This window comes from Neovison vison, chromosome 1 (genome assembly GCF_020171115.1).
Source record: "Neovison vison isolate M4711 chromosome 1, ASM_NN_V1, whole genome shotgun sequence".
Lineage (NCBI taxonomy): Eukaryota > Metazoa > Chordata > Mammalia > Carnivora > Mustelidae > Neogale > Neogale vison.
This window is the reverse complement of record NC_058091.1, coordinates 139,534,482-139,606,570: the sequence shown is the minus strand read 5'-3', so window position 1 is coordinate 139,606,570 and position 72,089 is coordinate 139,534,482. Positions and strand designations below refer to the sequence as shown.

General features: G+C 44.0%; 1 protein-coding gene across 1 annotated transcript; it reads right to left on the bottom strand.

Annotated features, from left to right (window-relative positions):
* Nucleotides 1-27,498: 27,498 nt before the first annotated feature.
* STMND1 (stathmin domain containing 1) lies at nucleotides 27,499-53,330 on the bottom strand. Its single transcript, XM_044238594.1, has 5 exons — nucleotides 53,194-53,330; nucleotides 43,054-43,234; nucleotides 37,944-38,095; nucleotides 28,838-28,963; nucleotides 27,499-28,200 (listed from the first exon to the last, which is right to left on the bottom strand). Exons 1-5 carry the CDS (start codon nucleotides 53,272-53,274, stop codon nucleotides 27,919-27,921), a joined length of 822 nt encoding a protein of 273 aa, XP_044094529.1. The 5' UTR covers nucleotides 53,275-53,330; the 3' UTR covers nucleotides 27,499-27,918.
* Nucleotides 53,331-72,089: the final 18,759 nt, after the last annotated feature.

The following is a 72,089-nucleotide window of genomic DNA, read 5'->3' as shown; positions in this document are numbered from 1 at the left end:
TATTCATTTTAAAGTTTCAGAATTATCTTGTCTACAAATAATTAAAATCAATGCTGCATATATTTTTTTCCCTTTTTTAGGTGACTTACTTATCAGAAATGAAATTACTAGGGTGCCTGGGAGGCTCATTGAGTTAAACCTCTGCCTTCGGCTCAGGTCATGGTCTCAGGGTCCTGGGATTGGGCCCCACATCGGGCTTTCTGCTCAGCAGGAAGCCTGCTTTCACCCTCCCCCACCTGCCTCTCTGCCTACTTGTGATCTCTCTCTCAAATAAATAAAATCATTTAAAAAAGGAAATGAAATTACTGCATCAAAGGTGCAGGAACCAAAGAATTATATAAATGGAGAGATGTTTCAAATCTCATGAATGGGAAGACGCAGTATTGTCAACATATCAGTTCTTCCCAACTTGATCTATAGATTCAGTGCAGCCCTAATTACAGTCCTTGTTTTTGTGGAGAGAGCAGCTGATTCTAAAGGTTATATGGAGAGGCACACGACCTAGACCAGGCAACACAATACTGAAGAACAAAGTTGGAGGCCTGTACTCTACCTAACTTCAAGACTTACTATAAAGCTATGGTAATCAAGACAGTGTGGTTTTGGAGAAAAAGATAGACAAGTAGATCAATAGCACAGATTAGAGAGCCTAGAAATAAACCCCCAGAAATACAGTCGACTGATTTTTGACAAAAGAGCAGAGGCAATACAATGGAGAAAGATAGTTTTTTCAACAGATGGTTCTGGAACAACGGGGCATCCACATGCAAAAAAAAAAAAAATCTAGACACAGTCATTATATTCTACCCAAAAATTAACTCCAAGTAGATCACAGACCTAAATGTAGAAGGCAAACCTATAAACCCCCTGGAAGATAACAAAGGAGAAATCTAGATGACCTTGGATTTGGTGATAATATTTTAGATACAACACCAATACATGATCCATGAAAGAAAGAACTGAAGAGCCGGACTTCATTATCATTAACATTTCCTGCTCTGCCAAAGACACTGTCCAGGGAATGGAAAGATAAGCCACAGGCTGGGGGAGAAAATATTTGCAAAAGCTATACCTGATAAAGAATCTTCAAAATGTACAAGGAACACTTAAAAAGCCACAATAAGAACATGACCCAAAGACCTTGACACCGAACCAAAGAGAGAGAGAGAGAAGATGGCAGGTGGCAAATAAGTGTGTGAAAAGATGCTCCACATCATAGGTCATCTGAGAAATGCAAATTCAAACAATGAGCCATCACTAGACACCCAACAGAATGGCCCCAATCCAAAACACTGATGACATCAAATCCTGGCAAGGATGTGGGGCCATAGAATCCCTTACCGGAGGCTGGTGGCAATGCCAAATGGCTCAGTCACTTTGGAACATGTTTGGCCATTTCTTTTAAAACTGAATGTGCTCTGACCATATAACTCAGCAATCATGCTCCTTGACATTTTCTCAAAAGAGTGAAAACTTAGGTTCACACACAGCCTGTATGCTGATGTTTACAGTAGCTTTATTCAGAGTTGCCAAAAGCGGTGAGCTGCCAATATGTCCTTCAACAGGTGAATGGATAAATGAACTGTGACACGTGGTGACAATGGAACATTATTCAGCACTAAGAAGAAATGAACTATCAAGCCGTGAAAAGACGTAAAGGAAAATTAAGTGCATGTTACTAAGTGGAAGAAAACAATCTGAAATGGTCATGTTCAGTATGGTTCCCGCTGTACAAAATTTTGGAAAAGGCAAAGCTACAGAGACTGTTAAAAATCAGTGGATGGGGTGCCTAGGTGGCTCAGTGGGTTAAGGCCACTGCCTTTGGCTCGGGTCATGATCCCAGGGTTCTGGGATCAAGCCCTGTATTGGGCTCTCTGCTTGGCAGGGAGCCTGCTTCCTCCTCTCTCTGCCTGTCTCTCTGCCTACTTCTGATCTCTGTCTCAAATAAATAAATAAAATATTTTTTTAAAAAATCAGTGGATGCCTGGGGTGAATAAGGAAGGAGGGAGGGATGACTAGGAGGAGCACAAAGGATTTTTAGGACAGTGCAACTAGTCTATATGATACTATAATAATGGATACATGCTATTATAACATTTGTCCAAACCCATAGAAAGGACACCACTTATGGACACCATAATGGAAACTATAGTCTTTGGGCTGTAATGATGTATCACTGTAGATTCATCTGTTGTAACAAATGCACCATTCTGTGGGTGATGTTGTAAGGGGAAGGACATGCATGAATGGGGACAGGAAATATATGGAAATACTCTGTACCTTCTGTTCAACATTACTGGGAACCTAAAGGTGCTATAAGAAATAACATCTATTTTTAAAATTTTTTTAAAAGGTGTGTGAAAATATTTTTGTAAATCTTGATTTACATCCCCAAATAGGGGGTAGAGATTCCTATGGCCCAGGGACCTGATCACTGGGATATTAGAATGCAGCATTAGAGGAGCCAAGTTTGAAGGTAGGTCCTGGGGGTTGGGGGTGGTGGAAGTTAGGGGAACTACATGAAGGAAGGATAAAATTAGCTGGCTGAGAGAGCATTTGGTTCTCGGGAGAAGGATAATGGTCCTTCTGTAGGCAAGTCCTTTACCTCTGTTCTGGCTCAGTCCTCCGCAGACTTCTCAGAGCTACATTCTGAAAGATAGACAGACAAAGGACTATTCCAAGAGGCTTTAAACACAATAATTCAACAATACACTCCCAGTGGGATATACCATAAGGACAAAACACAAAGAAGAAACAAATCTTAACACTAGTTTCAGTATTCGTATTGTCCAGGAACGGAGAGCAGTGGCATTGTTTCTCTAAGACTGTTCTGGGTCTATTGCAGGATAAAGCAAGCGAATAATGGTGAGATATTCTAATTCTATCATTTCTAGTGTCCTTGATGACCAGTTTTATTGGTGCAGGAAAAAGGCCATATTTAAGATCCAAGAGGCTAAATAAGCCATTTACTCCTACATTTGAATTGGAGCTTCAATATATTCTCATGATGTATTTTATCTTTTAAAAATTTTTTAAACTTCTTCTAAAACAATTTTCTAGGTCTGTCTATAGAAATAGCCAAGAAAATAATGATGAACCTTCCAGCAATGAATATCTTCAGCAGACAGATGGTGATCCTGCAATTTCAATTCCCACTAGAAGGAAAGTGCTCCTTGGAGAAATGATTGATTTGAGATCTGGGTCAGGAAAGGTACAGGAGGAACCTGGAATATCTTCTCGGATCAGAAATGAAGGAAGAAGGGAAGATGGCAAAGACAACTCATTTACTAAGACACAACAGAAGGACTCAGGAGCCAACCCAAAGAAGCCGCCCCCCCTCCCCTGGCCCAGGCTAAAGATTGAGCAATTTAAACATCATCAAAGAGAACACATGCAGGGGCACCTGGGTGGCTCAGTCAATCAAGCAACAGACTCAAGGTTTCAGTTCAGGTCATGATCTTACAGTTGTGAGATCGAGTCCTGCACTGGCTTCATGCTCAGGGTGTCTGCTTGAGGTTCTCTCTCTCTCCCTCTATCCTTTCCCGGCTCGCACACATACTCTCTCTCTCCCTCTCTCTCAATTAAACAAATAAACCTAAAAGAGAGAGAGAGAGAGCAAGTACAATAGATTAAAGCACATAAAATAGGTTAAAATCCACACGTTCGTGAGGCAACAACTACAAAAGCAAACAAAATCAATTCAGACTCATTGCCAAAGTGGTTACCTTTGGGGAACACGGGAGAACCAACACATTAATATGAAGCTTGTATGCAAAGGGAAATAATCAAGCATTTATCCTGATGTTTCTCTGTGAGTGGTATCACGGGTTAAGGAGTACGTGAAGGGGCATTCCTCTATGGAATTATTCCAGCTCATAAATGAAGAAGGGTTGATAGCATAGTGTCATTTCGTGTCCCTCAATGAATTAATGTATCTTCGTGTGGCTGCCAACCCCACATGAAGAGGAACCACTAGACCCTCCACATGGTAGACCTCAACACCGCTTATAAAACCATCTTAAATAAAATTCATCCTACCTCTGATCCAACCAGCCACTTACAGGAAATTATAAAGGACAGAGTGATGTGTTAAAACACTGTGGAGATCTGAGAAGCAAACCCAAACAGGGAAACTCCTAAACAGAAAGAATCACCCAGCTTTTCCACAGCACACACAACAACAACAACAACAACAACAAAATCGAAAAAAATAAAACAATTTAAAGAGGGTACTGTAGATTAGATTACAAGAGACTTAAGCAACTTAGTCACCAGTGCCAGTGGTGGGCTTTTGGGATCTTGATTCGAATAAACAATGCGTAAGAATGAAAACACAGCCATTAATGCATTTATGAAACAATGATTAACATGAACATTGGATACTAAGCAGTTGATATCGACGAATGACTTAATTCTTGGGATGGGATAATTATGGTTATTTTTGAAGAGTCCTTATCTTTTAGAGATACATGCTAAAAATTTTATGGATGGAATTTAAAAAGAAAGAGATTATCCCTCATAATAATAGATAGGAAAGAGATACAATCTGTTTCAGGGAAGTTTCACGTCCTCCCTACCTTACCCCCAGAAGGCAGAGTTTATTCTACTGAGTCGTGGATGCACAAATAGAGCCTACATAGGAAGGTGGAGGTTTCTTTTTTTTAAAGAGTTTATTTATTTATTTGAGAGAGAAAGAGAGAGAGAAAGAAAGAGAGCGCGTGCGCACAAGTGGTGTCGGGGAGGGGCAGAGGGAGAGGGAGAAGCAGGGACCCTGACTCGGGGCTCAATCCCAAGACCCCAAGATCACGACCTGAGCCAGAGGCAGACGCTTAACTGACGGAGGCACGCAGGCGCCCTTGACTTCGGTTTCTGACGAGAGACCTCTTGTTGGCTTGTGGATGGCCATCTTCTTGATATGTCCTCAAATGGTAATGCTAAGAAGGAGAGAGGGAGGAAAGGACAGAGAGAGAAATAGAGAAGGAGATGGGAGAGGGGAAAGAGGGGGAAAGAGGTGGATGGAGGGAAGAAGGGAGAGAAGCGGGGGAGACAGGAGAGAGAGAAGACAGAGGAAAGGAGAGAAGAAGAGAGACCTTTGTTTTCTTATAAGGCCACATTCTGCTGGATTAAAGCCCAACCTTATGACCTCATTTAACCTTAATTATCTCCTAAGAGTCCTGTCTCCAAACTCAGTCACGCTGGAGGTTAGGTCTTTGACTCTGGGGAGGCACAATTCGTTCCTACCACCTCCCCTTGCAGGAGGACTTCGCTGCTCAGAGCTGGGTCCAAGCCAGTTCTCTGTAATGGTACCTGAGAGCATCCAGCTCCGTGAGTATTTGCTGGGCTTCGTGACGGCCCATATGGCTTTTCACAGTCTGCCAGAGTGTGACTGAATTCCTTAGATCAAATTGAAGTAGAGAGCTTAATAGGATATTGTTTTTTTGCTGGTTCTTTCCCTCATAAGACCAAATACGGAATGGAATTAATCAGTCACGTGACAGGAATGGGGAACGCTGGGTTTGGTTCTTTGTTTTGTTTTGCGTTTTTTGTCTTTTCATTCAGTTTCGTATAATTCTGTGAAAGCTTTTTCTGCAAAGGCCGTGCACAAACACCGGACTCACCTGCTTTCAGGAGTAAGAATAATGAACGCGATACAGAATCCTGCGAAACACGGCTCCTCCCAGAAACCCTTCACAATCGGGCGCAGGAACGAGAAAGACTAAAGAAAAAAAGAACAGTAACAAGGACAACAAAGCACAGGGCAAGTCTGGAGGAAGAGGGAGGCGGTGCATGGTGCAGGCAGGGGCGAGGGGTGCGGGGAGCCCTAGACCACCGCGGAGGAAGGGCAGACACAGTGTTCAAGAAGAGAACCAATAATCCGGAAGGACAGGGGATGGCTCCGGAGCCCTTGACGTTGGTATTTCTTAAAATAAATAGCTCTTCTCTCTCTCTCTCTCTCTCTCTCTCTCTCTGAGCCTGAGATTGATTTGGGCTGTGAACATGAAAGATTAAATCATCATCTTTCCTAATTGTAAGTTTCATGAAATATTGTCCACACTTAGCTCTTCCTTAGCCTTAAATCATGGGGTAGTATGTTGTCCGTGGAGAAGCTACAAGCCCCAAGTGAATAAAGTTAGTGTTGGCATTTCAGAATGATGCCAATACCACTGTGGCATGAAGCCGTATCAAGGACCCAGATGTCTTTATCCCACGATGTGCTCTTTTTGATTTGTAGGGCAGACATCGGGGGTTGCCTCCCCAGTACCTATTCTCCTTTCTTCGCTAATGGAACCATAGGTTTGGCTTGAATGGCAATGTGCCTCACCCTAGGGAACCAATAAGCACAGGCGGCACCAGTTTTTGGAAATCCCACTCCCCCTTGATAATGACCAAACTAGGGACTTGTGGTAAGGTATAAGGGGAAATGGACTTATGTGTTTATGGGAAAGATTTTCTTGACTGATAAAGAAGAGATTGCCTTTCCATTTTGGATGCTGGTGTGTGAGAAGGAGCTGCAGCAGCCAGATTGTGAGCAGAGGTAGCAGGCTAAGAGAACCACAGAGTACGATCTTCTTGTCTTGGTGGTGTTGAGCTAGAGAACAGACTCTGAAACTCCCTACCTCAAGGCTTCTTCATGGGAGACAATGTTTCGTTGCTTGAACCCCACTGGCCTTACAACTAAGCACACTTCACTGAGAACAGGAAGCATACATAAAATTAAAGGATATTAGTGAGATCTGGTTCAAGGATGAGGTACAAACCCCCAAATAACAGTGGTTCAAATGAGGTAGATATTTCTTTCTCTCTCACTTTAGACTCTGGCAATAATCAATCCAGTTGGCAGAGTATCCCATGTCCTCAGAAACACAGAAGTCCATCATTCCGGCTTGATGATTGGTAATCCGCAACCTTCTTTTCAAAAGTCACTTTAGGGTCTAGGTTGGTTCCTCCAGTTCCAGCCACCATAACCATTTTTCAACTAGCAGGAAGGAAAAAAGAGGGAAGAACGGGCACACACATGGAGCTTATGACCGAGTCCTCAAGAAATAAAGGATCTTAGGTAATAACCTCAAACAACTGATCTATGTAGAGGAATCACTGAAGGAGATTCTTCCTGCTTCAGAGGCCCCCACAATATGGTGCTTTGGAGGGCACAGACCAGAGGCTGTGCTTCCTGGGAGGCTGGGGCCAGCTCTGGTAGGTGGCCGCTGCAGGCACTGTGGTCCCATCCTGTCTCCTGCAAGCAGGGGCATTCGAGAAGGAGGGGAGGGGTACTCGAGGTAGGAAGGGGGATCAAGAGGTCCTGGGAAAGAGGGGACTGCAGAGCCAGAGAAATTTTTTAAAGATTTATTTATTCATTATTAGAGAGAGGGTGGGGGAGAGGTAGAGGTAGAGGGAGAGAAGCAAACTCCCTGCTGAGTGCAGATCCCAATGCTGGCTCGATCCCACAACCCTGAGATCATGACCTGTGCTGAAATCAAGAGTCAGATGCTCAACAGAGTGAGCCACCCAGGTGCCCCAGAGAAATATATTTATTATTGCTTGCAGGGTTGCATTCGCTCAGGCCAGTGTGTCCTGGACAACATAGGCTACACAGACAGCTGAACCTCCAAGTCATACGTGATGGAGACTGAGCCATGCTGATGGGGCCATGGGCATCAACAGAGGGACACATAAGCCATGTTGACTCTTCAGCTCCTCAGAGCTCACCCCACTTCTAAAATTAACCCCCGTCCTCTGCTGGGTCCTGACATGGGCATGACTGAGGCTGAGGTGGCTCCCAGGGTCCATAGGAGACACCCCAGCTCCCTGGGAAGTCATGCTTCAACTCTCCAGAGAACAAATGTGGTGGGCAGATAACAACGGGTCTGGGTTTGAAGGTGGCCTCATGGCCTCCCGTGTCTCCATGAAGGTCCTCAACTTCAGGTTCCTCTCTTGTGAGACAGGCTGTAATGCTAGTAACTGCCGGAGGTGGAGATTTCTTCTTGTTCTTCCTTCCCTTTCCTCCCTCTCTTTGATCATCCCCAGTCTAGGTGCCCAATGGGTCTGGAGTAAGACAGGAAGAAAGGCCAAGGCTTTGGTGGGCAACAGCACAATCCAGAAGCTTTGCCCTGAGGTGGGTGGGTCAGGGGCCAGGGACAGTGAGGTGGAGGGCAGGGGAGTGAGGGGGGGTGCAGGAAGGAGGAGGGGTCGTGTTGACAAGAGGAGAGTCTCCTGCAGACGTTCCACAAAAGGGCGCTACTCTTTGGGCTCCTGGAAGGGCTTCCAAGCCTTCCCAGAACACTCAGAACTCTAGGGATCCCACCCTGCTCCATGCCCTCACCAGAGCAACCACCTGTAGGGAAGAGCAAAGGTAGAAAAGGCCAGAAATTTTTTGAGTGAAGGAGACAGAGGAAGAGAGACCAGAGAGAGAAGGGTCACTGAGATGCCTTCCCAAAGTACCCAGCATAGTGCTTGGCACATGGTAATCACGCCGCAAATGGCAGTGACCGTCTTTAGCATAGAAGGGACCTTGGTTCTTGTCCTGATCCCACCACTCGTAAGTGTGTTTCCTGATTGACAAAATGGGGACTTTGAAAGAGACAGTCTCTAGGTTCTGTTTGAGCTCTCCTGTCTCTGTGGGGTTGGGGTTGGGGCTGGGAAGATGGCGGTGGGATACATACAGCCAAGATTAGAGACGTGTGCTGGACATGATCCCAGTTCCCACTCTCAGGTCCCCCCAAAGCCTCCTGAACGCTCAACCAAGAGAACCCCAGGGGTGGACCTTTCTTCTTCAGAATGTAAGTGCGTCTGTCTACTCTTCAAATGCTCTTCTCATATAGGAAATTCTACTCGTTAAAGACTTGTCCATAAGGATTCTTAAAGTGGAAATGTTTTTGGACAAATGGTGGTATCATCTATTCAGATAAGAATGAATGCAATTTAATTGATTGTCTTTGAACTTTTAACCGACATGAGCCACGTTTAGGAAATGGGGACTTTGATGTTAGGACGAGCAAGTGGAGGGCAGAGATGAGGCATGGAGTGGGGAGAGAAGAAGGTGTGTAGGAGAAGGGAGGTCTGTGTGGGTGTTTTGGCGTACTTGGCATGGGGAGGGATGCCTAACAAGCTTCCAGACTGCACTAGGGTCCGGTGGTTGCTGTAACACGTGACCACAAACTTGGTGACTTCAAACAGTGGACATGAATTTTTTCACAGCTCTGGAAGCCAGAAGTCCAAGATCAGGGTGTTATCAGGGCCATGTTCCTCCTTGAGGCTCTAGGGAAGAATCCTTCCTGGCTCCTTCTAGCTTCTGGGGGCCCCTGGCTCGTGGCTATGCCATTCCCGTGTCCACCTCCCTGTTCACATGGCCTCCTTCCCTGTGGGTGTCTCTGTGTCCTCTCTTCTGGGAAGAAACCAGTCATGGCATTTAGGTGCCACTCTAAGTCCAGGATGGTTTTATCTCAAGATTCTTAACGAATCCCATCTGCAAAGACCCTATTTCTAAGCGAGGGCACATTCTGACGTTCTGGTTGGCCGTGGATTCGCTGTGGGACACTACTCAACCACCGTTGCAAGAGTCGGGGTGGGGGCACCTCGGCGGTGCTGGAAAGGAGATGGAATGAGCTGCAAAGTTAAGTCTTTTTCCTAGAGCTGACCCTTCCTCTCTTCTCTTGTCAGGTGAAACTTGGCCTCTCCTTGCAGAAAATCTGGCCCGAGGGGGCAGAAGGTGCCTCTGCAGATGCCACCCTACGGTGTGGAACTCTCTCCCGTCCCTCCGACCTGCTGTCCAGCTGGAGAACATCCTCTCCCCAGCCTGCCCCTTCTCCCCTGCCTGTTGGCTCCTCCCTACAGAGGGACCGGATTCTACCGGAGACAGCATCACAGGGATGGGGTTTACAGGGTCTCAAATGCAATAGACTGGTGTTTGAGAGTTTTGTCCAGAAAAGAAACGACTAGTGGCCTTCACTCCTGCCAATGTCAATCTCCACTTGCCTAAGTGCTTTTGTTAGTTATTAACACGACTCGAACCGGATTAGATCCCCGCAACCTCTCTACTGAGCACTCTTTAAAAACGCCATCTCTACAGACAAGGGCTCTGTCTCCCAGCTTCCTCGACGCAGCGTCTTTTTAGGCAGTGTGCAAGCCCAAGGGTGAAGTGTTGGATTCTTATTAGCATTTTCCAACAGCCAAGCGGGTGTTCCTATGCAGATGGGCCGAATGCTTTCCTTTTATGTAAATGTCTGATGCACTACAGAGCTGTCCTCTGATTCCTTGCATCCTGCTCAGATCTCACTGGGCCCTTTTAAGGTAGCAACCATTTGGCAGCTCTAATCAAAGAAGCTGGCCTCTTTCTATCAAGAAGTTAAAATTCTGACATAGCCCTAAAATTTCTCGAGACAAAAAGTTCATCTATTTTCAGTTTGATGGTACGTTAGTCGTGTGTTGTTTTTCTTTCTTTCTTTCTTTTTCCTTGCCTATGATAAAAGATCCATTCAAACTAGCTGAAAGCACAAAAAGGGATTTAATAGGGTCCTGGGGTTTCTTACATAATCAGAGGAAACCAATAGCCAGACGGGGAAAGGGATAAGGACGGGGTTCCATGCCAGGAAGGAGCAGGAGAGCCTTGAGCCACCACAAGGATTTGTGCTGCGTCTCTGCTTCTGTCTCCTGGTTGACCTCATAATCCCCAGACGCGGGCCCCCATCTGACATCCTGCTGAGGTCCCAGCCGGAGCAGGACTGACTCACCCTCGTGGTCTCACAGTAAAATAAAATGCCAAGGCAGGGCTGGGACTGGATCAGCCTGGGCAAGACCATCACTCCCGGATCCAAGGGCCACAGGCGTCTGTCAAGCCCCTTCCTTTGGACAGTTCACGAAGCCAGACTGAGGTCATCGAAGCTAAGTCTTCTTCTTTTAGGTAATGCAATTCACGATGGCCTTGCTGTGCACGTGTCTCTTGTTGAAGAAATGATGCTTGGAATACTATGTTGTGGATTTCCTTTGACGGAACCTTTCTGGAACAGGTGAAAACATCTATTCTGGCAAAAAAGTCTGCTATGCCAAGTTTATTAAAATGGGTCAGATATTGTTTAAAACTCTGTGTTAAGTGCTATGGTGTGAAGAGTATTTAGTGCTATGGATATTAGATTTAACAAACACCGTGATCTTGTGTCTAGTGAGAAAAACTTCTCCATTTTAAGTATATCTTTCATTTGTTGAGGAACTAAAGCTGAGACCTAAAAGGGGCAGTTGAGGGATGCCTGGGTGGCTCAGTTGGTTAAGCGTCTGCCTTCGGCTCAGGTCATGATCCCAGGGTCCTGGGATCAAGTCCTGCATCAAGTTCACTGCTTAACGAGGAGCCTGCTTCTCCCTGTCTCCCTCCTCCCACTCATGCTCTCTCTCTCTCTCTCTCTATTAAATACATAAAATCTTTTAAAAAAATTAAAAGGGCAGTTGATAAAAGCAGCTCTGGGCTCTGTTCCCATATTTAAAAAAATAAGAGCATCAGCAATAGCTATCATCTTCCTTTAAAAAGACAGGTCTTGGGGGCACCTGGGTGGCTCAGTGGGTTAAGCCGCTGACTTCGGCTCAGGTCATGATCCCAGCGTCCTGGGATGGAGTCCCGCATCGGGCTCTCTGCTCAGCAGGGAGCCTGCTTCCTCCTCTCTCTCTCTGCCTGCCTCTCTGCCTACTTGTAATCTCTCTCTGTCAAATAAATAAATAAAATCTTTAAAAAAAATAAAAAAATAAAAAGACAGGTCTTGGCTGCAACGGAAAAACAGCCAGATTCTTCCCCTAGGCTCAGCTTCGTTGCACTGAACCATCATTGAATGAAGCAAAATTCTTCCCTTATCCTGTGCATTGCACATTCCTGGTTTCTCGGAGTAGCTAGCAAATTCCTCCGGGAATACTCCTTCACCCCCTTTGAAGGACGAGGACAAAGTCCAGAAGACTAAGCAGAAAGCCCATCTCTTGCTGGGATACAGCGCAGAGCGTGAGACTTGGGGCAACAGTCTTGGCTCCAGATCTAGATGAAGCGGAATAGAATACTGGACACTTCAAAATTTTGATTTCTCAGCTCATCGCAGAGTTGAGGTAATTCTACGCAGTGCTGTAGAGTTTGAGTATTCAAGGCACGGGGTTACTTGGCAAGACTTCTGTTTGGTCCCAAGGGTACCCTGACCTCACCCCCTTTTCTGGGCAGTCCCTGTCTCTCCCCCGGTCCCCTGCGTGCCCCCAGCACCAGGCGGGGAGGACGGCCCTCGAGGAAGAGCCGCACTCGTGGCAGCTTACTGCTAGTGGCATCCCTTAAACTAAGTTTCTTTCTCTCCTGTTTTCCCATGAGCACAAGGTCATTTCCGGTTGGCTGGCCTGACCTGGGGAGACACGGCCTCACACACCACCTGATACAGAGTGTCCTCGGTCCTATGTGTCCAGATGCCCCATCGGTGGTTCCTCCACCCATACTTCCCTGTGTGCTCATTCCAAGGACCCCTTGTTCTTTGGAGAACGTGTCTTAGAAAGAGGCAGCCGTGTTTGGGTCAAAGCACCAGCAGCAGACTGAGGGACACTTTGGAAACAAGGGTGTTGGCTAATCCTCTCCCACGGCTGCCCGGCCGGTCCCTGGAGGGTGGCGGAACAGAGAGTCAAGTGTCGATCAGAAATAGCGCCCTGTAAGCCCTCAGGCACCAAGATCCTCATCCAAGAAACTGCTCTGAGTGTCAAGTGCGTCACGTCTGCCAAGGCAGGACCGAGGACAGCCAGACCCGCGGCCACAGCCAGCGGAAGGCTGATATATTACCGTTGTCTTCTGGGCTCGGTAATATCCGGTTTTCCAGGGGTAACACTTCTTCCCGGTGCTAGAAGGGAGCGAAACACGTTTTTGGACTTCTCTGGCTCTGGGTATGGAGCTTAGTTTTGCAACAGGAGAGCCCAGACTCATTCCGATGGTCCATCTCTGTCAACACAAATGTCGGAAAGAGAAGCCCCTGAGGCAGCACCTGTGGAAAAATGAGGACGAACGTGGGATACAGTTTGGCATTTGGGCCTCCTGGGCACTCCGGAATCCTGCCCTTTCCAGAAGAGCTGACAGGAATGGCCGTGGCCGGCTGCCCCTGGAAACTCTGATAACTTCCTGAGTTGTTGGCCAGCCGCTGAGTGGAGCTCCCGCCGGGCCTGTCTTCTGCTGGATACCGTGTCTTATTCTAGCTGCGGACTCAACCGCCGGCCCACGGCCAAGGACAGTCCTATTTCTATTTCGGGAACGCTTGCCATTTAATTCTGCCTCAGATAACATTCCGATGCTTTACCCCGTAAAAATAAATCCAATTCTTTGAAGTCTGGTGTGTGTTTGGGTCTTCATATAGTGACAATGGGGACTATACGTCATTATTGGCTTTAATAGAAAAACCGGGGACTAAATGTCTGTAAGTTGAAGCCTGTAACACCGTTTTAAAGCCTATAACTGTCTTGATAGTGGGGGGAGGCGGAATGCCTCCAGAACTCAATAAAATAACAAGGTAGATTTAAAAAAACTCTAAACAACACTTGGACTGGTAATTATTTTTTTTATTTTTTTTAAAGACTTTATTTACTTATTTGACAGAGAGAGAGAGAGAGATCACAAGTAGGCAGAGAGACAGGCAGAGAGAGAGGGGGAAGCAGGCTCCCCACTGAGCAGAGAGCCCAGGATCCTGGGATCCGAAGGCAGAGGCTTTAACCCACTGAGCCACCCAGGTGCCCCTGGACTGGTAATTATTAATACCGTTCAAGGGAGCCTAACTTTATTTCTCAATTAGCAAAATTAGGTTTTTTAATGAAAACTACTGTGGATTGCTTTATTTTTTTTAATTTAATTTAATTTAATTTTTTTTCAGTATTCCGAAATTCGTTGTTTAAGCACCACACCCAGAGCTCCATGCAATCCGTGCCCCCCTTAATACCCACCACCAGGCTCCTCCAATCCCCCACCCCGCTCCCCTCCAAAACCCTCAGTTTGTTTCTCAGAGTCCACAGTCTCTCATGCTTTGTCTCCCCTCCGATATCCCCCAACTCCCTTCTCCTCTCCATCTCCCCATGTCCTCCGTGTTACTCCGGATTGCTTTAGACCCAGACCCCAACGAGTGGGCCCAGGAGCCAGGAGCTTCTGGGGAGCGCACAGCTCATGCATTTGTCCAGAGCGCCACCTAGTGGAGATATAGGCGACGCTGCGGAACTGGCAGGGAGGGAGAACGCAATGGGTTTAAATTTAAGAGCAAGGGAGCAGCCTTTTTTGCCTCATTTAAAAACGATTTTTCTAGTGTGTCCATGTATATTTTTTGCCTTGATAAATACAGCCTCGTGAACACAACCAACCATTTATTGGGCAAATCGGAGTGATGGTGCTTCGCGATCTTCCTTGGGAAAAATCAGTTCCCTATGTGGAGAATCAATATTTTAAGTTAGCAGCGCAGACAATGAGAGATCGCCACAAAGTGCAGGTAGTTGAACAACTTTAGCCAGAGGGAAGATTCCATGTGCAGAAAAGGCAAAACACAAAGAAAGATATAAGAACAGCAGCAGAAGAAAAACCCAAAGCAGGCTACTTCTCATGTTTGCTAAGTCAAAAGTAGGACCTGGAAGTGATAATTTTTAAAAAGCCACTCAGATAATTTTGGTCAGTGGTGAGATTTGAGAACTGGATACCTGGAGATATCCTTATATCCTATAACCATGAGGTTTCAGAAAAGTCTTTCTAGTGCATCTGGTCCCACTTAAACTCACGCCCCTGGCTTTTGCTCTTTTCCAGGCTGAGCTATTTGGAACAATCTATGCAGCTTCTATGTCCGCCCTCCACTGCCCCCCACCCCTGGTTCAGCTTCCAAACTGTTCCTAGGACTCTGCATCTCAAATCTGAATGTGGATCAGAATCAACCGGATGTCTTGATACAACACAAATTCCAAAGCCCCCCGGCCAGAAATTCTGAATTCTGACTCAGAATCTGGATTTTTATCCTGTTCCCAGGTGAGGCCGTTGCTGCCTGTGTGGCCCACACCTTGGGAAGCACTGTACCTCAGCAATAACCCTACAACAGATCGGTGTGCTTGGCCATCGCCGGAAACCTTTCGGCGTTTACAGGATAAAACCCAACCGTCAAGCAGGGAACGCAGACACTTTAGTTTTTCCGGGACGTCTCTCTCTCTACTCGGCTCTCTCTCGTTCAGGCACAGCCAACATTTCCCTCTTCTACCACCACTGTGCCTGGGACTTTCACACTTTCAGATTTTGCATATCCCATCCTCTGCCTGGAGTCCTTCCCTCCTGCTTCTATATTGGGTCAGACTCCCACTCATCAGTCAAGATGCTGCTTAAATGTCACTTTCTCCATGAAGCCATTGCAGAGCCCTTCAGTAACACAATTTCTCTCTTCTCTCCTCTGTGCCCGGATTTGCAATGCATCACATTGCGTTCTGATGATCTGTTGGCACATTTCTCTACTGCCTTGTAAGCCCCTAGAAAAAAAAAGCTCAATTTATTCTCTTTATCCTCGTCGTCTACATATCCCTGAGACCTAGCTCAGTGGTCAGCACCAAATACACACTAAATGAACACTTGCCGCATGAAAGACTTGACAGTCAAGGGCAAACGATGGAAGCAAAGAGTTGGTTGGCTTTTCCCTTAAGTCCTAAAAACACTTACAATGAAAAGACAGGTTCACTCATTAGATGGGTGTTGGGCAAATCAGCTACAGGGGCCTGGAAGACATTTTCAAGCCTGGACACTATGGAAAATATGCAGATTTCCAGAAAGAATTCCCTTAGACCATTGTCTGCTCTCCATAGGAATTAATGCCACTTTCCCCAATCCTTCCCGTGCCCCTCCAGAAAGGCCTTAGCATTTTAAATCTGATTGGCGCTGAAGAGAGTTTGGGTGTGGTCTTACTCTGCTGAGCAATTTAACTGCCGTTTAAAATGCCAGAGAAATGACTTGGTAACACTCTTCCCATTTGAAATATAAGAAATGCTGTAATTTGGAGGATAGAGACCCAAGGTTCTCCCTTTTATTAATATTAATGCACATATCTTAGGGATTAAAGATACTAAAGCAGCCACAGAAGAAATTAGTGTCATTAAAAAAAAATTATACTCATCTATTCTCAGATTTCTAAAACATAGGCTAGACTGGGGAAACCCTACTTTTATAAATGGTTTTAAGGGTGAGAATTTTTTCTGTCACCGGCTGGTGTTTTATAAAACACGCCATTGTATTCAGCCTTGTAGAATTTATGCCATTAGGAGTTAGACCTTCAGATAACAGCTGGCTGGAGGAAAGGGAATTGTTGGCAGAGCATAGGCTGCTAAATGATTTGCAAAGACATGTGAGCTGGTTTGCTCTGAGTTTTAATCTCTCCTTTCAGTGAAACCTTGACCAAGGACTTGGAGATCTGCCTGAGCTCGTACTTGGGAAGGGCGAAGCACTATCCATCACGAGTGGTGGCTGTTATTTGTGTGCCCAGAAATATTCTGGGATTCAATCCCTCATGTGAGGCAGAGTCATCTTTCGTTTATCGGTCATTGGACAAGTTGGTACTGTGGGCTGATTCTGGGCCAGGCGCTCGGGTTGGCCCCGGGGATACTCCCAACTCGAAAGTGTATCTGTATGTGTATGGGGTGTGTGTGTAAATCACCATGGAGAAGAAGAAAGGCAGAAACAGGCTAGAGGGTCAGTAGAGCTGACAGCCTGTGGTTTTCCGTGAGGGGGTCAGGGAAGAGCTCTTTGGCCCGGAGGCCGTAGAGGCACGGTCCTGCTGCACTCCCGGGAAGGAGCCTCCCACGCCAGGATGCGGACACCCCTGGAGCTCTGGGGAATGGGGAGGTACTAGTGAGGCCGCAGCAGAGTGCGTGGGAAGAGTCCAGAAGATGAGGTCCAGAGAACGTAGGATGGGGTGGAAGCCTTCTCCTATATGGCCTTGCAGGCCATTGTAATAATTTAGCCTTTTATTGGGTGTGCGATGGGAAGCCTAGAAAAAAGATGGGCTCTCTTTTGTGCTTTAACAGGGTCACTCTGGCTCCTGTCTTCTGTGTAGGCAGGAGGGAGACAGGGCAGAAGCACGGGGTTGAATGATAAGCTCCAGAGGAGGATGCCAGCGAGAGGTGGGTGTGGCTTGGACAGGATCGTGGTGCACAGGTGCTGAGACAGGGTCATACTCACCGACAGGGTGTGCGGAAGGACAGGGCAGAAGATGGAAGGGAAGGAGAGAAGTCAAGCATGACGCCAGGGTTTGGGGTCCAAGCCTTGCAGGTGGAGCGGCCCTTCACTGAGATGGGAAGGGCGGTGAGAGGATCCTAGAGAGAGCTCCGTTTGGAACATGTGAGTTTGGGATACTGATGGGATGATCTAGTGGAACCTGGTCTTAGGGAAGCTGCTGAGTTGGATATAAAGTTGTCAGTCACCCGCATGTAAATGGTGATTTGAAGCCACCAGACCGGAGATCACCAAAGGTGATGTAGGTAGGGAAGAAAAGAATCCCAAGGAAAAACCTACATCCTGGGCTGTCTAGCGGGAAGAGATCAGGAATATCAGTAAGTCAAGGAAGTAGAGCTGTGAGGACAGCCACGCAGATATTGAAATCGCCAACCGTGGAGACAAGAGGAGTGCTGGAAAGTGTAATAGTGACCCATGAGCTAAGAGAGTCGAGGGATAGACTATGCAAAATTTTGGTTATTATGTAACCAAGCAGAGTGACTCAAAACGCTGTAAAACCCAGCAGGTGCTTAGTCTGAGAAGCGAGTTGACTTCGATTAATTATCCTTTAGCGCCACCTGCTGGACACGGGCCAAAACAACTCTAAGGATGAAGCCTCGGGGGACAGTCCTCCGCGGGGTTTTAATACATTTCATGGCAGGTGGAGAAAAATAGAAAAGTTCTCAGTGCACTGTGAATAAATAATAACTTTGGCATTTCACTGGAGGTAATCAGTTCGCAAATCTAGCTTTCTGAAGTAACTAGAGAAGAAGTAGAAGACATAAGAGGGAAGCCCCGTTTGGGGAAGACAAACCAACAGGCACCCAAAGGGTTAAAAGAAAAGGAAGCAGGAATAAGACAGAAGAATTGTCTCTTCTATAATTTGGAGGAATATACTGTCCATTCTGTTTTTTCATGTCTACATGTATTTCCTCCCACTCCCCCACCCCAGTTCATTAAAATTTTCTGTAATTGGATACTCCATTTAAATATTACCAGTGACATGGCCACCCTACCACTGAGCCTAGTACAGGTCCAGGTGAAGAGCAAACATTTAATATTTGCCAAAGATTGGAGTAAGAAGTAGCACTCAACAGTAAAGCTCGTTGTATAACAATGGGCATATATTTAAAATACAAAGGTGTACACTCAAAGATGTTAAGATGGTAAAGTTTAAGTTATGTGTGTTTTTTTTTACCATAATTAAAAATTAAAAAAAATTAAGGACAATATGAAGGATCCTTGGGCCAAATGTAATATCTTGCTAATGATAGTGTATGACAATTTTGCAAGATACCTTGATACATTTCTTTATTGCTTAAATTGGTGCTAGTTTGGCTATTTATAACTCTTAGGAAAAAGCATGTTACCTGATAAAATGACTTGTCTAGCGGTTTGCTCCGAGAGTGGCAATGTTGATTGGTATTGGCAAGGATGCTAGTAGAATTCATTCCATCAATAGGGCCGAGGAGAGAAACAACATATCCATGCTGACATATATTAAAGAAGCATTTGGGAAAATTCAAAATACATTTGTGGGTGAGAGATTCTCTTATCAAAGAATAAGAAAATGAATACAAAAATACGTATCAGCCCTCTCAGAGAATACAGAAGCATTTGGGGAACAGAGCCACCTAAATGTGGCCAATTCTGTCCCTTTATTCCAGCTCCCATCTCTATGGGTCTCCTAAATTAGATCCTGGAGTCTATAGGAAGCTAGAGGAAAGCAAGGTTTTAGGTTTATTTGGACTCCTTCAGAGAGAATCAGCATACAGCTTTGTCTTACAGTGGGATGATTGCCTGGAGACCAGTTTTAGGGAGCTCAGGTTTGACAATGGTGGATATTAGGAAGAATGTAGCTCTTGGAGTCAGAGGGAGCCACTGGTGAAAGTCACCATGTGCCCTGACGAAGTGTGTCTGGCTACTGGGCTTCCATAAGGCTAAGTAGTTAACAAGGCTAGCTAAGCCCTTTATGCCAGCGAGATTGGTAAAGTCCATGGAGACCAACATCAGGGAACTCTCCCCCATGTATATCGTTGAGAGCTGGTGGTCTGACTTCTCCTCGTGAACTCCCTGGAATGGAGACTGGTTTGCTTCCCTCTTCCCATCACTACTGCCTCCCCAGGTATTTAAATAACCTTACCTGGGTGCTCCAATCAGACATCCAACAACAGCAAATCCCACCTAAGGAAGGTCTGCAGTCAAAGACGGAATGACAAGTTGTAACAAATAGAATACATGCCCAAGAAAATGAAGCTGCTGGAGGAGATAGACAAGAATTTTGTAGGGAAGAAAATAACATTACCAAGGTGGAGGTAGGGGAGGAATCATATAAGACTTGGAAAACGGCCTGAAACACCTAATTCTGTAATGGAGCTCTAAATAGAGAGGTAATCCTTTAAAACATAATAAAAGAATATTTCTGAAAGTGAAATAGATATCAGCGCCTATAGATTGAAAGGGCATACTGATTTCCAGACTGCATATATGAGAAAAGACACAGATTTAGGAAAAAACCCCAATTCAAGTCTTGAATTCAAAAATGAAAGGGAAAAAATCATAAAACCTTCGAGCAAAAAGACCAAATCACTTTCCAAAGAAAAATAATCAGACTGGCCTTGGACCAGTAAAGGGAGAAGACGAAGGATAATAGAGTCAGATCTACAGACTTCTGAGAGAACGTGACTAGAAGCCATAATCCTATACCCAGCTAAAATATCCCACGTCCCATGTCAAAGAAACTTGAAGGTGGGCGTGAGTTCAAAGACAGTATCTCTTAAGTGTCCCCAAAGGAGGCGTTTTCTCAAGGAAATGCCCTGAGAAGACCACAAACCCAAGCAGGCATGAAGATGAAGCAAGAAGATGACGGGAAGCCATCATGGGCAATGACACTTGAGATATTTACAATCTGCATAGAACCACAGCTGTGAACTCCTGAAACCAAGGAGCATTCTGTATGATAATTTAACAATATTAAATAAGTACTAAGTTATCTCAGAAAAAGTGGGAATCGGAGGGAGTAGTAACCAAAATCATTCTGAAACTTTCAGTTTAAGACCAGGGGAAGAAGGGGACCCCTGCATGGCTCAGTGGGTTGAGTGTCTAACTCTTGATTTTGGCTCAGGCTGTGATCTCAAGGTTGTGAGACTGAGCCCCATGTTGGCCTCCATGATGAGCAGGGAGTCTGCCTGCCTCCCGCTCCCTCTGCCCCTCCCCCAACGGGCATGCACACACACACTCTGTTTCTAAAAAAAAAAAAAAAAAAAAAAGACCAGGTGAGGAAAGAGAAAGAAAAAATATATTGGAAAGTATTCATTGATCTTATTGGAGTCACTGGGATGGACTGGAGAGATGGTTAAACGGCGGTCACCTGAGGGAGGGCTCCCCCTGGCTGCCTGTTCAGAGCTTCCGAGGGGCACAGTGAGGGTCCTGGTGTCCCCCACTGAGTTGGGAGCATTGCCTGTGCGGGTCCCGCAATGCCCCTTGATCCTATGAAATTATAGGCCTTTATCAGACAGAGTGACACGAGATTGCCGATGACTGGACAGACCATATTGAACCTCCAAGTTGTATATTAGAAAGAGTGACATGTAATTTTTTTTTGTTTTTTTAAATTTTTTATTTTTTATAAACATATCATGTATTTTTATCCCCAGGGGTACAGGTCTGTGAATCGCCAGGTTTACACGCTTCACAGCACTCACCAAAGCACATACCCTCCCCAATGTCCATGACCCCACCCCCCCTCTCCCTCCCCCCTCCCCCCAGCAACCCTCAGTTTGTTTTGTGAGATTAAGAGTCACTTATGATTGGTCTCCCTCCCAATCCCATCTTGTTTCATTTATTCTTCTCCTACCCCCTTAACCCCCCATGTTGCATCACCACTTCCTCATATCAGGGAGATCATATGATAGTTGTCTTTCTCCACTTGACTTATTTCGTTAAGCATGATACCCTCTAGTTCCATCCACGTCGTCGCAAATGGTAAGCTTTCATGAAATGTAATGTTTTTGCCAAGGCCGTCTCTCCAGGGTGTCACTTCCTTCCTTCTTGCGATCCAGGATGTCTTCCGGGAGAGGTCAGTCTTTCTAGCAACTGATGTGCCGCCAGCGATTGCTCACCTTGGGTTGAGGACTGAAGCCCAGATGAGCTTCCCTACTTCCGCTGCTGGGGCTGATGAGGACTTGTTTGTGTTTCCCAGTGTGGACATCCAGCATTCGAGCAGCACGGATTTCAGCAAGTTTGGAAAGATGAAGGGAGAAGCAGTCCCTCCCTGGAAAATCGCACAAACGGTCTTAAGCCGTCTGAGCTAATCAAGCAGTCAGTCATTGCCGGGGTATCTGTGGAAACAGCAATTTCCTGCATTGTCAGGTTCTCTGCAATGGTAGACAGAAGAGGCAAAACGAAAATTTCCATTGCATAGAACGAAGGGGATGAAATTGAAGACATCGAAGACTTAGTCTGATAAGCTAGCCGCGGAATGATTTACAATAATGTATGAAACTGACAGATTGAAACTAACCAAAACCTCCCGAAACAGGGATTAATTAAATAAATAACAGCAGTAACTTCCAACTTTTTTTAGACATGCAAATCCCCTTACATGGTTTAAAAAGTATTTTTAGCAATTTTGAGTGGCATGTGAGAGAGAACGGATTTTATGTATTTATTTGTTTTTAGAGATTTTATGTATTTATTTAAGAGAGGGAGCATGCATGTGATTGGGGGAGGGGCAGAAGGAGAGGGAGAGTCTCAAGCAGACTCTGCATTGAGATCAGAGCCGGACACTGGGCTCTGTCTCACAACCCTGAGGTCATGACCTGAGCTGAAACCAAGAGTCGGACACTTCACTGACTGCTGAGCCACTCAGGTGCCCCAGAAAATTGATTTTAAAAAGAAAATATTTTTATAATTTTGATCCGTATATTAAAGGCTGTGTTATAAAATTCCTTTGAAATATAATGGACAGGATCAAGTCCGGGAGGTTATGAGTTAATAAAAAATAGTTAACTGGACAGAAGTCTTAAGAAACAATGTCTATATACCCCAAGTAGTTTACTTTAACTTAAAACCTTTGCCTAAACTTTCATTTGAAGATACTTTGATGTATCACCAAGGCATGGACGGAATTCTTACACAAACCCCATCCATAATGCATTATCCACAACTGAAGTTTTAGTTGTTTCAAATGGAAGGTGAAATCTGTAAATTTTATCAAATGATGTGAGTGTAGAGCCTTTGAAGATTTTTTTAAACTGTCTTATCTATTCCCTTACAGCCCCCATTCAAAATACAGAAACTGTTAAAAATTAAATATAATAGCCAGGACAAATGGCATTCATAGGCTTTAGAAGAAATGTAACTGACTTGGTAGATACTGAATGCAAGCCCCGGGGACGGGGGTTCTTGGGTCTCCTGGAAAGTGGCTTCCTTGATGCGAGGGGGCAGCTTCCGTGGAAAGGTTCTCTGTGCCTACGAGGGGAGGGAAACACCTCAGAACTATCTGGCAGATTTGAGCAGACCCAGAACACTGGGCGCCACCATCTGATCCAGAAGATCTGGGGTGGGGGGCCAAGGACTTGCATTTATTACAAATTTCCAGGTGCGGCTGGTGCTCCTGGTTGCGGGGGGTCACCCTTTGAGAATCACAGACACAGGCCAACTCGGGGAGTGGGTAAAAATCTTCTGTGCTGTCTTTCTCCCACTTAACAAGCGAGCATTGCTGTTCATTTTAAGCAAGGAAAAAGCATGAATTGTTGTCATGTACATTTTAGATGAGAGATTGCATTTATTTGAGGGACTGCGTTGTATTGCACAGAGAGGAAATTTATGTATTAATTACCAGAAATTACTAGGAATTGAATTACTACTTTCCCATCCCTGATGTTCAGAATGATTGCGATCTGTGCTCAAAATAGCCAATCGCTTTATTTTTAGGACGGTAATTTCTTGCTTCTGAATGAGGAGAGAAAAGGTTTCAGACCCTTCCCTGCAAACGTTTTTCTGTCAATAACGCTTTGCAAATGCAGCTCCCGTTTATTCCAGATCCGTGAAAAGCCAGCTCGGAGATAAGATGTGATTGTCACTCTTGTTTTCTCTCTTTCGCCTGGGCTTTTGAAGCATGCTTGAGGTCTCCGTGTGCTGAACGGGAACTGTGATAACATGAAGTCAGGAGCAGAGTCTAGAAGTGGGTCCACAAAGCTGGCTGCTTCAGACCTCAGGTTCATTTGCACTGGCCATCCTGCACGGAAGGGCCGCGGAACAGAAAGGGCGTGCGGAGAAAGCCGGCACGGCAGCTTCTGCCCTCCCAGGTGTACAGACGGTGCTGGTTTCACCGGGAAGATGTTCAAGTCATTTGACTTACCAGCCTTTTAAAAACAGCAATGGAACCTGCGTTCTGACCATCTTTGGCTAGGGGACCCTTTAGAAATGTGGAGAAAGGGGAACCCTCTTACACTGTTGGTGGGAATGCAAGTTGGTGCAGCCTCTTTGGAGAACAGTGTGGAGATTCCTCAAGAAATTAAAAATAGAGCTTCCCTATGACCCTGCAATTGCACTCCTGGGTATTTACCCCAAAGACACAGATGTCGTGAAAAGAAGGGCCATCTGTACCCCAATGTTTATAGCAGCAATGGCCACAGTCGCCAGACTATGGAAAGAACCAAGATGCCCTTCAACGGATGAATGGATAAGGAAGATGTGGTCCATATACACTATGGAATATTATGCCTCCATCAGAAAGGACGAATATCCAACTTTTGTAGCAACATGGACGGGACTGGAAGAGATTATGCTGAGTGAAATCAGTCAAGCAGAGAGAGTCAATTATCATATGGTTTCACTCATTTGTGGAGCATAACCAATAGCATGGAGGACAAGGGGCGTTAGAGAGTAGTAGGGAATTTGGGTAAATTGGAAGGGGAGGTGAACCATGAGAGACTATGGACTCTGAAAAACAGTCTGAGGGGTTTGAAGTGGCGGGGGGGGTGGGAGGTTGGGGGTACCAGGTGGTGGGTATTATAGAGGGCACAGCTTGCATGGAGCACTGGGTGTGGTGAAAAAATAATGAATACTGTTTTTCTGAAAATAAATAAATTGGGAAAAAAAAAGAAATCTAATAAGAAAATGAAACAGTATTACATCATTAAGAAGGATACTACTGCTCAGGTAGATTTATATGCAGAGAATGGCATGTGGTCCAGTGAAAAAAGCAAGCTGCAAAAAGGGTTTAAATAGCATGAGTCCATTTTTGCAGGGAAACAGTGTTGAAATACAGCCAGCAAAATGTTCCCAGCAGTGAGCTAGAGGGAAACACATTGGATTCCTGGTGTTTTTTTGCTTCTTATGCTTTTCAATGTTTGCTATTCCATTTACTTACATAACTTAAAAAAAAAAGAGGCAACTATTATTTTTAAAAAGCAAATACAAGTGATCCGCAGAGAACGTAACTGTCCTCTCCCACAATTTATGTTAAAATAATTAATGTCGGTTTCCTGACAGGAGATGTTGTACGGGAAAGTGTGGCGTCTACAGGTTATGTGAGTGCAAAGTGATCTATACATAAATCTTTTTAGTATGACACGTCTTTAAAATGCAGTATTTAGCACATAATTACTACTTCAAATACTAGCTGTTTACTGGTAGGAATAACAAACAAGGAAATAGGCACAGTCATAAATTACTGGTAATCACTATAGAAACACTCTAGGATAAATTCTATTTTTGTTCCTGTAATTGCAAAGTTACTTTCGACCTAACATAAGAATTTTACAATTCTGACTCTTTCATATATAGAATATTTCATATATATTTCACATACATGTGAACTACTTTAAATATACCCTTTAAATATTATTTTAGATATGTTATCCATAAGTATTCCCCCCCCAAAATGGAGGATTTACTAAATATCAAAGTAACCTTCTTTTAGACCACACTGGATCATCTCTCACAAGGAAATCTATATGACCATTTTTCCGTTGCCTGTTAAAACGATTTGAGGGACATTTACCTAATCTTGTCTTCCTGACTCATGACTTCCTGAAGGTTGTGACTGGATTTGGGTCGAAATAACCTAGTGGTTGTTTAAAAAGTAATTTTTTAAAAATTTAATTTAATTTTTTCCATGTTCCAAGATGCATTGTTTGTGCACCACACCCAGCTAAAACTTTATGTTTTAAGAATGAGAAAGCCAATTATGTTATTTCAACACGTAAAGTTAACGTGTCCCCATGCTGCATTTTAGAAATCTCTTTCTTTCTTATTACTCTTCAGTCTAAATCATCCTTAAAAAAAAAATAAATCATGGAAAAAAGTCCCATTTACATTTGAAGTTAAAAAACTGCATTGTAGGGAGGGGTTGAAGGTTCTGGGGACAGGGGGCACCTCAGTGGATGCCAGCGCTCTGGGAAGGGGGAGGAGCTTAGAGACGCTGAGCCATCCCTAAAGCCTTGTTTGGTGGAATAGTAATATCCTAGAGCTTCAGAGCCGTTTCCTGAGTCCAGATGTCTGTTTCCACTTTGCCTCTCTTTCCACCCTTTCACGTGTTTCTCACTAAGAAAATACCCAGGGGAGTGTGACTCGGGCATATTTGACTCTCTGTAAGTAGAGGGGTTTCCAAGCCAGGGTCTCAGTGATGATGTCTGCATGTACTCTGCCCAGTTTTAACCCAGCAGATACGTCCCCTGAGTCACTATAAATAGCACAGGCAAGAGCATAAAAGTTCAAGAGAAAGTATCACTGGAGTATTTATCAAATTGGGGGGTTTAATTCCCAATAGTGACTAGCCATTTGTATTTGAGGCATGCTTTGGTCATTTAAATTTGATTATTTACAGACATCTGAATGATACCCAAATCCTTTCCTAAGTGGCCTAGTGCAGTCATGTTAGCTACTCTGATATTTTTCTAAGATGAGCACAATGTCACCACAAGATAATCTCCAGAGGAAAATCTCAAGACACTGGATTTAGAAAACATTGTGTTGCTGGCAAGGAATTTTATATAAATAATATTCTATAACGTTATAGCATATTCCAGATGCCATTTTAATGATCTATATACTCTTCTTATCTGTATGTTTGGTGTGTTTTTTTTAAATTTTGGGGGGGTCACGGAGGATTAAATGGAGTACTTTTAAACTCATTATTTCATTTGGTACGATTTCATAAAGGTGGTTATCCTGAATTAACATATAAGGTCACGGGAACACAGAGAGTCCTGGCCCAGGGCTCCCCATGTCAGAGGGTTTGAAGGATGCTCTTAAAGGTTCTGATGGGATTTGTTCTGGAATGAGTTTTGAAAGAAACCCCACCCCCCATCATGCCTCACGGACTGCAAGAGTTCTCAGTCCTGTAGACTATAGGAACACAATATCCCAAAGGGAGAGCATAAGCAGGAGGTGACATGTGGTCCTCTGGTCAGTGGCACTGCCCCCAGCAGGCGGTTCCCCACTTCTGGAGCTATCCTGTTTCTGGAAGATGTCTGGATACATTGACTCGAACAGTTGCAAACCAGGGTGGCAAGTGCAGAGACAAGTCACCCAGAGTGCCAAGAGGCAACTATGGGGGAAGGGCACCAACCCAGACCAGGAGCTTTGGAGGAAGCGGTCTGAGTGGATGAACAACAAGAGGGCATCAATCAGCTCAAGTAGCAGGAAGGAGAGAGGGAAAGGGGGGATCTACACGTGCAGAGACCCCCAGGCTAGGCAGGGTGCGCTGAGTTTAGGAACTAAAAGTTCAGTGCAGGAGCGTGGGAGAGTGGAGATCCTTACCAGCCACGGAAAAGAGTCTGGACTCTATCATGACAGCGCACGGAGGCCAAGAGAGGGTTTTAACCAGAGCACTGTGGTTGGAAGAGCAACAAAAGTTGTGATTCAGTTGAATGATAGTTGAGTGGTGACAAGGGAGGGGAGATCTTCAGAATGGAGACGCATCTGACCTGGTCAGTGATTGGATGTGGATGGTAAAGCAGAGGGAAGAACCAAGCCTAATTCCAGTAAGATAAGGGCCAGCAAACTCAGCTCAGAGAGCCCACAGGGAAGTAAGGCACTGACATGAGGGTGTCCTCCCAGTCCCCCTCCCCCCACACCCCCTGCCACCTGGACATCCTCTTAGCCCCTAGACCCAAGAGAAGTTTTTTCTTTTTTCATATTTAATTCTCAAGAATTGGATATTGCTAGCTTACGCTAATACGCATGAAACTATTATTCAACCAGCTTCAAGATACAGCTTTAATCCCTCACCACACAAAGAGAGTTAAAAAAACAAAACAAAACTAAACTCTACCGATAAGAAGCCTACAGATCATGAAAATACAGAATACACATCCGTGCATTTGGTCTGAAGGGACCCTCAGAGGATGGGCATAGCCAAGGACCCGGAGCCAAAGAGAAGGGTTTCATCTGGCACAGGCAGGGTGATGTAGGCTGGAAAGTATTCATCAAGACGTCTTCACGATGCTCGAAGCCACACCGGAGGAGGATGCCAACGGCGTCATATGGAAGCTAGTCAGATCGTCTCGGTTTTTTCCCTTTTGCTAGCGTTGGCATTTCATTTCCTCCGCTCGGCTCAGCCCCTGCAGGTTACACAACCATCCCTCCACCCACGGCGCGTCCCAGGGGGTGAGGTCAGGCCGCCAGAGAGCACACAGCCACGGAGGAGGATGGTCCCAGCTGGGGGGAATTCTGCCTTTTCACGCACTTCGCGGAAGATGGCTTCATTCAAAGGCATCGTCTGCTTGGTTGTAGGACCGGTCTGACTCCACCACCCCGAGGCTTTCACAACTGAAGTTCCTTCCACCGGAGGCTGCATCGCTGTTCTTCCTCTTCAAGGGCTTTGCTCCCTGCAGATGCGCTGGCTCCAAGAGGCCAGAAGTCATCTCGTGGGGTCCTTTGGCAAAGGGAACCTCAGCCCCACCGGGTTCCGTGGCACCCGGGTGACTGGCCGGAGACAGAAGTCGGTCACTCCTTAGCCTTTTTCTTATGTCTTCTTCTTTAGTCTGAAAAGCAGTATTAAAGAAGCAAAATGAGCCCAGATAACTTCCTCATGCCTATGCCTGACATGAACCCGCATGGCTGGGCTGTGCCATCATTCAGTCCCTCCACAAACACCGGCCGAGGCACTGCTGAGGACAGACACACTCCCTCCCCTCCTGGAGCTCCTGGATGGCCCTTGCTTTCCCAGGTAGGGGATGGGAGAGGTCGGCCAGGTAGGGAGATGGAGGCAGAGGTCGGCAGCCCACAGCTGTGAAAGCTGCTTCCAGCAGGATGGGGGACACAGGGTGATAGAGACTGGGTGTCCTCTACACGGCCTCCCTCATCTCCTGCCCTCTTCCCCTGCCCCCGACGCCTCCTCCCACCCCCACTCCAGCTGAGGTTTTCTTTTTCCCAATAAAGCAGACCCCACACTCAGAAGTGAACCGTGTTTCCTGAGGCTACCTGGATGGGGCCAGTATTCAGCCAGCTTCAGGATGCTTTACTCCTGCACCCCACAAAGAGAATTAAAGGAAAATGACACAGCCCAGAAAGCCTACAGATCACTCCAGTACTTGATCTGAACCCTAAAGCAGCAGTTAGGAAACGCCTATGTGGGTGCATTTTCGGCGGGCAGCCCTGCTCAGGGGTGAGATCGGGGACCTTCCTGCGCCTCTCCACTGCCCGCATCTTCTCGTCCAGGTCATTCATTGTGAAAGCCTTTGCTTCCTGTTTGATCTTAAGCTTCTTCAGCCTGGCCGGCGGCTTTCTCAGCGGCGTCGTGTTCACCTGGAGGAAGACAGTTTTCAAAAGGGAGAAACAGACATTATTCAGGGGGTGGAGGGGAGATCCAGGAAAGGTGGCATGCACACGGTGTAAAAGATTAGTCCTAAAAATCTAAACAGGTATTTTGGCAGAGTTAAAGACCACCATGTGAATGCTGGGAACAAGAGAACTAAGTCCTAAAAAAAAAAAAAAAAAAAAAAAAAAAAAAAAGGTCTATTAGCTGTCTAGGAAAAAAACCCCAAACTAATGACAAAAACAGGCTCTTCCTGAAACCCATCAAAGAATGCGAGGACGTTCAGGAGCTGGAAGAGGATTCAGGAAAAGAAAACATTCTGGAGAAGAAACCTAAGGCAGAGAAAGGAAAGGAGGCAGACGAGTGATGAATGTGTAGTTCAAGGTAAAAATAAAAAGTTAGGGGTGCCTGGGTGGCTCAGTGGGTTGAGCCGCTGCCTTCGGCTCAGGTCATGATCTCAGGTCCTGGGATCGAGCCCCGCATCGGGCTCTCTGCTCTGCGGGGAGCCTGCTTCCTCCTCTCTGCCTGCCTCTCTGCCTACTTGTGATCTCTGTCTGTCAAATAAATAAATAAAATCTTAAAAAAAAAAAAGTTAAATTTGATAATTTTGTAAATGCTGCGGGCTACAAACACCTTTCATTTCGGACCGAGATAGGGTTTTAGTACTCTGGGTCTCACCGAGGAGAGAATTAACAATTGCTGAGCAGCGACCGTGGGCTGGCCTTTGCCATCAGAAGACTTCGAGAATGTTTTCATGACGTTAGGAAAAATCCCTGACTCTTTCATGTGACTGACTACCCTTTCTGGAGTTTAAAGTGATGGGATAATGACTTTCTGATTAATTTCTACTTATAAAAAGGATTGTAAAGGTTTTTTGTTTTTTTTTTAAAGATTTTATTTATTTATTTGACAGACAGAGATCACAAGTAGGCAGAGAGGGGGAAGCAGGCTCCCCACTGAGCAAAGAGCCCAACTCAGGGCTTGATCCCAGGACCCTGGGACCATGACCCGAGCCGAAGGCAGAGGCCCAACCCACTGAGCCACCCAGGTGCCCCTGTAAAGGGTTTTTAAAGAAAGTTTTAACATACATGTTTTCTCTTTTTAAAAATCAATTTTTAAAATTATTTATTTATTTATTTGAGGGAGTGAGAGAGAGCCCAGCAGGGGTAGGGGCAGAGGGAGAGGGAGAGACAGACTCCCCGCTGTGTAGACACCCATGCGGGGCTGAGTCCCAGGACCCTGAGATCATGACCTGAGCTGAAAGCTTCTGCTTTCTAACTGACTGAGCCATCCAGGTGCCCCTAAAAATTAATTTTTTATAACATACATTGGTCATGAAGAAGTAAAGCAATACAGAAATAGTTTCCCAGGCTTCTGTTTAAACCACCTGGTCCCCAGTTGTATTCGTCAGCATGAACTATTTTAAAAAGTTTGGTATGTGTCCTGCCAGAATTCTCTATGTGCATATATTTATATACATATGTATGTGTAGTACATCTGTAACATTAAACCAAACGTAAATAAGATTATGCCCTCACCAGGTTCTGCAATTTGCCTTCTTCTCTTAATTTATGATGGACATCTAGGTCAGAATATATAGATTTATGACAACTGGGTCAGAATATATAGATTTATGACAACTGGGGAAGGTCCCAGTGAACTCTGGGGTTTCGTTATAAATAAACTGATTTGTCCTAGGTAATTTCTCTAAAGACTTCTATTTTTTAATTTTTAAATTTTTAAGGATTTTAAAAATTTATTTGACCAAGAAAGAGAGATCACAAGTAGGCAGAGCAGCAGGCAGAGAGAGAGAGAGAGAGAGAGAGAGAGAGGAAAGTAGGCTATTTGCTGAGCAGAGAGCCTGATGTGGGGCTTGATCCCAGGACCCTGAGATCATGACCTGAGCCGAAGGCAGACGCTTAACCAACTGAGCCACCCAGGTGCCCCATCTCTAAAGACTTTTAAAGAAAAGGAACTAGTGATATCCATTGAAATATCTAAAAGACTGTCTCTTTATACTATAAGACTGCCCATGCTGAAAATACTTCCAACAGAGAAGAGGTCTAGCACAATAGAAAAAGATACCAAACCAAGACTCAGACCTAGGTTTGAGCCCTGGCTTGGCCATGGTGTGTTTTTGCCTGAGTTCTTCAGCTCTGTAAATCTTGCTTTCATCTCTTTAAAAATGGGCTTAATAATACTTATTTCACAGGATTTTCTTTTTCAAGGAGGTATCAGTAATTACACAGGAAAGGGTAATTACATTTCATTCAGTGAAAGGAGTGACTTTTTAAATGAAGTTTTTAAAAATGTTAATTCCAGTACAGTTAAAATACAGTGTAATATTAGTTTCAGGTGTACAATAGAGTGATTCAACACTTCCATACAACACCCAGTGCTTGTCACAATTAATCCCTCCTTAATCCCCTTCCCCTATTTCCCCATCCCCCACCCCCCACCCACTTCCCCTCTAATAACTATCAGTCTAGTCTCTATAGTTCAGAGTGTCTCTTGGATTATTTCTCTCTCCTTTTTTTTTTCCTTTGCCCATTTGTTTTGTTTCTTATGTTCCACATATGAGTGAAATCATATGGTATCTGTCTTTCTCAGACTTACTTCGCTTGGTACTATACTCTCTAGCTCCATCCATGCCGTCGCCAATGGCAACATTTCATTCTTTTTGATGGCTGAGGAATATTTCATTGTGTATTTACACCACGTCTTCTTTATCCATTCATCAGTCAATGGGTACTTGGGCCATTTCCATAGTTTGGCTACTGTAAATAATGCTGCTATAAACATTGGGAAGCATGTATCCCTCTGAATTAGTATTTTTGTATTTTTTTGAGTAAATACCCAGTAGTACGATTACTGGAGACTAGGGAGGTTCTATTTTTAACTTTTTGAAGAACCTCCATACTATTTTCCACATTGGCTGTACTGGTTTGCATTCTCGCCAACAGTACCCGAAGGTTCCTTTTCATCCACATCCTCCCCAACACCTGTGGTTTCTTGTATTTTTGATTTTAGCCATTCTGACGGGTCTGAGGTGATACCTCATTGTGGTTTTGATTTGTATTTCCCTGATGATGAGTGATGTTGAGCATCTCTTCATGTGTCTGCTGGCCATCCGGATGTCTTTGGAGAGATGTCTGTTCTTGTCTTCAAGCGGTGACTTTTTTCAGTGACAGCCCACAGAATCATCACCAAGTTATAGTATTTGTCTTGAAGCGTGGGAATGGGAACCTGAATCCTGGGGGCCAGCTGGAGGCCTGGGCTTTAACCTGCCGACCACTAATACCCATGGTATCACCCGAGACAAGTCACCTCTTTGTACTCTCTTTTCTCTCACGTAGAAATAGTGAGGACGCTGAGGACCACTAGGGTTCCTTCCAGCTTTAAGAACCATGATTCTCGGAAAGCCTTTTAGGAGGAAACATTTGTTGAAGTTTTGGCTCAGTTACAGCCATCAGACAGTTTTATGTGGTGAGAAGTTTTTCACTACATGAAAACCGTGGGATGTTTGTCAAAGCAAGCTTCCCCTCCCCCATCACTGTATTATTTTTATGACAATTGGCTCTCGGGCTCCCTGCTGGCAAAAGCCATTTGCTGTGAAGAGGGACGTTCTTGCTGTAGTGGTTCAGCTAAAGATACTGTGAAATTAGTATGAAAACAGTTTTTTTGGGAAGTTCACTCACAGAGGGCTAAAAGAACATGCAATGGTAATCCCAGATTCAGTGAAGAAAGACTCTCTGAGGCTTCCCATGGGAGTCGGCATCTTGACTAAAGTCGTAGACAGTAGTTCTGAGACTTGGGATTTCCGGTCTGGGTGGACTCTTCCCTTGGCTTTATCCCGGACCATACATACAAAATCAAATACTTCCTCCTGCTTCCGGAAATGAACCTCCCTGTGCAGCCCTCATCCTTTTCTGAGTCTGACAATTGAAATAAAAGCCTTGAAAGACCTAAGGGAAAGTATCTGTATTCTTTCCCACTGGATTTCCTGAAGCCAGGATTTATCAACTCTCGGCGCTTGAAAATAACAGTGATACACTCAGAGAGGAGTGAGTCATAGAAACTCAAAAAAAAGAAAAAGAAAAAATTGACTTTAAAACCTATAGAAGTTGGGGCACCTGGGTGGCTCAGTAGGTTAAGCCTCTGCCTTCAGCTCGGGTCATGATCTCAGGGTCCTGGCATGGAGCCCTGCATCGGGCTCTCTGCTCAGCAGGGAGCCTGCTTCCTACCCCCCCTGCCTGCCTCTCTGCATACTTGTGATCTCTCCATCAAATAAATAAATAAAATCTTAAAAAAAAAAAAACAAAACAACCAACTATAGAAGTTGCTAGGTCAATGATTTTCTTTAAGAATACCAGCAGAGGGGGCACCTGGGTGGCTCAGTGGGTTAAGCCTCTGTCTTTGGCTCAGGTCATGAACCCAGGGTGGTGGGCTCTGCTCAGCAGAGAGCCTGCTTCCTCCTCTCTCTCTGCCTGCCTCTCTGCCTACTTGTGACCTCTGTCAAATAAATGAATAAAATCTTAAAAAAAAAAAAAAGAAAGAAAGAACACCAGCAGAGGACTGCCCCACCCAAAGATGGTGTGATAAGGTTTGGATCTTTTCAGCCCTCCTTGCTTGTATATGTATAATTCTTCCTGCAGCCACTGTGCGTTCCTCAGAGCCTCCCAAAGTAACTGTTGACCCACAGATGAACTCCCCTGGCTAAGTTCCGTCACCAGAGTTGTGTGCACAGAACGGGTCGGAGCTTCCTGGCAGTCCTGCTCCCTCCCCGTGAGACGCCCCCCCCCCCCCGCCCCCAGCCAGGCCACAGCGTTGGCTGACATTTGTCTTATCAGTCCACATCCTCCTCCTTAAAAAAAAAACTCCCCATGAGGTTCAACAAATAACATTAGAGACGCTGAGGCAAGATAACCAACTCCCTCACTCTACGGAAGGATACCAAGCGCAGACGTGGCCCGGAGGCAACTTTGGCCACAGAAGAAGGAGTCAATGGAGAAATCAGAGTCTTGTGTTTGGAGATCATGGGTGGGCTAAGGGAGGGGGGCAAAGGAGTTTGGGAGAAAAAAACATCTCAAGTGGATAATGCCTAGGTGGATAAACAAGAGCCCATTACAACTCTTGTAGAGATCCATACCAACCAGACACAGAGTTTCATGTGTATATAAAGTCCGTACATATTTATAATACAGCCACTTAAGTCTCTTTAGAATGTTTTAAAGTATACTGAAAGATTCACTTAGTCTGGTATTTACCTTACATATATATCATTGTAATTTCTTCGGAGTGAGGGTAAATTCTATTCGTATGAATCTGCTGGAAAGCATGTTATCTGGGAGAGGGGGTCACTACGAAACTGCTGTAGTATTTGCCAACAAGCAAATGAGAAAAATTAAGGAAAAAAAAATGAATGGGGCCCTCTGGGGGACAGATACTGCTGTGGACCTCCAGAGAGAGACTGGCCCAAGGAGGAGGGGGTCCCCAATACAGCAGATGAGTGGAGGACCCTCACTTTACAAAACCTTTTCTTACATTTCCCTCTACATGAGAACCGAATTGCAGAAGGGGACAGATCTAACATTCCCGTATATTTACACACTTGGTCTACACAAGAAGTCTTGTTTTTAAAGTATTCTCACATTTATTTATTTATTTTTAAGATTTTATTTTTATTTTTTTGACAGAGATCACAAGTAGGCAGAGAGGCAGGCAGAGAGAGGAGGAAGCAGGCTCCCTGCTGAGTAGACGACCCACGCTTGATCCCTGCACCCTGGGATCATGACCTGAGCTGAAGGCAGAGGCTTAACCCACTGAACCACCCAGGAGCCCCAGTATTCTCACATTTATTATTCCATTCCTCCCTAATATTTGATTTAAATGATTTTTTTGGGATCGATGAAGAAATTGTGTTACAATTTCTCATTGGCTTCATCACATCCTAGTAACTGCTGGTATTAACATCCCTTTTGGTTTGTTTGTTTTTTTTTAGCCAATTTTATCATCTGTTCTTTTTTTCCCCCCTCAACAAATATTAAATTTTGGAGAGTTAAAAGTATGATTCAATTAACTATCTAATTAAGTCTGATAGTATAAATAAAAGTATGATCCAATTAACTATTATTAGATATTTGATAGTTAAAAATATGAACTGTCTAACAATATTTCCGTTCTTAATATGTTCCCCCTTTCAGTATTCACTCATCTTTTTACACTGGCTCCTAACTTTTCCTAAAATATTAAGACCCCTGGTGTCTGATATGTTCTCAGCTATCCCTGAATTGAGAGACTTTACCTGAGACACTGACCAATTGTATCTCTCCTTCATTTCCATATGTTCCTGAGTATACCCTTAGTTCTCTACCTGGAAATGTGTTATGGCATTATAATAATAATCATATAATTACATATAACGTGTAATAATAATCATAGTTATAATATAATACAAAATACCTTTATATATTATAGTTATAATAATATAATATTTATATAACATTGTAATTTATTATAATACAATATTTAATAATTATAATATTAATATATTATATATTTATTGTATTTTTATACTATTAATATATACATACCATTATGACATATTTTCAGGAATACTTTAGAATTCTTTTTCATAATGAATAGGAATTCAGTTTCAAAAGCTTTAACCCTTTCCAGCTTTATGATGAACTTGAAGGCTTTGTGTCCACATTGGTAGAAAGCTCAGGGCAGTGGTTCTTTGCCTGGGCTGCCCACCAGAATCACCTAGGGACACTACAGCCAGGGCTCCCCCCATGCCACTAGTCTCAGGAGGGACCTAGGCACTGGGATTTTTTGAAAGCTTGCTAGGTGACTAGAATGTGCAGCCAGGTTTAGGACCACAGCCCAAGGCGATAAAACACAGAGCTGTGTTGTTGCACGTGTGGATTATACTGGGACATCGTACAAAGCAAAAAACAAAAGAAACAAAATGTGTGATTCTCGCCTACCTCTGTGGTCCCGTCAACTTCAGATCTTTTTTGAGAACAGTCCAGCTAGGTTCCTGATAATCATTCAATTTCTCTATAATATAAACGCAGGCTTCATCTGGGGCTCACCTAATGATGCTATTGAAAGTCAAGCCCATAGTTTTCATTCTTCAATAGATACATTTCTTTCACGATTTAGTTGATATTACTTAACCCTGCTGGTGCCCTTGTAAGGTCTCAGTCTGAATTCATTCATCTGTGACCAACCTTTTAATGCTGTTCCCACTGCCGTTAGCACTGGGGTTCCACAGCATTTCCCCAAAGAAGGCATCGCTTCGCTACTCAAAGTTTCCACAATCCTTCCTTCTCCAGATCGCTCTCCTGTCGTTTTCCTTTTGACACATTCCTTTTTTCTGACCGCCAGAGACTCACTTACAGCTAGAAAAGAATCTCTCTGCCCTCCTTTTCCATGTTAAAGACCCATCTTCTCGTACTTTCCTATCAGATCGAGTATCCTAAAGTGCCTCGTATCACAATAGCGTTGCCCAGATGTAAACTGTCATTCCACTGACGTTATCTTTTCCATTATATAATCTATTTTTACCTTCCCCTGCCCCCTACGCCCTCTTCCTCCTGGCAACCTGATCATATCATTCATGAGGTTTAGCAATCTCTTCTCTTTTCCCCAAATACCTTCGTATTTTCCTTCTTCAAAAGAGAATGCCACTTTGGCTTTTATTCATGAGTTCTCAGCATTTCCTACATGCAGAGAAGGAAATTACCTTTATTCAAACCCTTAAGTGACTTGGTCGAGGTGGCAAACTTAATTTAAATAATGCATCTTTTTTATTCCCAGTTGGTTATTTTCCCTACAGGACCAAGATGGGCAGCCATCCAGAGCCTTTAATGTTCCTTCTGGTGGGGCGCCTGGGTGACTCGGTCCTTAAGCATCTACCTTCCACTTGGGTCATGATCTGGGGGTCCTGGGATCAGGCTCCCTGCTGAGCAGGAAGCCTGCTTCTCCCTCTCCCACTGCTTTGTTCCCTCTCTGTGTCTCTCTCTGTCAAATAAATAAAATCTTAAAACAAAATGTTCCTGCTGGTCCCTATTTCCATCATTTTTGTGTCTTTCTTTTCTTTCTTCCTCATTTCTCCTTAGGCTTCTTTTCTCTCTCAATTCTTCTTTTCATCTTTTCTAGGACGATGGGGGGCTTTCTGGGAGCTTTGGTTAAACAAACAAGAAAACAGACGAAAACCACAACAACAACATCTGCCATCCTCTTCAGGGGCTTAGCTAGAACTTATTAAAAAATGAAGGACTCAAGACTTGGCCCACAACCAGTTAAAATCTAAGTAAAAATACTGCCCACACTAAGGAAAAACGATGATCAGTTCGTCAAGATGAATCAACAAAGAAAAAAAAAATAAGAGTATGAAGATTTTCATCATTGTATTTGTTTCCTCATGTTGGACCTTAGTGTGTATGGAAGACTATCTATTCTAGCTTTGGCATTTAGGTGTATTTTCCTATTATAGAAATTGGGTTCCAGTTTATAGTCATAATACCTAGTACATAGGTAATGCTTAATAAAAATTATTCAAAGAATGAAGGCAGGATATTCAGCGGGGCTTACTGTCTCTCAAATTCAGTAAAATCCAAGATGTTTTATTGACTTCATTAATAATTGATGATTAGGGCATTCTTGGGGTACCACGACGGCTCAGTCAGTGGACCATGAAGGTCTTGGTCCTGGGGTTGTGTTTCAAGGCTCACATTGGACGTAGAGATTGCTTAAATATATAAACTTGAAAAAATGATTAAGGCACTTCCTGAGGGAAGGGTGATGTGTAGACAGGAGAGAGAAGTTATGGGAGAAAAAACTGGCTTAGCTAAATGCTACAATCTGCGTGGTGACTTAAAGAGATTGGAGTGTAATTCGCGATCGATCCTATTCTATAGCTATTTTTAACTATAAACTAATGTTAATTATGGAATTACTTGCCATGACATCATAGGATTCTCCATTTTTAAATACTTTGCTGTGGCTCTGTATTATTCCTTGGACAATTAATTCCTCCAGAATATCCGATGACTTCTGTCGCTCTTGGGTCTTTAGGGGTTGGGGTTTATGGATTGATCCATCCATCACTAGGTCTACAGGGAAAGAAAGAAGGAATAGAAATGTAAACATGAACATTTTATCAATCAGATGCTAAGTGGATGCCTTACAAATGACATTACTTAACTAAATCTTTGTCTCAACTCTCTAACCTACGTATCTGTGTCAATTCTATAAATCTTTGAATCGTTTGAAGTTCAAATTCTGAATGTCCTTACAGAGGATACACATCAGCAGAATATACAGTTTACTTAGCAAGCCCTGTATTAACATAACAAAAAGTCTTTCATGTGCTGCTATGTACTACTTTTTTGTTGTAACAACACTTATACACTTGAGTATGACTATGTGGGTTCTCTATGCTAATTACGAAGCACAGTTAGGAAGGAGATACCCTTTCAGTGACTCCTCGGAGTTGCAGTTTGGTTTCTATGCTTTGTATACAAAGGATAAACAGTGGGATGTTGCCAAGAGACTTCTAGTTCTGCAACCTTGAGTTTCCAGTGACGCCATCTGCTAAAGCTATGTAAGTAAGAGTATGCCTTTTTGAAAAGAGTCTTTGAACTAAATCACAATTGAAGTCAAGCGGTATCAGCTACATTTTTACGACTGATTCCGAAAATAGCACCGGAACAGTTTCTCGGGGAGCCTTTATAAACCGCACTGATGAGAGAGACCCCCCATTCAAAAACCACCCATTTCTACAAATACGCAAGCAAACATCTGTCCTCACGGATTCCCATTATTAAACAAAGGTGCAGGGAGGAGTCCTCAGGAATGAGCTCTCTTCTGTTTTGCAATCATCGGGAAGTCCTGATGGTACCACGAATCATTCCATCCAGTGGACAGAGTCTTTTTATGAAAATGTCTACCCTCACTGGTTAACAAAGACAGTTTTCATGGATTTGCAGCGGGAAGGGGTGAAAAAATGCACAGGCACACACATACCAGCCAGTGAGATGTTCCTCCCGTCAGAATATTCACCTTGTTGTTTTAAGACCGCTGCAAGTAACTTCAGCGAATTGTCAATAATCTCATTTCTCGTCCAGTGCTGTGCCTTCTAACCTTGCGTGTGTTTGAAATAGACTCAATTTTCACTTTAAAAAGCTGTATACCTTTCGGTACAAAGCAGTAAAGCATGTCTTTCAAGTAGGTAAACTAGTAAACGAAAGCTTGAAACGATAGAGAAAAATTTAATACAAAGTTAGAGGTACAACCTCTTCAAAGAATTAAGGGGATTTTTTTTTTTTTCTTTTAGAAGGTGATCCTGTTTGGAAGGGTCAATAGAGTAGTCACCATTTACTGAGCACTTAGGTACCTGGTACCATCTTATGTCCTTTATATACTTTGTAACATTGGGAATTTTAAAAAAAGATTTTATTTATTTATTTGTCAGAGAGAGAGAGAGTGAGCTGATGAGTGGTGGGGAGGGGCAGAGGGAGAGGGGGAAGCGGGCTTCCCACTGAGCAGGGACTCAAGGGAGTCTGACTCAGCACTTGATCCCAGGACCCTGGGATCATGACCTGAGCCAAATGCAGATGCTTAACGGACGGAGCCACCCAGATGTCCCTTGTAATGTTGTGAATTCTGTGAGAGAGGTAGTATCATCCCTATTGTATAAACTCTATGAGAGCGGCGAATTTACTTGCTGACGGTGACATGGCCAGGAAGAGAACCAACTAGGGTTTGAATCCAAGAATGTCTGACTTCAATCCCCAAGTTCTCCCCCACCTCGGTGCCCTCCTTCCCCAAGGACCACTGTGTGGTCCGTTTCCCTCTCAGGATGTGTCTAATGAGAACGTCATAGTTGACGACTGTCACTAACATGATACAATTATTCAATTATTAAAATGATTATGAAATAAATGTAATGAACTGTCTCAATCAATTATTTTTCTGGGTCCGAAATACTGGCTTGACATTGACAGTGACCAGCCTACAAAGAAACCCCTGCACTATGGAGGTCTTCCAACTAATCCTTGTTATTTCTTGGGATGCTGAAAAAATTGGGGGGATGTTGGAAAGTGACATGACCCCTCTTTCTGGTTAATACATAGTAATGTATTACCATATTAATTATTGTATAATAATAATAAATAATAATAAAAAGAAATAATAATGTATTAAAGTTTATTAAAGAAATAAAAATATTATTAAATAAATAAAAAATAAATTAAATAAAGTCATACATGGTTATCAGAGTAAACTTGGGAAGTATAGAAAAGAAGAAAAAAGAAAAGAAAAGCGTCCATCCTCTTACCATTCAGAGATTACCACTATTGATATATCAGATTTTACTTTTACAAATTTGACATCCTACTGAACATACGGGTCTGGGGACGCCTGGGGGGCTCAGTGGGTTAAGACGCTGCCTTCGGCTCGGGTCATGATCTCGGGGTCCTGGGATCGAGTCCCGCATCAGGCTCTCTGCTCAGTGGGGAGCCTGCTTCCCTCTCTCTCTCTGCCTGCCTCTCTGCCTACTTGTCATCTCTATCTGTCAAATAAATACATGAAATCTTTAAAAAAAAAAAATGAACATACGGGTCTGTTTCCTATGCAGTTAAGGTACAGATTAGCGTTTTCTCGCAAGGCTAGAAATTCTTCGTAAGTGTCAAAAGTAAAGTTGTACAAGAAAACGTAGGTGAATTCCTGTTTAACACTGGCATAGGGAAAGGCTTTCTAACTATGCCTCAAATTTCAGATTCAGAGAAAAAATTTGATAAATTTTACATTAAAAAACGTTTGCAAGGCAAAGAAAAAGCAATAAAGGTCAAATACAGATATCGCATGACCCTTGATTTGATGTACTAAGCAGGGTATAATATCATTTTTGGTATTTTTGCTAAAAATGGATAACCCAAAGCTAATCATTAGGAAGTATCAGCCAGGCACAAACTGAGGAAGTTTCTGTAAAGTAATGGCTTATGTCTCCAAACACATCAATCTGATAAAAGACAAAGAAAAGCTGAGGGACTGGCTCCAAATTAAAGGAGAAAAGCACCGCATGATGTCGACATTAACCATGTGATCCTGGATTAGATCTTGAACCTGAAATTTATTTATAAAGGACATTTGTGAGACAATGGATAAAATTTAAATATGCAAATGAGATATGTACTGCATAAGGGGTAATTTGCTGATTGTGATCCTTGTCCTGTGATTATGCAGAGAATACCCTTGTTTTAGGAAACATACACTGGTGTACTTCAGAATAAAGTGTCATTATGTCTGCGATTTGCTCTCAGAAAAAACCTCTGTGTGTGTGTGTGTGTGTGTGAGAGAGAGAGAGAGAGAGAGAGAGAGAAAGAGAGTGAGCGTGAGGGAAGGGGGAGAGAGAGGGACTGTGATTCCTGTAATTATATCACATTCAAATGTGGTATAATGTTAGCATTTGGGGAATCTGGGGGGAAAGAATACAGGCATTCTTTGTTTTATGCAACTTTACTCAAATCTGAAATTATTCAAAATAGAAAGTTTTTTTTTCATTTTATTTTATTTCTTTTCAGTGTTCCAGAATTCGTTGTTTATGCACCACACCCAGTGCTCTACGCAATACGAACCCTCCTTAATACCCACCACCAGGCTCACCCAACCCCACACCCCTCTCCCTTCCCAAACCCTCAGTTTGTTTCTCAGAGTCCGCAGTCTCTCATGCTTTGTCTCCCTCTCTGATTTCCCCCAACTCAAGGAAGTTTTTTTTTTTTTTAAAGGAAAGACAGGAAATGTTAGTGTAAAGCTTGAAATTTTTAACAAATATACTCTAAAGATGGGCAGATCAGGGATCCAGAAAAGAGACCGAGGAGAAACTGGGCAGAGAACAGATATAAAGTGTAGGGCACTGGTTCTTACTCATTCGGTGGGAATGGCTTTCCTGGAAACTAATTTACACCACATCTTGGAACACCTGCTTTAATAATTCACTCCCTCCCCAGGCTGGTGTGTCTGTCAGCATTACCCCGCTGGACAGACGGACCGAGGGTACGCCTGTGTCCCCGTGCCCCTGACGGTCTGCCATCTGTAGCGCCATAGACATTGAACATCCGTGTCGCGGTCTAAGAGGGATTCTCATCAACGGAATTATCATCGAGAAAAAAAATGTACGTGCTGGCCAGACACAGAGAGAGAGGGGAGGCTTCCCAGCTGTATTCCCCATCTCCTTCCTCACATCAGACCCACAAGGTGAAGGTTAATATGAAATCTATCATAAGGAGAGTGTGCCCCCAAAGTCCAAGGAGAAGAATCTCATTTACTAACCCACCTATCTTCCAACTCTAACATGTGCCTGGGCAAGAAAGGACAGCAGTCAGGAATGGCACGAAAGCCTTCCCCTCCAATAAAACAGAGCACTTTTCCTTGAGTTCTATTGAGTTCAATCTGTTTCAGAGGCTGATCAAGTGTAACTAGGCAATCTTAAATCAACCCTGGGAGTTGGCGGGGAAAGGGGGTGTAAGTTAACTCAAGGAAAGCAAGACCAACCACGGGAAAAGTCAAAATAGTTTCTAAGGAGCACACCAGGTCATAATGACTTCTTCTGTGTTTTTGAAAGATGATTGTTTTGTATATTTGCTGATCCTTTGGATGGGAGACACCAGGGGAACAATGTGATGGAGGCTGCATATATTTTTGTAAATGGAGAACTTTCTCTTGGAAAGGTGGGAACATGGCAGAAGTCCACAGGAATGTAACCAAAGCCTAAGGTCTGTTTCCCACCACCAGCAAGGGCTCCTTTCTTGGGGGGCAAGGGGAGGGGGGAGAAAGAAAAGAAAAAAAGAAAAAATCAAGATGGTTTTAATTACTTCATCTACAAGAAAATTAATGGTTAGTATTATTTATTTACAGAATGAAGGCCTGAGGCTCCATCCTCATGTGTCAGACATGAGGTCTTTGCCATCTGGAACACTGCCTAGTCCATAAAAGGGTTGCTAACATATGTTATACAACATATTTAGAGAGACAGTATTTTGTGGAGATTCATATAAATGAGGGCCGTTACCTGAATTTATTCTTCTGTTTCTTTCACTAAGAGCTGGGGAGGTTTCTGGTATGGTGCCAGGTAAGCTTCCCAATGGAGCCTGTTTTTCCAGGCTGTCGGGGCTGCTCCCAGTGTCCTCGGGTACCACAGCTTCCTTCTGGGGCCTGCCGTCCTCCCTGGAATGAGTCCCTCCGACATCAGCCTGTGAAAAGGGAATGGCTCCATGTGAGAGTCAAGATCTATTGGAAGATGGTTTCTTGGAAGATGGAAACAACACCACAAGGTCTGCTTCGCGAATATTCAGCCAACTGGTACCTGTAGTGGAGGCTGACTGGCCCCAGCTCCCTGGAGATATTAGCTTGCTTGCGGGTGTGATGCGTTTAAGGACCCTGAGTGGGCTCAGTGATCCTGGAGTACCCAGGTGTAACCACGAGGGTCCCTATGAGATGGAGGCGGAGGGAGATGCGGCTACAGAAGTGGAGAAGGGGATGCACCCGGGAAGCTGAGAAGCATTGAAGATGCTATCAGCTGCAGACAGAGGAAAGGCCACCAGCCGAGGAATGGGAGGAATTCAGCTCTAGAAGCCGGGACACACAAGGGAGAGGATTCTTTCCTGCAGCCCCTGAAAGGAACCAACCCCGCCAACACGTTGACTTGAGCCCAGTGGAACTGATTTTGGACTTCAGACCTCCAGAATGGGAAGAGAGTGAAATTGTGCTGTAGCCACCAAGTGTATGATAATTTGTCACAGCAGCAATAGAAATGGATACAGTATCTGCTAGCAAATCTGTCAGGGACACGCTACCACGCTGGGCGCCCGCATGACGCCAAGATGAACACATCCATCAAGTGTGAAAAGTAAAGATACTGCGGTGTGAAAAAGTCTTTTTTTTAAAATGAAAGTATCATTATTGTTTTTGCTGATTAAAAATGTAATACAGACTTATTGTAAAAATAAATAATACAGAAGGAAATTGGTGATGATTGGTTTTATGAGTTAACTAAGCTAGTCTATAGCATGGTTATTCCATCAAACAGAGTCTAGGCGTTGTTGTGAAGGTGTGTGGTAAATGTAGTTAATGCCTCCAATCGGTTTAAGTGAAAGAGGGTATCCTTGATAATCTGGGTGGGCCTCATCCAGTCAGTTGAAGGCCTTAAGAGTAGAACTGAGGTTTTCCTGAGGAAGGAGGAGTTCATTCTGTGGACTGCACTTTCAACCCAAACCTGTCCTTTCTGACCACTTATGCCATTGTGTGGATTTTGGACTTACCTAGCCAGCCCCCAATTGCATAAGCTAATTCCTTGTTATCTATCTATCTATCATCTATGTATCTCACCAGCCAGCCAGCCATAATCCTGGTTCTGTTCTTTTGGTAGAACCCGAATGATACAGAAACACAGTAGAAAGTAAGTACCATTCCCTAGACAAAAGCACTATTAACATCTCCGTATATAACTTCCCAGATGTGTTTGTTCAAAGAAACAGAATCTTTAAAAACAAATTGGAATTGGCTAATTAGCACATGAAAAGATGCTCAGTATCATTGGTCATTAAGGAGATGCAAATCCAGACCAGAAGGAGATACCACCGCCCATCTGCCAGGATGACTATAAGGAAAAAAAACCACATGATAAGGGATGTGGGGGAAATTTGGAGATTTTGTACAAAGCCCTGGAAATGTAAATGGTGCAGCCACTTTGGAAAATGGTTTGAGGGTTTCTCAAAAACTCAAACAGAGGGGCTCCTGGGGGGCTCAGGTGTTTCAGCATCTCCCTTCAGCTGAGTTCATGATCCCACATGGTGCTCCCTGCTCAGCAGGGAGCCTGCTTCTCCCTCTCCCTCTGCCCCTTCCCCTGCTTGTGCACGAGGTATCTCTCTCTCTCAAATAAATAAAATCTTTAAAAAAAAAAAAGCCAAACAGAGAGTTAGCATTTGATCCAAAAATACCTCTTCTAGGTATATATTCCCAAGCAAAATGAAAACATATGTCCGCACAAAACCTTGCACATCAATGTTCAAAATTCATATTTGTAATATCTCAAAAAGTAAAAACAACCCAAATATCCATCAACAGATGAATGGATAAATAAAATGCGGTCCATCCAGACCAAAGAATATTATAGAGCAATAAAAAGAAATAAAGCCCTCAAGTGCTATGTAGGTGACAATTGAAATGTTATGCTGACTGAAGGAAGCCAGACGCAAAGAGCTGTCCACTTACTGAAAATTCAGAATAGGCAAATTAATAGAAATGGAGTAGAGATTTTGTGGTTCCTTAGGATGTGGAGACTGGCCACTAATGGATAGTGGTTTCTTTTGTGGAGAGTATAAAAATGCGCTAAAATTAGATTGTGGTGATGACTATGGATTGTGCCTTTTAAATGGGCGGGTTGTATGACATGTGGGTTGTATTTTAATAAAGCTACTTGTGAATAAAATAAATTAGGTTATACATTAAATGATACTGTATTATATTTCTGTAACCTGTTTTTTTCATTAACAATGTATCAGAGACATTAGTGTACATCAGTGTATATACTATATATCAGTGTATGTAGGTGAATGTATACAGATTACAGATTTACCTCATTCTTTTTTTTTTTCTTTTTTGATTTACCTTATTCTACTTAATGTTGGGGAGCAGTCATTTCGTTGACGACTGGAGTGTGGTCTATTATGCAATGTGTCACAACTTGTTTAATCAAATTTCTACCAATGCCAACTAGGTGTTTCTACATATGTTTATATATGTGATTCTATATATGTTTTCAATATAAGGAACAGTGCCGTCATATATCTGTGCATAGACATCAGTGTGAACTCACCCAATCACTCCAAGAGAACAATGTCCCTAGATGTGGACATGCTAGGTCCAAAGATGTACGCATTTTTTATGAATATTGGTTTCCAGAGGGTCCTCCATAAATCCTGCACTGGCTTACAACCTCACCTTTTCCTTTTAAGAATATCGATTTCTCCATACTACAATTCCATCACTTGCAAATAGGTCAAAACACTGTAAAAAAGGGCCCATATTTGATTTAATAAACCAGTGACTCCAAAATGCTGGTCCACATCCAATCTTTCATAGTCCACAGCAAAAGAAGAAAAGTAAGAAAAAAAATGTAGTGAGTTTTTCAAAAAGGTAAATTAATTCAATTTAAAGAACTGTCATTTATTTGGAGAGGCAACATGTTCTAATTTCGGTCTGTTCAGGAAGACTTTTTCTTCAATCGCGTCTAAACTCCCCTGTCCCCTCCCTCTCAGCACTGCCTCTTCTTTCCTTGCTTGGGTTGATTGACCAACCTCTTCTGCATCTAAGACACACATACCAGAGGAAGCCTCCTCAGTATCCCCAGGAGACCTAAGAACATAAGCACCATCTATGAGCATTGTCCTCTGGGTCTTCTTCTCATGTCTATTGATTTCACATTGTTGGCCCACGGGTGCTCTTCTTCTCCCCTGAGTATTCAGAGGTCCTCAGGATCCTATCTCCAAACCCCCACTATTTCCAGCAATGCCCTGCTACACTAGTACCATGTTGTATCTCGCTGGGGCAGCAGAAGATGTTGAAGAAGAGAAGATTCTTGAATTGGGTCTTGATGAATGAGCTTTCAGTGGGCAAGAAGAAAAGGTCACTCTAGACAGAGACAAAGCACACACAAAGAAGGGGGTATGAAACAGCACTGTGAGCGTTTGAACTTGAATATTTTCAGTGGCGCAGAAACAGGTGGAGGTAGAGAGGGGGTAGGGGTTGAGGTGGGAAAGGGAAATCAAGGAATTTGATTTTATTTTAAATGTGACCAGGAATCCTTCATAGGATTACTGTACATGGAAGCAAAATAAAATGATCTTGCGTGTGTTTTTAGAAAAGTCACTGGGGTTAGTGCAAACTGGGGGAGTGGAAGGAAGCAAGGAAGGGACAGAGCAGGGTGGTCAGTGAACATGACTGTGGTTGCCCAAGTGAGATCTGATTGAACATGAACTAGGACAATGGCAATGAACCTGGGGTAAAGAGATGGGCCCAGAAACATTAGAAAGGAACTTCTCAGAACTTCCATTTAAAATAAGGTCTCTCTGGTTCAAAGTTACAACTTCAGGGACTCGAGAGAAAGCATTTCCTTTGGGAAAATTTAATTTAGAAAAACAGGACATCAGCATGAAACTCTTGGTACTCTCACAATAAAAATCATACAAATTAAAAAAAAAAAAGTAAGCACATTTGTTCACTTTCTGGAAGCTCTCCAAAGTCCTCTGAAATCCCTCAGATGCTAAGTAGAAATTGCAGTCAGTAGGTCACGGCAGCTCCAACCTGTCTCAGGTTCTTGTCATTCAATTAGGGATTCTCCTATGTTCATAGGGAGACTCACATAGCTTCTCATCCCCATCCTAACATAGTATGATCACTCCAGCTAAATCAACATCACTTCATCGTGCTGAGAGTTAATTGGTTCTGTTCTTCAAGACAACATCGGGAAGCATGAAAAAGCGACCAAAGGATCAAACAAACAAGTAAGCGAACAAAAAGCCAATCGATCTAAAATACAAATGGCAGACGGAGAAAGCACGAGAGCAACTATGTGCTTATTCTTTCTCTCTCCATTTGTCTTTCTGCACAGACACAGTTACTGCTGTGCAGCCCCTGTCCAGTAAGCTGACCCAGGAAAAGTCTTTATAGATATGACATACTGTTATTTTATTATATAATAATAATTCTATGATATCAGACAGGGTGTCTCTCTCTCACATGCACGCACACACACATTTATGCACCCATATTTCCCACATATATATAAACACATATTGTTACATATAGCAAAGGAAAAGGGGAGTCTGATGCTTTTTCAGGGGCTCACAATTCATGCTGAAGGTAAAGCAAAGATCATGGTAGGTATTCTTGTCCCTCTTTCCAAATAAACTATGAAAAACCAATTATGTGCAGTGGTGGTAAGACAGGTGATTTTATAACTTTGTGTTGCTTTTCAGACCTTTAGTTTTCTGAAGCTAGGAAGGCACCAAGTGAAACACTGGGATGAATTCTGCCATCGAACATTTCCCATTGGAGACTCTGACAAATTTAACCACAACAAACAAAATGCCCATATTGGAGCTGAGAGCAAATTTGAATTTCTCGGTCTCGAAGGTGGCTTTTCACAAAGATATTTTGCCGTCGACAAATCAGAGTATATTTAAGTATATTTAACCCCTCACGATCTCCCAAAGGCTTCATCAAAGCCATGAACCCAGACCTTAGCAAGGATCTTCATCCGTTTATACTTATTTCCAGTCTGCCTTTAAGCTCTGTTAGTGACCAGTGCTCGCTTCGGCAGCACATATACTAAGCTCTGTTAGTGACCAAAGCTTAAATGGTAATAGAAGAAACACAATCTTTTGACATAAAACAACATCCACCAGCCTTCAGTTTCCGGGGCAGAAATGTAAGGTTTTTCTCTTCGGAAAGCTGAGACTGTCTTTCAAATATCTTATCTATATGCAACACATTCTGGAAATTCTAACCCAATTTCATAACCTAGACTTGAGAATAGACAGAGTTCAAAGACCAATGATATTTACAAATTAATTCTATCTATGCCCCTTGGGGATATGGCGAAACAGATTTCTTCTTTTTAATGCATGCAAGGTTTATATTTTCACACCAATGAGAAGCCTATGTGCCTTCGTGCTGGGGAGGGGTTGGGGAGGTGGGTGGGAGGTTTTATCCTTTCTTTGAGATGAAGTTGTGGTAGGAATCAATACGTTTCTATATTTTGTATCAGTTCTATTTTATACTGCATTGTCCTAGGGATAAAATCTTATCATTATAGACAGAATCGAAAAGCCGAGAATTCCAAGCTAATGGGATGCATGAGAATCACCAGCATTCCAAAAAGGATATCACTTTTAACTACAGACAGAGTTGGTTTTTGTGTTTTGTTTGTTTTGGGTTGGAGGTACCCTAGGTTGTGTTCTAAAGCTTTTGAGAAACGCATTTGCCAAGCAGTTTGGAGGGAGTCACTTGTCAAGTCTCCCTTGAGCTGAAACCTTAAATCACGTGATTGGCAGATGCATTTTATAAATATATTTGTCTTACCGACATATAGGGAAAATGCATCCTTCAAAATTTGATTTTTCTAGTTTACATCTAATGAATATAAAAACAAATAGCAACCCACCAAAAACCACTCAGAAATATCATCTTTTAGGAATCTGCAGTGGTGGGGCACCTGGGTGGCTCAGTGGGTTAAAGCCTCTGCCTTCGGCTCAGGTCATGATCTCAGGGTCCTGGGATCAAGCCCCACTTCGGGCTCTCTGCTCAGCCAGGAGCCTGCCTCCCCCTCTCTCTCTGCCTGCCTCTCTGCCTACTTGTGATCTCGGTCAAATAAATAAATAAATAATCTTTTTAAAAAAAGAATCTGAAGTGGAAGAAGCCACTTGGTCCCTTTTATTCTGATGATAAACAAGACTTTCCTGGTCAAAGACCAGGGGAAAACTGTGAAGGGTCCGTAGAGATTGTCTATTCCAATCTAATCTGTTCCTTTTCATCATAAGCCAGAAACTCGGAGTTCATTATACAGAAGAACGTTTCTCCAACTGAGAAAAGTTTCACATGCTTTTCTTATCAGGCATTGTTTTATTATCGTGTCTTTTTACCCCTTTAGACTAAGGTAAAAGTGAGGAGAAAGCCAGTAGGCAGGTCTCGGGAGGTTCGATTCAGAATATTTTCAAGTCGTGCCATTAAGAAACATAAAAATTTCATGCAAGCAAACACGTTCATCTCATTTTAATGACACCGCTGAACTACAGAACCCTCAGCCCGTGCATTTAGGAAGTTAGCAAAAGCAGCACTTCTCCGACAGCTAGAGAGTGTTTAATTAATAATCACACCTTTGCTGGATCAGATTTCCAAAGTCAAGTACTTGGGGGAGGGGTGGGGAAGGAGATACAGGCATGAGTCGACTCTGAGTCAATTTTCAGGCTCTTTTAATACTGAACTTCCTCCTTGCTGACTGTCGTTAGTCTAGTTACGCGACTAGGACACAAGAAGATACCAAGGAGCTGGAGGAGCCCGGAGGGACATGGAAGTCACTCAAGAAATGTTCGTTAGTGTTTGTCTGCATCGGAAATTGTACTGAGCACAGGAGACGCAAAGACAAAGAAGGTAGTAACTCAGGATGGAGGCAAACCTGAACATGAATGAATGCAATAAGATGTTTTGAAACATGGTAGGAGAAGGTCTAAGGTCAACTCTGCCAGCATGGTGGCAGTAGCGGGGAGGGGCAGGGGCAGGAAGAGGGGTCTTACGTTGTCCTGAAAGATGGGTACATATTTGTTATGTGACCCGAAAAGGAGGAGAGGGAAAGTGTGAAGAGAGGATAAACAGCAGGATAAACAGCAGGTGCAAAAGCATGGAGATAGAGACGGAAGGAGTTTGGGGAGCAACAAGGAGCGAGGTTTGACCATGACTGAGTGTAGGAGGAGATGAAGCTGGAGAATGTGACCCAAGGATGGCTGGTAAGACGTGCTAAGGATTTGGGAATTTATCTCCCATAAATTATCTCATGATAACAACAATTGTACTACTTCCTATTAGGCACTTAGTCCGTGCCAGGCGTTGGTAGGATCATTTCACATGAATTTCACCTTCGTCGATAACTCTATGAAATAACTATTACTAGTAGTACCCTCATGTTACAGAGAAGGATATTCAAGCACAGAGATGCTCAATAACTTGACCAAGTTCACTTCACACCACTAACACACGGTGAACCCAGAAATCAACCCGAGGTGGTGACTTCCTTGACCACTGGCTTGTGTGCCTACCTGATGAGTTGGTCACTGCTTTGCCCACAGATGACGACATAATCAGATTTTGCTGTAGAAGGATTGCCCCGGAGGTCATGAATAGGAAGAACTGGAAGGCAGGTGGGGGTGGGCAGGGAGGACCCAGGGAAACCAGTTGGGAAAACTGGACAAAAATCCAGTGGAGACACCATGACTTCCATACCCAGGGAATTCAGGGAGAAATACAGAAACCTCCCAAGCCTGAGGAAGCTTGGCTTAGAAGAACCCTGTGTATCTCACATGCAGAAAGGATTGCTTTTTTATCCCTTCCACCTGCTCTGTCCTCCCCTTGCTCAACAAAATAATTTTCAGTAATAACCACAAAATGAAACAAAGGGTAGTGGCCAGATAAGAAACACAGAGAGTAGAAATTTCCTTCTATGGAAGTCTTATTCGTAATCATGCCCGTAGAGTTAAAAAAAAAAAAAAAGATTTTTCATACAAAAAGATAAAAGCACAATGGGTTAATATTTTAAATCATGTTAATATAGTTTTTTAAAAAATATTGTATTTTTTTTTTCTGAGAGGGTGTGAGCACGTAAGCAGTGGGGAGGATTAGAGGCAGAGGGAGAAGCAGGATCCCCGCTGAGCAGGGAGTCTGACCTGGGATCGATCCCAGGACCCCAGGATTATGACCTGATCCAAAGGCAGACACTTAACCGACTGAACCATGTGCCCCACATTAATACAGTTTTTGGAGAGAGGGGGGAAATGTATTCCTGTATATTAACCCAAAGCAGTAATGAGTAATAAAGATGACCAAATTGTTTCCAAGAAGTTAATTAATCTATGAAGCAGAAGGAGCTTTAAATAAACCTTTACCACGTGAGAAGTGCCCCAGCAGTAGTGTTTGGGCCCGGTGCTGGAGGTAAGTAAGAATTCCTCAGGTGAACTGGAAATGGGAGCCTGGGAAGGCATTCCAGGAAGGGGGAATGGCATGGGGAACAGCATGGACAGTGTTGATGAGTGGAGGAAGGGAGCACCGCAGGCTCCTGCGGCAGACCCGGGAGCCACAAGTGTGTGGCACTGGACAAGATGAGGCTAGGAAGACCGGTGGGACCATGTGTAGGGGGTTTTGCACATTCCAGGGAATTTTTCCTTAGAAACAGAGGTGGCAGTGTGGGTGGGAGACAGATGGGGTAGGGAGGACGCCAGTGGGAGAGGCAGGAAGAGCCCGTAAGAGGTGAGAGGGCCGTAAACTCAGACCGAGGCAGCTGGGATAGAAAGGAACAGTGTCGTCAAGGAATAGAAATCGCGTCAGGATGGGTGCGCACCAGGTCCTAAGCCTGAGTCTCTGGTTTGTCTACTGATGTGCCCCAAGAGCCCAGCCTGTGTACCACACACAGTACTGCTGCGAGGGGCACCAACTGGTATCTCGCACATTGTCTGCTAAAAAACAGGTGTGCACTTTAGACCGCTGCTCCAAAAATGCCCTTTTGCAGGGATGACCCTAAGTCCTGGTTTCCCGCAGACTGTATGGGCTCCACTCGGACATGGCAAATTTGTTAATAGTGTTCCTTTTCACTCTTAGAAGTGTCCTACTTTTGATGATAGGGTATATGGTAATGTTATCTTTGGGTGACCCCCCCCCCAAGGTATAGCTCTGCGGGTTCCCAGTTTCATTGGTGCAATATGGACGGCGGTGAGGATGGGAGGAAATCCTGGTCCTCATCCCTCCACGCCGCACCCCGGGAAAAAATCCCCTGCATGTCTCCAGAAGAATTATGGGGTTTGCAACCTTGAGAAGGAGAGAGAGCGCGCAGAGAGTACTGGAATGAGACTCTTGAAAATCAGAGTCTATGTCCAGCTCTGCCCCCAACCAAGCTGTGCAGCCTCAGGCGAAACGTCTGCCTCTCTGGGCCTTAGGGTCCTCAGGGTTAGGTAAGCGGTAGGGCTCAGCCAGAGAGAAGGCCTCCAGGATCTCTGAGCTCTAAGTAATTCTCAAAGGCCCGCTTTCCGGAAGCCAATAAAGTAGGGCAGCTCCTCCGCACGCCAACCCTCCCCTGAGAGTCCCCAGCAACCCCAGCTCTGGGCAGAACGCACAGCTCTACCTTCTACTCTGGCCTCTGCCCTGGGGGGTGATCACCATCTCAAGTTCTTGAACCACAAAAGGCTCTCAAAGCTAGTCCTGAGGCAGGATGAGTCCTGGATAAGACAGCAGGTGAACACGGCGAACACAGCGGCTCCCAGCGGGGAGGGCTGCGAGTCCCCGGCGGACCCAGCCCCAGCTTACTCCAGTCGCCAACCCCCCCCCTCCCCCGCTCCCAGGCGTGGCAAAGGGCTTTTTGCCCGCTTGTTGTTGGGTTTGCTTGTTTTACCTTAAATCCCTCTTCCCAGCCCTTCCTGGGCACCGGCACGCGTCTCTGGTCCTCAGCAGTCTGGGAAGGTCCGCAGCCCATGCCGCGCGCCGCGCGCTTCCCCTTCGCCCGGACCGGCAGTGCGCCCCGAGGGGTGCTCCCTGCTGCGCCCCTGCGTCCCACCCCAGCGCCCCGCACCCCACCCCTGCGCCCTTCGCCCTGCACCCCCGCCCCTGCACACCGAGAGCCAGGGCTGGAGGCTCTCCGCAGTTGCCGGGAACTGTTGCCACAATAAACCGCATCACGCGGACCTGGGACCTGGGCGGCCGTGGGATGTTTGTAACTGGAAACAAGATCCGAGGCGTCTCAACCACAGAGACGGTGCAAATCGCAGCCCTCTGCAGAGGGACGGGAGGTGGTGGGGGGGGGGAGGAGCTTGCTGCCTGGATGAGTTCGTTTTTCAAATACCCTAGATGAAGGCATCCTGCGGGGACCTCCGATTTGTTCCTTTCTGAGGCCCCGTGGGAGCCTCTCCCGGCCGGGACGCTGGGGACCGCGCGCAAGGCCGCGGCGGAGTCCGGCCGCGGGAGCAGCTCCCGAGCCACTGGGGCTGGCGGTGCAGACAGCCCGACAGCCCCCGACGGCGGGGTCCCTGGCAGAGCTGGGGAGGACGGTCACGCAGACAGAAACCGACACCATGAAGAAAACCAGGCATTAGGATCAGAACAGCTCAGCAGCCGAGAAATGGGTCATGCAAATCATTTTTATGGAGACTGCGTTTTATGAGTTGTTACGTGGTAAGGAGAGTGCCCGGCGAGGCCTGGTGCTTTCAGAGAATTAAGTAAAAATGGTGTTGTCCACTAAAAAAGGGAGACCAGGAAGATCGCCCAGCTAAGCAACAAGTTTTTTGCTAGATTTCTTTTCTTTACTTTTTTTTTTTTTTCGGGGGTGTGTGCTAGTTTGAATTAATTTTTACTTTCAAGAATTAAAAACAAAAAGCTGAAAGGGATCGTAGACATCGTCTACCAACCCCTTATTTTACAGGCTGTAAATCTGGGATGGGAGAGGTTGACTGATGGACACTGTGGCGGGGAGGCTAGTTAATGGGGGGTCTGGAATGAAGAACGGGGTGGCCCGACTCAGTGGGTCCGTGAATCCACACCACCAGGAAGATTCTCCTAAGGATTCTTGGAAATGTGAAAATTCTGAATCCTTGCGGGGAAATTACCGGTCAGCTCTGTTAGAAGAAGCTGATTACTTACATTGTAGCATTTACGTTCATTCCACTGCCTCTCCTTACTGCTTGGATGGTGTTGCCTGTCAGTTTTCATTTCACTAAAATTGAGGAGAGAGGAAAAAAAGGGATAAAACTCAAGTCCAGGCATTATCGTTATTAAGCAAGGAGCTTGGAGGATTTGTGAATGAAGTTGGAACAAAGCTCAGACGGTGTTTGGGGAACATATCTGAAAGTATTAACTCCTGGTTGTGAAAAGTCCCATGAAATAGTCCAACTGGGAACTGAAAAATTCTTGACTTAAATAACCTGACACAACAGACACCAATGAAATGTTCTTGAGAAAGGTTAATGAAAGTGTACAGGATGAACTGTGAGAGGGGGTTTCCTTCCCGTCCGTTCCCTTTCCCTCTTTCCTTTCCCTATTTTCTTTCCTGTCCCTTCCCTTCCTTTCCCCTCCCCTCCCCTCCCCTTCTCTTCCCTTCCTTTTCCTTGCAATCTGTGAACAGAGATCTGCTAGGACATGAGTATGAATCAAGGGGGTGGAAGGCAGATGTGTTGTTCGGGCATGTCGGGAAGCATCCTGTAACTTCCAAAGTTGTGAAAATGTCCTTTTTCTAATTTTCTAAAATGCTCTTTTTCTAGAGCCTGCTTGTATTGCCTCAGGAGGGCTGATCGTCAGGAATATTTGGACCTAACTGTGAAACACAGTCATCATTAAAAATTAAGTCATATAAATTACGATTACATTAGTTTTATTAAAATCAAGGTCATAAATACAACTCATCAGTTCCTAATCATTTTACTACGATTTACTGTTGTTACGCTTTCGAGCTTGCACGTGTTTCCTGCGTCTGCACGGTGTGCTGCTGTGGATCTCTAACTCCGCCTCCAGGGACATCACAGCCATAGTGGGAATATGGACGCCATGAAAATCGATAACAGGTAACAATCAGGGCTTTCTCCCCCGACCCCCAGCCCTGGAGCTGGTTATTAAACTTTTACCAGCATGTCGCTGCCATTTCTCATATTCTGGAACACACAGGAATTGCTCTGCCCTGCTTACCTTTCTCTGATTTCTGCAGGCACCCCTATGCCCAGCCATGGAATGTGTGTGTGTGTGTGTGTGTGTATCATTTCTCCTTCTCCCTTCATCCTGGAATGTTGTATTAAGGCTCTGTACTATCAACCCCCAATGATCATGTTGTGGTCTTAGATAATTCATTTCCACTTTGAAGACTGCCACTGTGAAAAAGCCTTTGATTTTCACCAAAATAGGGCCATCACTCACGCCCCCTCTTTTCTTTTCTTTTTTTAGGTAAACTCTGTGTACAAGGTGGGACTCGAACTCACCACTTTGAGTGAGATCAAGAGCCACAGGGTCCATGGACTGAGACAGCCAGGCGCCTCATCACTTGCCCATTTTAAGGTTTGACCACTGTCCTTGGTTTTTCTTGTCAGTTTTGGATAATCTCGATAAAGTCAACTCTCTACTCCCCTACTGGATTTAAGCCTGAGCTCTTTTTTCTCTGGGATGATGAGGATATTATAAGGACTCCCAGAGACCTCATTATTTATTTGACAGAGAAAGAGATCACAAGCAGGCAGACAGGCAAGCAGAGAGAGACAGGGAAGCAGGCTTCCCGCTGAGCAGAGAGCCTGATGTGGGGCTCGATCCCAGGACCCTGAGATCATGGCCTGAGGCTTTAACCCACTGAGCCACCCAGGCACCCTGAGACCTCATTAAATTGCAGATTCCCACTGGTAGGTTTGCAGCACGGCCAAAGACCACATTCCTAACCAGCTTCCAGTGGTACTGTCGGTAGAGCACCACACTGGGGGTAGGAAGAGTCTAGAACCCATCTGAATAGTAAATCATGACTTCAAAAGACAGAAAGGAAAGATGCGAGGAAGGAGAAAAAAAGATTGAGGAGGAAAACGAGAGGCAAGAATGAACATGAAGTCCATACTTCATTTTACTTCTGTCTAAGAAGTACCTTTAGGCATAAAATTACAAGGAGCCCCAGAGCCACACCAGTTACTTATCCCTCCTCTCTGGTAGAGGATGGGTCTTTGTGAGTACCTGGGTCTCAGCGAGGGAGAAAAGATAAGGGGGTTGCACTGACTAGAACAATTCTTTTTTTTTTTTTTTTACTAGAACAATTCTATGCTGATCTTCACTCCCAAACATGTCCCAAATGACTAATTGCCACAGGGATGGCTGACATCTTGCGTGCTTGCGAAAGATTAACCGGGAGAGGGGAGCTGATGTCTATGTTGGTATTTCTATTTTATTAGTCAATTATTGGCTTGAAGTGCGGATTGGAAATCTCAGCCCCCCTGGGGCCAAATCAGGGCCCACGGCCTGTTTTCATCTGACACATGAGCTAAGAAAGGCTTTTACATTTTTAAACGGTTGGAAAAAAAATATTGAAAAAAACCTGAAAAACAAAGACCATTAATTAGTCATTTGGGACGATTAGACGAAGCTCCAATTTTAGTGTCCATAAATAAAGTTTTATTGGAACACAGTCCGTCTCATTTTGTTTACATATTATCTAGGGTGGCTTTTGAGCTGTGGGGGCAGAGTTCAGTAGCTCCGACAGAGACCATATGGCCTGCAGAGCTGAGAACGTTTATTATCTTGCCTTTTACGGAAAGTGTTTGCTGATCTATGATTTAAAATGATAAAGCAGTTCCCACAAGCGTATTAAATAACTGTGTGGAACCTTAATAGCTGGGAAGACTTTGTCCCCCTTCCAGAAGGACGAAAACCTCCTGGGTACTAGATGCCACACAGCGGGGATTTATTGCATCAAACTAAATGAACTCCCGGGCCTGTTAAGTGGCTTCACTCAGCGGCTAACCAACCTCCCCCATGCCCCATTCCCCACCCCTGGGCTTTGCTGAGGAACCCAGTTCAACAGGAAGGTGTTGGAGTGGGGACCACTCCTATGGGGACCACCACTTCGCTGTGTGGAAAGGCTGTTCTGCAGCCTGGGAGGTAGTGCAGGCAACACCGTAGCTTCTGGAAAAGGAAAAGAGAGCACCAGATTGTAAGAAACGAGTGGCATTTTGAACGTCTTCTCGGATTTAAAGACCTAATTAAAAAAAAACCCCATCTCGTTCCGGTTCTTCATGTTCCTTTGTCAGACACGTCAGCCCAAACCCTGTGTATCTGGAGAACAGTCCTCTCCTGTGTTCACACACATCCCGGCGCTCGGATGCGAGGGTCCCTGACGTTTGCGTCTGCGCCAGGCCTAGCATGTTTAGAAACCTCCCGAATCTGTCTATGAACTACCACTAATAAAGGAGGAACAACGGTACCAGACGAGTGTCGCAAAAAAGACACGACTCCGTTGCCTCATGAAGGTCTTTGCCATCCGTGTCCGAATGTTTGCAGGAACACGAGCCTTGAATTATTGGACTTGCCTCAAAAGGCAGAGGGCAGGCAGTCCCAGGCCTCGCTTTCAAGGACCAGATAGGACAGATTCTTGCAGAGAACATCCAGAAATAAAGAAGTCAGCCTGCACACAGGGCAAGAGTCGTTCGCTGAACTTGGGCATCCAGCCAACCATCTTGAGCTCCGCTCCTTCAACACAGACTGGGTCCAGACCGAGAGAAAACCCCCATCTCAGAGTCAGGGCTCAGGGAAGGGGCGGCTTGACCGTAAATTGAGCAATAATCATCTCAGAGAATGAAAAAGAGTTCCCTTTACACGCACCTTCTGAACCAGTTCTGGAGCACGTTTAGGGATTATGTGGGTCTAACTCCGGGCTGCGAGCGGATGGGGGATGTGTAAAGGGAGAGACAATGCTCGCTGAGTGAGCGGCAGTTGGAAAGGCGAGCTCGCTTTTCAGAAAGCACATGGCAATTTTCACACACCGATATTCTCACAATTAGAGAAAAGTAATATTTAAATGATTTTCACTGCTTCCAATTTTGGCAGTACGTGGGCCCACAGCACTGAGACTTCTCGAATTGCTGGTGTGATTTTTATCGAGCCGGCCTTGAACTGAATGATACGGGGAGAATAAAGCTCCTTAAGAGACTTGAATGATTTTTTTTTTTTTTCCCTCTTTACTGGAATGTGGTGGAAAGAATGCTAGGCCAGCTGGCTCCATTCTGACCCAGGTCTCGCTCTGGGCCAGTGGACCACCCTCCAGGAAGTAATTTGATTTCTGGGGGTCGGCCCCTCCCTCTTCTGGTGGAGGGGCTAGGCTAGAAGATGCTGAACGGTGACCTGGACGGCCAGCCTGGTTCGCAAAGCGAGCTGGTAGCCTGGGATGCGGACCGCCCACAGCGGCTCGCCATCACCATAGACTCCCACCTCCTGGGTCCGACTCTCCAAGGAGGGTGTCCTTTCAGCTCTCTTCTTGGGTGGCTCGTGAGCACAGACAGGCTTCTGCCCCTGCAAAGAGAGCAGGAAGAACTGGGGCTTTGGAGAGAGACCAACTTGAGTCTCAGTTTATGCCTCTTTATTTTTTAAATATTTTATTTATTTATTTGAGAAAGAGAGAGAGACAGAGAGCACAAGTGGGAGGAGGGAGAGAGGGGGAAGCAGTCTCCCCGCAGAGCAGGGAGCTCCATGTGGGACTCGATCCCAGGACCCTGGGATCATGACCTGAGCTGAAGGCCAATGCTTAACCGACTGAGCCACCAGGCGTCCTCAGTTTACTAATCTTTAAAATAGGAAACAGCAGGCGTCCCTGGGTGGCTCAGTGTGTTAAAGCCTCTGCCTTCGGCTCAGGTCATGATCTCAGGGTCCTGGGGTAGAGCCCTGCATCAGGCTCTCTCCTTAGCATGGAGCCTGCTTCCCCCTCTCTCTCTGCCTGCCTCTGCCTACTTGTATTCTCTGTTCGTCAAATAAATAAAGAAAGAAAATCTTTTTTTTTAAAAAAAAGGCCTTAAAATAAGAGATAGCAATAGTACCTACCTCCCAAGGTTATGGGGAAAAATAATTTTGAAAAAAAAAAAGGCATAGAAAGGACGTTGTTGACTCTGAGGGACTATGCAGTATAGGTCAGCTAAGATGACCGAGGCTACAGTTTGACATTTAAAGTTGACCTATTTTTTATGGTAAAGGAGATAAAATTCTAAATCCCCTCCCTTTTTTTTTTTAAACAGGAGAAAATAAATTTAATAGGTGTACAGATGGGGAATCCTCATAGGGAATAGGCATGGAGTTCTTGATAAAATTCTAAATTCTGACGAGAAGTCCACAACTTTGCCAAATTAACCTCACTGCAAAAGAAGAAAACAATTTTTTTGTTGTTGTTGAATAATCAGGTTTTTAAACAGGGTTGAATCTTTTTATTTATTTATTTTTCTAACCACGAGTTTGATCGCATCTCATTTCCACAGCAGTGAGGACAGTTCAACTGTCACATCAGGCCATAAATGCTCTAGAAAAATTAAGAAAAGACTGCAAGTATCATGTGTCACCTACCACCAGCCTGACTCGAGCATGGATGGGACCCACGCTCTTTCTTGTGGAGAAGCCCCTTCTAAGCACAGACAGACAGGGTTCACATGAACCCCATGATTCTGGGCTTTGCCTTCCCGCCCTCTGTCTTCCTTTGATCGGGCTCTGTAATTACAGCTGCCTGCTCTGTTCTCTTTAGAACGACCCGCACGTGAGGGCCTCAGAGTCAGAATTAGTTGGAGTGAAATTATAGCTCTGCTCCCCAAGAAGTCTGTTGAGTCTCGCTGGGAAAACCATCACGGGGAGGCTGCTCTGGATTTCTCTGTCTCTGTGTGAACACTTGAAACTCAGACACAAGCCCACACTGTTGGGGGGTTAGGGATGGGGGAGGAAGGGAGGGAGACAGAGACAGAGAAACAGAGAGAGAGACATTGAGATGTTTGATAAAGGGACAACTTTCTCAGACAGGTGAGGGGCTGAGTATGGGCCACCCTCCACTGGGAAAGGGAAACTCGGTTCCTCAACTTCCCTGTGCCTGACTGGGTTTCGTCCACACTCCAGGGAGTCAGGGGTGGGGCACTTGTGTCGTTGCTTGCAGAAATGGCTTGATTCCATTGAATTCTGCAAACATGGATTGGGGACCTTCCTACTAAGGGTCAGGTGCTCCATGGGGCCCGTCATTGGACCACGGTAGTGTCTGCATGAGGACCCCCATTGGCTGCATGTTGCGGGTGGAATTCTCACGGTGACACCCGTGAGGAGAAGAGTCGGGCAGATGCTGTGGACTTAAAATGAGAAAATGTGCATTCTTTAAAAAGTCTGTGTTAGAAAGGCCAGCGTGGAAGGGGAATGCACTAATCCCAAACTCTAGCTCAGTTCTGTAAACCGTCCTGAGTGGCTGCCGCAGCTTTCAGTTACACTTAGGTCACTGGGCCCCGTGCTTTCCAGTACTACTACTGGCTAACTGCGTGGGGTGCAGAAAACCTGCACTGCTCCCCTCTCCATACAGCCTCCATTAGCCCATGGCTGGATGCTGCACTGGCTCTGGGGTTGGGGCTCTGTCCTTCCAGTGCCTCTTGTTTCTAGTTCTCTCCTGAGGGAGGTTTTCAGGCCATTGGCCCCACTCTTACGCATCCTTCCTCCCCGCCACACTAGACTGCTCCCCAGCTGGGACCGCTTATACCGACAGACTCCTCTAATACCTCCAGTGACCTGATGGATTCCATTTCAGAAAAAATATTTTATTTACTTATTTGAGAGAGAGCTTGAGTGGGAGGGGTGGGGGTGAGAGAGAATCTAAGCAGACTGCTCACTGAGCATGGAGCCCAATGCGGGGCTCGATCCCACGACTCCGAGATCATGACCTGAGCTGAAACCAAGAGCCAGACGTTGAACTGACTGTGTCACCCAGGTGCCCCAGACGTGTTTCATTCTCACTGGTGAGAAAACATCATCTGTGACTTTGGTCTAGTCGAGCCAATTTTCTTATGATCCAATCACACCAGTCAGCCTGCCGTTTGTTCCACGGGCTTGCTGATTTATGCACTCAACAAATATTTAGTGGGCATCTGTCCCACGTGGTAGGGATATGAGAGAGAGCAAAACACAGACCCTGCCTTTATGGAACATACGGAGGGGCAACAGATCAAAGAGATAAGTAGACATGTACCAGAGGCGGTGTTGGAGAGTGCTATGCAGGGAGAAAACAAACAGACTTGGAAAGAGATAGAAAGTGATGGGAAGTGTAGAGCAGACGAGACACTTAGGGCTGGAGGTGGGTGGAGAGGGAAGAGTAAACAAAAATGCTCTGGGTAGCGGTGCCTGGGTGGCTCAGTGGGTTAAAGCCTCTGCCTTCTGCTTGGGTCATGATCCCAGGGTCCTGGGATCGAGCTCCGCATCGGGCTCTCTGCTCAGCGGGGAGCCTGCTTTCCCCTCTCTCTCTCTGTCTGCCTCTGCCTACTTGTGATCTCTGTCAAATAAATAAATAAAATCTTTAAAAAAAAAAAAACGCTTTGGGTAGGAACATGCCTGGGACATGTGAAGGAGAACATGGGGGCTGGTGTGGCCTCAGAGGGGACAGGAGGAGGGAGGGACGAGCTCGGAGAGGTACATGATGTCAGCACCACTGCTCTTCGGACTTGATGGGACCCTCCCCCAGAACCCCCTTCCCCCAAGACCCCCAGGTCTTGTTCTCAAGGTGGTCATGTCGTATTTATTCCACGCATCATATGAGGCTTGATGAGAATGGGGAATAATTTATCAAGTGACAGACCCAGGATGGGCGTTCCCCAGTACTTCACCTGCCTGATCTTGCTGTCTCCCTTCTTCCCTCAGTAGAGTTTCTCTGGCACTCAGCGGAGAATAATAGTGTACTTCAGGGCAAAGTGCCTCCATATCTGCTGCCCCCCTCCCCCCGCCAAATGTGTTTTACCTTGCAAACAGGTGGTGTTCCCGGCCAGGGGGCACCCAGGATGTCCCTCAGACCGTGATGTGCTCCAGCAGCCACTGGAGCAGGGAACGTTCTTCTCCCATGACAGGCCCTATGGCTAAGAGCATCGTCAGTCCCTTTCAGGGCAGAGTCTGAAGACTCAAAAGGAGATTGAACAACTCTCCAGAGTGGGCAGGCCTAAAAACTTCCTGATGAGCTTAGTTTTATTCCCCTCAAGAGTTAATCCCAAATGACTCTGAATTAGACCGAGTATTTACCAGCTAAGGGCTGAACAGGCAGCCGTGAGATGGGTATTTGCCTTGATAGTGGCAGTGAGACTCCCTGAGCGGGGAGAATCTTACTTTTAAGGGACACTAAGCAATGTAGCTAAATTGTACTCTCGATGGTTCAGAGGAGATGTGTGACAGCTGAAGACTGCTAGGAGATACTCAGCTTCCTCTTCTCTTATCCTTTTGGCTTCGGTTGAATTAAATTCAGCAACAATTTAAAAATTCCTTGATTTTTTGTTCTGTGAGGGGAAAAAAAAAGCAAAGGATGTTTCAAAGTTCCCACAAAAGAAAAAAAAAAAAAAAGGAGGCATCTCACCTGTCCTCTTTCCTCAGTCTGTTCTATAAAAAGAAACAAAGTGAGAAGCAAGAAAGCTATGATTATTTTATACCTAGACAGCTTCACGAAATTCTGGAGAATGATACCTCCCACTGTCTTCCCTTTTCCCTCATGTAGCATGGACCTGGTAGACTTCTGCTTCTGGTCAAAATGAATATTTATGGGAACACAAAACCACCGGGGGCCCAACAAGGCAAAATGGATAATGTCAGACATCTAATAACAATAATAAAAAACTTAGCAGGCATGCAAAGAAAAAAAATGAAAGTATGATCCATAATTAGGAAAAAAGTTAGTCAGCCCACACTGACCTGAAATGAACACAGATGTTAGAGTTAACAAAGACATCAAAACTTAGGATTGCTCTATTCTGTGTGTTCAGAGACCCAGAGGGAAGACTAAGCATGTGAAAAGGGAGACACAAAAGTTATTAAAAAGACCCAAATTGAACTTATGGAAATGAGAGTATGATGTCTGTGCTCTTAAAAAAAATGCCCTGAATGGGATCACTGCCAAGCCTAGTCTGTTCAGGCTGCTGTAACAAAGCACCATGGGCTGGATGAGTTAAGAAAAGAAGCTTGTTTCTCATGGCTCTGGAGGCTGGAAGTTCAAGTTCAGGGTCCACCATAGCTGGGTTCTGGTGAGAGCCCTTTTGCAGGTTGTAGCCTTCTCCCTGTATCTCCTTATGGTGGAAAGAGGGACAGAGGGCTCTCTGGGTCCTTTTTATAAGGGCCTTAATCCCATTCACGAGGGCTCCACCCTCACGACCTACACCTCCCAAGCCCCACCTCCTCAGACTATGTTATTAGGGTTTTAAGACTTCAATGTATGAAACTGAGGGTGGGGGATGGGACACAACCACTCAGTCTTGCAATGAGTAAGTAGACATTCTGGAAGAAAAGACTAGTGAACTTGGAAACATAGCAGTAGAAACTGTCCCAAATGAAGCATACAGAGAGAAAAAAGACTGGAAAGTGAACAGAGCATCAGGGACAACTCCCCATAATCTAAAATACCTGTAATTGCAGTTTCCAAAGGAGACAGGAAGGGAGCAGGGAGGCTAGAAAAGGTATTTGAAAAAATAATGACAGAAAAAACTCCAAATTAGATTGAAACTGTAAACTGTAAACTCACAGATCCAGATACTCCTGGAGTATCTTGGATCTGGATCTGGCATGAGAAGCATGAAACTATGCTAAAGTACATCATCATCCATTGATCCAAACCAGTGATCAAGAGGGGGCGCCTAGCTGGCTCAGTGGGTGGAGAATTTGCCTCTTGATCTCAGTGTTGTGGGTTTGAACCCCATGTTGGGTGTGGAGATCACTTAAAAAATAAAATCTTTAAAAAACAAACTAGTGATCAAGAGAAAATCTTAATAGCAAATGGAGAAAGAAAACCTAGGTGCAGAGGAACTTTTAAAGCACATTTAAAGTACTGTTAAAGCATCTGAAAATACTGCAGGCAAAAGTGGTGACCTATCATTTTATACCCTGCAAAAATATCTATAAAAACAAAGAAAAAAAGCAAAGACTTTTCAGATATACAAAAGGTGACAGAATTCATCACCAGCAGCCCCTTATATAGAAATGTTACAGAAAGTCCGGCAGGAAGAAGGAAAATGATACCCAGTGGAAATATGGATCTACACAAAACAATGAAGAGAACTGAAAGTGGTAACTATATGCATGAGTAGATGAGATTTTATTACTATTTAAATTTTCTTTAAGAGAGCATTGATTTTTAAACAAAAATAATAACAATGCAATGTGGGGTTTATAATGTATGTGAAAGTTAAATGTATGACAGCCACTAGCACAAAGGCCAGGAGGGAGAAATGGAAATATACTGGGAACATATAGGAAAAACAAATAACATGCTTTCTGGATAAACCCCCAAATATTTGGAAGCCAAATGACCTTCTAAATAATCTCTGAGTCAAAGAAGCAACCAACAGAGAGAAAGAAAGAGTCTTGACCTGATTCCTTTTCCCGGTTCTTTGGGAAATTAAAATACCAGAAAGTATCATGATAATATTTTGGGTTAGTAATTAGTAATAGTGATTACTAGGGATAGTAATTGGAAAGTGTATTCGTTTTCCATAGCTCTGTAACAAATCTCTACAAATTTAGCAGTTTTAAATAACACACATTTATTATCTCATAGGCTCCATGGATCAGGAGTCCATGGATGGCTTAGCTAGGTCTTCTGTTAAGGATCCCACAAGTGCAAGCAAGGTATTAGCTGGGTCTCACCCGGGACTCAGGATCCTCTTCCAACCTCATGTAGTTATTGCAGGATTCATTTCTTGGCAGCTATGGAACCCATTTCAGGAGAGACTCTGCTGCTGCTTCTGTCTCTGACTGCAGACCTTCCTTTAAAGGGCTCACCTGATTTGGTCAGGCCCACCCAGGATAATCTCCCTTCACAAAATCAGCTGCTGTGGAACCTTCATTATATCTGTAAATGCCTTCGCCTTTGCCATATTATGTAACCTGGTCATGATTGTGACACCCTATGATAATCATAGGGCCCACTACAATCAAGGAGAAGGGATTTATGAGGATTATCTGTCAGGGTCCTGGGATTTTAGGGGCCATCTTAGACTTCTGCTGCACTACCAAAAGAGAAAGGAATAAATATAGGAAAGGATATTATCTGTTACTCATAATCTCTTGTAAGTGACTGAATATTGTTCCTGGAGGCAAACAATTAGCTTTGATTGGTTTTATATTATTTTTCTTCTTCGAGACCATTCAGAAGGTTTTGAATAACCTTAAGAATAATTGTAGTAACAATAAAAGCTACCATTTCATGGATACTTAAGCCCGATATTTGGCACAGTATCTTACATATAATATCACATCAGATCTTCACAACAAGCATATGAGGTAGGTATTATTTTACCCATCCCATAGCTAAAGAGGAGATCCTAAAGTTTAGAAATCAAGTAACTTGCCAAAAGTAACACGACGAGTAAGGGAGGAGTCGAGATTTGGAGTCGAGATTCAGACCCAGAACTGTCTGATTCTAAATCCAGTGCCGTGGAGAAAAAAATGGGAAGGCAGATATCAGGAGAATCTGTGTTTCCACTGCTAGTTCTGCTTTTTGAACAGCTTGTCATTTCTTATTGAATTGTTTCCATTAAAGATAAATGCAGCCCTCTTCAGCTTTTGGGAAACGCTCTCTCTGTTGGATAGAACATGTAACAAAGACCAGTTTGTTGGAAAGAACACATAACAAAGACCAGTTCGTAAACACACACACACACACACACACACACATTTCAACTCTGCCAAAGCATTTTCTAGGTAGAAACATTGTTCCCCATAGGCACCTCTCCCCTACTTTGTCTTAAAGGTTAGAACAAGGCTGTATGGTTGTGAGCCGTTGAATTGTGTTTCATGAGTAAGTTTCTAATTTGGAGAGTGAAAATGCATAAAGACATGAAAACTCTACAGGTGACACTGCCTTAGCATGTAATTATTAAATGCAATTAATACATGTAACTTCATATCTGATGATTGGCAGAGCTAATATTTTATACATTTGAAAAATTTTTGTTCCTGAGACTCTAAGTCCCATAGAAATGCTAGCTCCTATCAGACTGAAAATTGCACAGATGTTCTCTAAAATGGGGGTCCCCAGCCAGTTGTTCTTGGAGACCAAATAGCTTCATGGCTCTGGTGGTTATCTCCCTAAGAGGGGACAAAATGTCTTCTAGGCAAAGGGGAGCCAAACGAGTAGATTGGTAACCCGTAAGGAAGAAATGCAGATGGAGTCGTCACAGAATTATTTATCAAGAACATACTCTCATGCTTTTGTCTCTAGTGTAACTTGGAGAGAAGTCAATGCTGCAATCTTGAGGAGAATCTGTGGACCCCTCTTAGACAATAGCGTCTTCAAACATACAGGGCGGTGTAATTAACATCACCACCAGGGGGCAATAACACCACAGCCTTGCTGGGATAGTAATAAGCTTGCCTTTACTGTCTTCAGATCAACTATAAGAATCATCTTAGGTGAATGGATTATGTGTTACTCGTGGTCTTTGATACAATCAAGTACCGATATACTAATAACATTTTTGTTTTATTTATTTATTTATTTTTAAGATTTTATTTATTTATTTGACAGAGATCCTAGGTAGGCAGAGATGCAGGCAGAGAGAGAGAGGAGGAAGCAGGCTCCCCGCTGAGCAGAAAGCCCAATATGGGGCTTGATCTCAGGACCCCGGAATCATGATCCAAGCCGAAGGCAGAGGCTTTAACCCACTGAGCTACCCAGGTGCCCCTACATTTTTGCTTTAAAGTAAGAATAACAATAATCAACCTTTACAGTCTGTATAGTTGGGCAGGCTTTGTGGGGAAAACTTTTATTCCCCTCTGTTACCTTTCCCTTTAGAAGGAAATTATAGCCTTAAAAGGGATTCTGATGGGAGTCACGGGGTGCGGAGGGGTGTTGTAATGGACAAGAGCAGGGAAGCTTCCAGAAAATGAAAATGAGTCCCAGAGACATGAGGCATGAATCCCCCAACATCATCCTCCTAGAAACAGGATCAGAGCCCAGAAGTCCTGAGCCACGTCTACTGGGAATCCCACAAGACTATGCAGCCTTCTCAGCCTTTATAGCTCCTCCATGTTCCTCAGCATTTAACATGGACTTATTTGGTTCCTAATATGGGCAAAGCATTGGCTTGGCCTGGGATGTCCTGGGGAGAAAAACTAACACCAACAACAATAATACAGACATGGTCCCTGCTCCTAGGAACTCGGGATCTGATGGGGACATAGATAATGGGTTGATACTCAAATAAATCTCTAATCACAAACTGTATTAGGATGATATAAAGGAAAGTGTAAGTTGGTGGGAGATCATACAATGGGAAGAGATGTCCAAAATTGACATTTAACTTGAGGCTCAAGGGACGAAGCAAACAAAAAGCCTGGAAAAGAATATTCCAGGCTGACTCTAAGGTATACTGGATTGTAGAAAGAGGCTGGGACCATTTCATGCCAAGTACCCTGTAGGCCATGTCTAGGGTCTGGGATTTCATCCTAAAGGCAGTAAGTGTTGAAGGGTTTTGTACAGAGGATTGACATGGATCCAATTACATTTTGTAAGACCAGTGTGCCTTCCATTTGGAAAAAAAATGAAACGAATGAGACAGTAGACAGAATTATTAGGGAGCCATTATAGTCATGAGGTGACAAACAATGGATGCTTAATAGTGATGAAGGAGAGAACGAAATAGATTCCAGATGTATTCTGAGTGAGATTTGGTGGTAAAAGCTGTTGTTGTCTTGGCTGTCAGGGTTAAAGGAGAAGGAGGGATTGAGAATGACCCCCCCAGAGTATGGGCATATCACAGAGTATATGACAGGTGACATTTATTGAATTGGGGAAGGCAGGAGAAGGAACAGAAGACCAAATGTTCAGTTTTAGACATGATAATTTGAAACATCAGGGAAGTATTCAAATGGGGATATAAGGCTGGAGTTCAGGAGGAAGATGTAGACTAGAGATTCAATTTTAGGGATCATTAGCATAAAGCCCTGGGAGTAGATGAGACCGCATAGAAAAACAGGATAGAAAGAGACAAAGGCAAGGGAAACAAAGGCAAAGATGAACTACTGGGATTTCATCAAGATAAAAAATTTTGCACAGTAAAGGAAACAGTCAACAAGACCAAAAAAAAAAAAAAAAAAAAAAAACCAGACAGAATGGAAGAAGATATTTGCAAATGTCTTATCAGATAAAGGGCTAGTAGCCAAGATCTATAAAGAATTATCAAGCTCAACACACAAAGAACAAATAATCCAGTCAAGAAATGGGCAGAAGACATGAACAAATATTTCTCCAAAGAAGACAACAAAATGGCCAACAGATGCATGAAAAAGTGCTCAACATCACTCGGCATCAGGGAAATACAAATCAAAACCACAATGAGATACCACCTCACACCAGTCAGAATGGTTGAAATTAACAAGTCAGGAAATGACAGATGTTAGGAAGGATGCAGAGAAAGGGGAGCCCTCCTACACTGTTGGTGGGAATGCAAGCTGGTACAGCCACTCTGGGAAACTATGAAGGTTCCTCAAAAAGTTAAAAATAGAGCTACCCTACAACCTAGCAACTGCACTACTGGGTATTTACCCCAAAGATACAAATGTAGTGATCCAAAGGGGCACACGCACCCCGATGTTTATAGCAGCAAAGTCCATAATAGCCAAACCATGAAAAGAACCTAGATGTCCATCAACTGATGAATGGATAAAAAAGATGGGGTATATATATATATATATATATATATATATATACATACACAATGGGTTATTATGCAGACATCAAAAATGAAATCTTACCATTTGCAACGATACAGATATAACTAGAGGGTATTATGCTAAGTGAAATAAGTCAATCAGAGAAAGACAATTATCCTATGATCTCACTGATATGTGGAATTTAAGAAACAAGACAGAGGATCATAGGGGAAGAGAGGAAAAAATAAAACAAGATGAAATCGGAGAGGGAGGCAAATCCTAGGAGATTCTTAATCCTAATAAACAAACTGAGAGTTGCTAGAGGGGTGGGAATAGGGGATGGGGTAACTGGGTGATGGACATTAAGGAGGGCATGTGATGTAATGAGCGCTGGGTGTTATATAAGACTGATGAATCACTGGCCTATGAAACAAATAATACATTAAATGTTAATTAATTGAATTTAAATTTAAAAATACTCTCCCCTTTATGAAACTGTTCAAATCAAAGAGAACTCTGAATCATAAATGCCTAGATTTATAGTTTGACATTTGCAAGAAGGAAGAAAAAAGTCATAGAGGGAAATCTAGAGTGAAGAAAACGAAACTCCACCATATTCTCCATAATTTGTCATATGTTTACTTTTAACCCAGTCAAAAGCCCTATCACTTAAGGACAAACAGAAAAACTGCCTTATTTCCAGAAACCAAATTGGTGAACTGTCCTGATCAATCCCAGGAGCCATGTCCTTCAACCCTGTCAGCCTGATGGGAATGGGAAACAGATCTTTCAAAATATTCCTTGAATCTAAGAATCTTGTAGTTCATTGATGCCTCTTAGTAAATACTAATGACTAACCATGGAAATTTTTTGCCTCCTGGTCAGTTTGAACAATTGTCTTCCTTTTTCAGCATTATGCAGGAAGGTCTCTCCAGAACTATCATGAGTCCCACATCTCAGGTCCACAGTTGTGTGTGGCATGTGTTTTTTGCCCAACTTTTATCAAAGAACAAAGTTCAAAGGAGATCAGAATCTACCATTCAAACAGTCTCGAGGGAGACAAAACAGGACTGTTTTAATGAGAGAGAACAATGGGGGAAAATTCCAATGAATAACACTCCATCTTTTTCCTAGGACTCCTTGAGAAATACTGTGAGCATTCTTAGAAGTTGTTTTTCTTTCTCTTCTCTTGGGCTATCAAATGACAAGACCTTGTCATTTGTGTTGCTGCAGGATCTAAAGACCCCTTCTGCTTTCCCATCTTACTGTTACTTCTTCCGTTAAGAATAGTTCACATTTTTGTCCTAGAGTCTTACAGAAATATAAATGGATTTTGTTTCAAAAAAAAAAGAGAGAGAGAGAAAAAGAAAGAAAGAAAGAAAGAAAGAGAAAGAAAGAAAGAGAGAAGAGCCAGAGACTGGTCCCGGGAGGATGCCAACATTTAGAGGTCAGGAAGGAAATGAATGCATGCCAAAGGGACTATGAGGGAGCTGATATGTTCCAGAAAAATGAGAAGAATGTGGTATCATGGGAGCCAAGACAGGATCTTTCAAGGAGGGAGAAATCCACTGGGTCAAATGTTATTGAGTGATTACTAAGTAAGGTAAGACCTGTGGAGGAGAATTGGATTAAGTAATATGGAAGACATTGGTTGCCTTCCCTAGAGCAGTTGTCAGTTAAGTGAGGGAAATGGAAGCCAGATCAGAGTATTGGACAAGAAAATGGGCACATAGTACTCCAAGATAAATCACAGATGGTTTAGGGACTTCAGTGTGAAAAAGGTAACTAAAAATTTTGAGAAGAGAATGTGGGAGAACATTTTCATGATTTTAGAATAAGAAACAATTTCTCAAATGATACACACACAATAAGCACAAATCGTAAAAGGTACAACTTACACATTTGACTACTTTAATGTTCATTGAATATTAAGAACTCTGCTTCATAAAGAATGTAAAAAAACAACTTGCAAATCCCATGATCTTCCTGTTCCATATTTAGGATTGTGAAGAAAATCTTGCCCACACCCCCAGAGATGTGTGTAAGAATGTGCATGGTAACATTGTCCGTAAGAGTACAAACCCAGAAACAGTTCAGATGACTGTTTATACCATAAACAGATGACTGTTTATATACCATTTCTCAAAAGAAATGATGTATAAACTTGTAGTATATTTATTGAACAGGATGTCACACATCACAGCTAGAATGAAAGTGGTTGAACTACATGGGTCTCTCTCACACATGTAACATTGAGCCAAACATTCAGTGTGCAGAAGATTCTGTGTTGGGTCCAGTTAGGCAAAGTTTAAGAATATTATTTAGAAATATGAATCTCAGTATCCAAAGAAAAAGCAAAAAGAATGGAAAGTATTTGCCTTTTCTCAGCATACTTGAGTATAGAGAATAGTGCAGAAGATTATGCTTTCAATATACTTGCTAATATTTGCATTTTTAGAACTATGTACATGTATTATTTTAATTAAGAATGTAAAAGTATTCTTTTTTTAAGTATTTATTTAGCTGAGAGAGAGAGAGGGAGAAAGCACGGGTTAGGGGTGGGGTAGAGGAAGAGGGACAAGCAGATTCCCTGCTGGACAGGGACCCCACCCCCCGACCTCCAGTAGGGGGAATTGATCCCAGGACCTTGAGATCATGACCTGAGCCAAAGTCAGATGTTTAACCTACTGAGCCACTCAGGTACACCAAAAGTAATCTTAAAAGTAAAGGAGAGGTGAGGAAATGGGGTCTCTATGAGGGACAGCTCTGAACAACTTTGGATCTGAAAGGAGATATAGAAAGAATAGTTGGCTGACACAGGAGATGGGATCAAGGAGGGGTTGTTTATTTTGACTGCTTTTTTAAGATGAAATATATTTGATATTGTGGGTACCAAGGGCAGGCCACCCCCAAATGTGTCACTTTGACGTATTTATTATT

Excerpts from the sequence above, each read along its gene's own strand:
- STMND1 (XM_044238594.1), bottom strand. The coding sequence starts at position 53,274 with ATGGGCTGCGGACCTTCCCAGACTGCTGAGGACCAGAGACGCGTGCCG. Across the intron at positions 38,096-43,053 it reads AAACAGAAGAATAAATTCAG|ACCTAGTGATGGATGGATCA; the intron begins GTAACGGCCCTC and ends CTTTCCCTGTAG. Across the intron at positions 28,964-37,943 it reads GAGAATCCTATGATGTCATG|GTGAACACGACGCCGCTGAG; the intron begins GCAAGTAATTCC and ends GTCTTCCTCCAG.